The sequence below is a fragment of the Triticum urartu genome, chromosome 2A (assembly GCF_056163025.1).
Source record: "Triticum urartu cultivar PI428250 chromosome 2A, HENAU_Tu73, whole genome shotgun sequence".
Classification (NCBI taxonomy): Eukaryota; Viridiplantae; Streptophyta; class Magnoliopsida; order Poales; family Poaceae; genus Triticum; species Triticum urartu.
This window is the reverse complement of record NC_141874.1, coordinates 254651299-254723387: the sequence shown is the minus strand read 5'-3', so window position 1 is coordinate 254723387 and position 72089 is coordinate 254651299.

Below are 72089 nucleotides of genomic sequence, written 5' to 3'. Positions count from 1 at the left end.
TCTCACTGCCTCACCCTCCATTCTGCGCAGGAGGCGAGGATCAGGAGATGCCTCCACCACCTCCTCCCCAAGAAGGCGCCCTGGCTCCAAGGCAAGCAGCCCCAAGGCGAGACCCTCCGCGTCCGGCACCTGCGCAACAAGAAAGGAGCTGCCAAGAGATCCCTCGTCCCCAAGAAGGTGCTCGCGCGCTCCCAGCGCCGGCACGCCAAGATCGCGTCCCTGCACCTCCACGCCAAGACCCCGCGCTGCTCCAAGCGGCGGCACGCGGTAATCCCCAGGAACAAGCCCAGTACCAGCAAAAGGCACTAGTGGCCACAGCAGGCTGCCGTGCTCTCACCCCCGAGCTACACTGCGTCGCATGGCCAGGCAAGTTCAAGCCTGACCTGCCCCCTTGCTACGATGGCACGGCGGACCCCGTGGAGTTCCTACAGCTCTACGAGCTATGTATCGAAGCCACCAACGGAGACGAAAGGGTCATGGCGAACTGGTTCCCCATGGCGCTCAAGGACGGGGCCCGCACCTGGCTCCTGAACTTGGCTCCTGGCACGATCTCCTCCTGGGACAAGATGCGCACTCGCTTCATCACCAACTTCCAGGGCACTCGCGACCGGCCCCCGGCCGTGAGCGATCTGCGCCGCATCAAGCAGCAGTAAGGGGAAACCGTGCAAAAATACATCCAGCGCTTCAACAACGCTCGCCTCAAGATCCCCAAGGTGACTGAAGAAGCCATCATCTCGGCCTTCTCCGATGGCGTACGTGACATCAAAATGAAAGAGGAGCTAGCAATCCATGAAGACCTATGCACATCCCTGGAGCTGTTCAACTTGGCGACCAAGTGCGCCAGGGCTGAGCAAGGGCGCCTTTCCCTCCTCGAACTCCCGGCTGCCGACCCAAAAGGGAAGAAGCCCAAGGCCAAGGACGTGAACCGCAAGGGGGCTGCCGTGCTTGCAGCGGAACTAGACACCAAGCAAGGCAGGGATCAGCCTGAGTCATCCAAGGGCAGCCGGTACTGCGTGTACCACGACCTCCACACCCACAACACCGACGAATGTCAAGAGCTCAGGGCCATGAGAGATGGGCGTGTCGGCCGACGCCCCGAGCGCAACGACAGGGGCTATGGCCGAGGAGGAGGAAGAGGTGGCGGACGATGGGAAGACTGTGGCCCTCGCCAAGGGTGGCGTGACTGACCTCGCGAGGATCGCTGGCAGGACCAGCCTCGCGAGGGAGACTGGAGAGATCAGCCTCGTGAGGATCGCCCGCACGGCAACGCAGGCCTTCCTCCTCTGCCGCCACCGCCAAGGAGGAACGAAGACCAACATCAAGACGAGGGAGCTGGGGGCTTCCAGGAGCCGCACATGATTGCTTGCATCTTGGGTGGCGCGCAGGCCCCAGCCTCATAGCGCATCTTCAAGTAGTTTGCTCGCGAGGTGAATGCAGTCCTCCCCAAGATTGAGGCCACGCGCCCTCTCAGGTGGTCCGCGTGCGCTATCACGTTCAGCTCGACGGATCAGCTCAAGTGCGCGGCAATGGCCGGGCTCCTCCCGATGCTTTGCTCCGCAGTCATCAACAATGTGCAGGTCACCAGGACCCTCATTGATGGCGGAGCAGGACTCAACATCCTGTCCGTCGAGATGTTGGACAATCTCCAAGTGCCATACAATCAGCTTCAGCCAACCAAGCCCTTCTCAGGAGTCACTGATGGTTCCACTGTTCCAATAGGGCAGGTTCGCCTTCCAGTCACCTTTGGGCAGCGCAACAACTACCGCACCGAGCTCATCGACTTCGACGTCGCCCACATCCGTCTGCCATACAACGCCATCCTCGGGTACCCAGCCCTGGCCAAGCTCATGGCAGTGACTCATCATGGATACAATGTCCTCAAGATGCCGGGAAGCGGTGGAGTCATCACCGTACCCTATGAAGAAAGGGACGCAGTGTGTTCACTTGAGCGCGCGTTCCAAGCCACAACAATCGAAGACCCAGAGTGCAGGAACGGAACACTTCCCGAGGTGACCCTTAAGAAGAAGAAGGTTTGGCTTGGCCCAAGCCACAAGGAGGCAGGCGCCTCCAGAGGTGTTGCGTCAGGATCTGTGCCCAATCAGGGAGCACCACCCTCCCTCGCATAGGAAGGCGCGCCCGGCGCCCTCCTCAGGAAGGGCTCGGGGGCTCTTTCTTGGAGAGCCACCGACTTTGCCAAGGTCGCGAGGGTGGCGCTCGGGCACCACTTGGAGGGGTGCTTCCAGGCACGTTTCCCTCAGGAAGGTACAAGGCAAGGAAGACCAAACCCACAGGAGTTCATCGCAAGGAGCACCCAGGAGCTACAGGAGTCGAGGATCATGCGCGGCAGCCGCCGCTTACCCACCGTGGCCCCACATCTAGGCGAGGATGGTGGGCTGCGCGTCTGCGTCGACGTGCCAGGGCTCAACCGAGCCGCGTCTTAGGAGCGCCTCTGGCCTTCGCGCGTGGGGCGTTGCGAGGGTCCACCTCACAACTACGTTCGCATGCCTTTCGGCCTGCCGGACGCGGTCGCCGCTCATCAGCGCATGCTGAGGAGCATTCTGGAGGCTCAGGAGGTCAGGCATTGTGCGGTCCTGGCGGAGATGGAGATGGCCCTCGGAGACCCGCCTGTGCTCCCGGAGCCTCCCGAGGCTCCGGGGCCTGGGGGCTCGTGAGGGTCGACGCCTTCATCGCGCATCACCCGCTTCTTCAGCACCACTCCATCTTCAACGGCACTAGGTGACATCTTTCTAAGTTCCATTTTTAGCTGGGAGCGCCCACAGGGCCGCATCATTCCCAGGTCGCGTGGGTCCGTCCCTGCGGCATGTATCTGTTTTGCTTATGCTCTTTACTTACCTTGTTGGGTGCGCCCCTCGGGCTGCATCATCCCCGAGCTGCTCGGGCCTGGCCCAGCGGCGTTTGCTTTTCCTGCGTCTACTTAAAATAACTTTCCTCCTGCGTGCTTAACGTACCCGGCCTAATCGCCTGCTCGATTGATGCCTACCTATGGAGCCGCTCGCTCTGGCATGACATTTGTGCACGGGTCTGTCCCTGCAACGCCGATAAATCTGAGTGGTCGAGCTCTGGCCGCAGTAGCCCCGCAAGGTGCCACCTCACCAGGCCCTCAGTGCCCCAATCACTTCCCCGGAGCAACAAAGGTTGGCCGGCAACCATAACAACAGGTCTTGTTTCTCTTCATGATTGGTGTGCAGGACCTACTCTAGGAGCAACGCTAGGGCGTCGCGAGCTGTCTCTCCCTCTCTCCGGCACGGACCGCTTGCACGTTAAAAGGGGGGCGCCTGAGCATCGCGACTCATGGGCTCCAACTGGCTCTCCAGCCCTCACCCCCTGGCCTTGACCCACGGCATCGCGACCTGTCATACCAGCGGCAGCTGAGCTCGCTCAAGGGACGGGACCTGAGGACGTAGAGCATTAAGGAAAGTGCGGGGGAGTGGGAAGAAGCTCACGAGGACCTAACCCAGCAGCGCCTCAGCTGCCACCACTCGGGCCGGGCACTTCATCAAGGAACTACACCAAACTCAAGAGATAAGTCACGCCCTTACAAGAGTTGGACCAACGAAGCACAAAACCCTCGCCCAGTGCGGCTCTGTCACGACGACGTTACCTTCCTTTCTCGCCCAGCGAGGGCTGCTTGAGCGCTGAAGGGGACCTCCCGAGCATCGCGACTCGGGGGCTCTTACCGGACCTCGGACCGCTCACCTCCTGGCCTTGACCACGGCATCGTGACCTGGCATACCAGCGACGACTGAAGCCCGCCTGGGGACTGGGACCTGTCACCGTAGAGTGCTAAGTCCTCGCGAGGATAGAAAGGGGGTGCCAAGCCGAGACAGGACAAGCACCTCGCATTGATTCATATTGAGATATAATGTTCCCAAAAGACATGGCAGGTGCCTTACATACCCCCACGGGGTGTTGCTTCGATTCCTTGCAGGGAACAAAAGTAATAATCCTAAGGAGCGCTAATCACCCGCACCTCTGCAAGGGACGCTATCATCAACAGTGGGCTGCCCAACCGCCGAGCACCACGATCGCAGGTAATCATGACCGGTTTCTCTACATGCGGGGACTTGTCAAGTCGTGCGGTCGCCGAGGCATTGCGGGGAAGCGCATACGCCCACGTCCAATCAATTGCTAGGCCGCAGGCTGTTAGGGCCCGCGGTGCTTCGCGCTTGCCCCTTCGCTTCCCTGCTAGGCCAAGCCCGGACGCGCCTTGGGCCCGGGGGCTATTATCGGCGTTCTGGGAACGGGGGTCCCCAGACTTGCCTGCCTGCGGTGTGGCTCAAGTGGGGGCCCAACGCGGCCCATCTTCATCAGCTCAAGCTCAAGACCCTCGCGAGGGGCCAAGCCTCGCGGGGCGGACGACATGAAGCTTCCTTAGAGGCAGCCTCGTCAGGCAGGCCTGCGAGGAGGCAGAGAGATCAAGGCAGGGGTACCTCGCGAGGAGCCCATGATGCAAGCCATGACGTTCGAGACCAGGCGGGCGCCGTTCTACGCAGTGTCCTTGTTTCCCCTTTGGTGCAAAGGGGGCAAGCACAGGCCAAGGCATCGGGCAAAGGTTACCATTCTAGTGCAACGAGACCAAGACCAGCAGAGTGGCAGGACGGAGGTCACCGTGGAGCCCAAGACAGCGTCATCACCAGTACTTTTGGCAGTCGAAGACCACCTTTGGTCAGGATAACTTGTACTAGATGTTCCCCTTCAAAATGGCCAATTGTTGGCGCCCTTCTCTCTCATTATTTGGGAAGAGGCCCAGGGCCTCTATAAATAGAGCTGGCCACCATAGAGTAGGGGATGGAGAGGACAATATAGAGGGATCCAGAGAGCGATCTAGTAGGGGGACGGCTAGAGATCTGGTAGAACCCCAGCAGAGAGAGAGAGAGAGGCGACTGAACTCACCCTAGCAGTTCATCGCACCAGCTCAAGAACACCTCTCGCGAGGCTGTTCTTCCCTTGTACTGTTCATCATCATCCCCTGAGGCAATCCACCACACCACACACTTGAGTAGGGTATTACACCACAACGGTGGCCCGAACCAGTATAAACCTCGTGTCCCTTGTGTTGTTCGTTGTTTCCAGCTTAGATCACGCGAGGAGATTGGACGTAGATCGGTAGGGGAGAGATCTCCGTGCGCACCCCAGTGTTCGAACCTCAAGGGTATGCCGGAACCCGAAATCTGACAAGTGTTATGTAGTCGATGTTCACATAACACCACTAGAGGAGAGACAACATACATCTCATCAAAATATTGAATGAATACCAAATTCGCATGACTACTAATAGCAAGACTTCTCCCATGTCCTTAGGATCAAACAAAACTACTCACAAAGCATATTCATGTTCATAATCAGAGGGGGTATTAATATGCATAAAGGATTTGAACATATGATCTTCCACCAAATAAACCAACTAGCATCAACTACAAGGAGTAATCAACACTACTAGCAACCTACAGGTACCAATCCCGGACTTGGAGACAAGAATTGGATACAAGAGATGAACTAGGGTTTTGAGAGGAGATGGTGCTGGTGAAGATGTTGATGGAAATTGCCCTCTTCCGATGAGAGGATCATTGGTGATGACGATGGCGATGATTCCCCCTCCCGAAGGGAAGTTTCCCCGGCAGAACAGCTCTGCCGGAGCCCTAGATTGGTTCCGCCAAGGTTCCGCCTCGTGGCGGCGGAGTCTCGTCCGGAAAGATGGCTTATGATTTTTTCCTCATCGAAAGACTCCATATAGCAGAAGATGGGCATCGGAGGGCCACCAGGGGGCCCACAAGGTAGGGCGCGCGCCCAGGGGGTAGGGCGCGCCCCCACCCTCATGGGAAGTGTGTGGCCCCCCTGGTGAACTTGCGCTCAATATTTTTCATATATTCTAAAAATGACTTCTGTGAAGTTTCAGGACTTTTGGAGCTGTGCAGAATAGGTCTCTAATATTTGCTCCTTTTCCAGCCCAGAATCCCAGCTGCCGGCATTCTCCCTCCTTATGTAAACCTTGTAAAATAAGAGAGAATAGGCATAAGTATTGTGACATAAGTGTAATAACAGCCCATATTGCAATAAATATCGATATAAAAGCATGATGCAAAATGGACGTATCAACTCCCCCAAGCTTAGACCTCGCTTGTCCTCAAGCGAAAGCCGAAATCAAAAAATATGTCCACATGTTTAGAGATAGAGGTGTCGATAAAAATAAAATGCGGACATGAGGGCATCATGATCATTCTTAGAACAACAACTTATAATTCTTGTCATATGATCTCTTATGCTAGAGTAACAATTAAATCACAATTTCAAGTATGAATCATAAACTTCATTGAAAACTAACAAACTATAATCTCAGTCATTGGAGCAATTGCAATTTATCATAACATAGGAAAGAGTCAATATATAAGAGCTTTTCAGCAAGTCCACATACTCAACTATCATATAGTCTTTCACAATTGCTAACACTCACGCAATACTTATGGGTATGGAGTTTTAGTCGGACACAGAGAAAGATAGGGGCTTATTGTTTTGCATCCCAATGTTTTACCTCAAGGGTAATGTCAACAATAATAGTTCATGAAAACTCACATCCAATTAGCCATATATACCAGGATCTTTCCAACATGTTGTGCTTGCCAAAAGATAAAATTTAAAAAGGAAGGGTGAAGATCACCATGACTCTTATGTAAGGCAGGAGATAAAGGTAAAAGATAGGCCCTTCGTAGAGGGAAGCAGAGGTTGTCATGCGCTTTTATGGTTGATGCACAAAATCTTAATGCGAAAGAACGTCACTTTATGTTTCCACTTGTGATATGGACCTTTATTATGCAGTCCGTCGCTTTTATTTCTTCCATATCACACGATCGTATAAAGCTTATTTTCTCCCACACTAATAAGTCATACATATTTAGAGAGCAATTTTTATTGCTTGCACCGATGACAACTTACTTGGAGGATCTTACTCAATCGATAGGCAGGTATGGTGGACTCTCATGGCAAAACTGGTTTAAGGGTGTTTGGAAGCACAAGTAGTATCTCTACTTAGTGCAAAGAATTTGGCTAGGATGAGGGGGAAAGGCAAGCTCAATCATGTTGGATGATCCATGACAATATAATTTATCTCAGATGTAAGAAAACACAACCCATTACGTTGTCTTCCTTGTCCAACATCAACTCTTTAGCATGTCATAGTTTAATGAGTGCTCACAATCATAAAAGATGTCCAAGATAGTGTATTTATATGTGAAGACCTCTCTTTCTTTATTTCTTCATAAAAGATGTCCAAGATAGGATCATAAAGCAAAACTCACAACTAGATCATACTAAAAACTTTATGCTACTAGATCAAGATATTATCAAAAGGATCGAACTAAGAAAAATTGGAAAGATAAAAGTGATGGTGATACGATACCGGGGCACTCCCCCAAGCTTGACAGTTGCCAAGGGGAGTGCCCATATCAGATACTCAATTCTTCTTTGTTGGTGGAGAGGATGATGGTTTTGTTGATGGCATAGGCTTCTTCCTTAATTTGCGCTTGAGGACAGAATTTTGGTCCCTTAGGTCATCGATCTCCTGCTCCAGGCTCAGTATCTTTTTGCATAGTTCTTGTTTGTTTTCCCGCAAGAGGCGAAAAGGGATAAACTCGATCTTAGGTTTCTTTACTCTATCTGGTAGGCTTGACTTTTTGAACTCCACATGCATGTCCCCAGGTTGAGGTAATGGGACTTCATCTTCTTCTGAGCTCGTCTCCTCCCTTCCCTTGGGTTCATAGTCCTCTTCTTCTTCCGTAGTCCAACCACAACGCTCCACATCCCCATAGACCTTAGGATCTGCAAGGTAATCAGCCACATAGCTTTCTCCTTCTGAATCCTGGGACGACATGTTGCTCTAATCTGCAGCAAGACAGCTCGAAACAAAGACAGGAGATTTTTGCGTGATACGGTGGTCAAAACCTTCGGGAGGTTATATAATGAATTTTTAATAACCAAAATACGTGTCGTGTAAGAAAACGGAGTCCGGAGAGCACACGAGGTGCCCACGAGGTAGGGGGGCGCGCCCAGTAGGGTAGGGCGCGCGCTCCACCCTCATGGAGGCCTCGTGTCCTTCCCGGACTGCTTCTTGTTTTTCTATTTTTCTAAATATTCCAAAACGGAGAAATATTGCCATAAAAATGTTTTGGAGTCGGTTCACTTACCATACCACATACCTATTCCTTTTCGGAGTCTGAAACATTCCGGAATGTGTCCCTTATGTATTCCTCCGGGGTTATGGTTTCAATAACATTGGTTTCAACATTTATGGGATTACCTGAGATATAATGTTTGATTCTTTGACCGTTCACCACCTTCGGGTTTGTGCCTTCGAAGTAGTTGATTTTTATGGCACCGGAACGATAGACCTCCTCGATAACGTAAGGACCTTCCCATTTAGAGAGAAGTTTTCCTGCAAAAAATCTTAAACGAGAGTTGTATAGCAATACACAATCACCTACGTTAAACTCACGCTTTTGTATTCTTTTGTCATGCCATCTTTTAACTTTTTGTTTAAATAATTTGGCATTCTCATAGGCTTGGGTTCTCCATTCATCAAGTGAGCTAATATCAAATAACCTCTTCTCACTGGCAAGTTTGAAATCATAATTGAGATCTTTAATAGCCCAATATGCCTTATGTTCTAGTTCTAGAGGTAAGTGACATGCTTTTCCATAAACCATTTTATACGTAGACATACCCATAGGATTTTTATATGCAGTTCTATAGGCCCATAATGCATCATCAAGTTTCTTGGACCAATTCTTTCTGGATCTATTGACAGTCTTTTGCAAAATTAATTTGAGTTCTCTATTACTCAATTCTACTTGACCACTAGACTGGGGGTGATAAGGAGATGCAATTCTATGATTAACATCATATTTAGCAAGCATTTTACGGAAAGCACCATGAATAAAATGTGAACCACCATCAGTCATTAAATATCTAGGGACTCCAAACCTCGGAAAAATAACTTCTTTAAGCATCTTAATAGAGGTGTTATGATCAGCACTACTAGTTGGAATAGCTTCTACCCACTTAGTAACGTAATCAACAACAACTAAAATATGTGAATATCCATTGGAGGCAGGAAAAGGTCCCATATAATCAAAGCCCCAAACATCAAATGGTTCAATAACAAGTGAATAATTCATAGGCATTTCTTGACGTCTACTAATATTACCAATTCTTTGACATTCATCACAAGACAAGACAAACTTACGGGCATCCTTGAAGAGAGTAGGCCAATAAAAACCGGATTGCAATACCTTGTGTGCAGTTCTATCTCCAGCATGGTGTCCTCCATAAGCCTCGGAGTGACACTTGCGTAGGATATGTTCCTGTTCATGCTCAGGTACACAACGTCTAATAACACCATCTACCCCTTCTTTATAAAGATGTGGGTCATCCCAAAAGTAATGTCTCAAATCATAGAAGAACTTTTTCTTTTGCTGGTATGTGAAACTAGGTGGTATAAATTTAGCAACAATATAATTAGCTTAATCATCATACCATGGAGCAGTATGAGAAGCATTTATGAAATTTAATTGTTCATCAGGAAAGCTATCATCAATAGGTAGTGGGTCATGAAGAACATTCTCTAACCTAGACAAGTTGTCTGCAACGGGGTTCTCAGCTCCCTTTCTATCAATAATGTGCAAATCAAATTCTTGTAGCAAGAGAACCCATCTAATAAGTCTAGGTTTAGCATCTTTCTTTTCCATAATATATTTAATAGCAACATGATCAGTGTGAATAGTTACTTTAGAATCAACAATATAAGGTCTGAACTTATCACAAGCAAATACAACTGCTAAGAATTCTATTTCAGTAGTAGCATAATTTCTCTGAGCATTGTCTAGAGTTTTACTAGCATATTGAAGAACATTTAATTTCTTATCAACTCTTTGCCCTAGAACAACACCTACATCATAATCACTAGCATCACACATAATTTCAAAGGGTAAATTCCAATCAGCTGGCTGAACAATAGGTGCAGAGATCAATGCTTTCTCAAGCATTTCAAATGCTTCTACAGAATCATCATCAAAAACAAATGGTATATCTTTTTGTAATAAATTAGTCAGAGGCCGAGAAATTTCTGAGAATTCCTTAATGAACCTCCTATAAAAACCGGCATGACCAAGGAAACTTCTTATACCTTTGATGTCCTTGGGAGATGGCATCTTTTCAATAGCATCAACCTTGGCTTTATCCACTTCAATACCTCTTTCAGAAACTTTATGCCCCAAGACAATACCTTCATTAACCATAAAATGGCACATTTCCCAATTGAAGACAAGATTAGTTTCTTCACATCTCTGTAAAACTCGATCAAGGTTGCTCAAGCAATCATCAAAAGAGGATCCATAGACGGAGAAATCGTCCATGAAAACCTCACAAATCTTTTCACATAAGTTAGAGAATATGGCCATCATGCATCTTTGAAAGGTAGCAGGTGCATTACATAAACCAAAAGGCGGCATACGTCTATAAGCAAAAGTACCAAAAGGGCAAGTAAAATTAGTCTTTGATTGATCATTGGCTGATGCAGGTATTTGAGAGAAACCAGAATAACCATCTAGAAAGCAAAAATGTGTATGTTTGGATAATCTTTCTAGCATTTGATCGATAAAAGGCAAGGGGTAATGATCTTTTTTAGTAGCTTTATTTAATTTGCGGAAATCAATTACCATCCTATAACCTGTAATAATTCTTTGCGGGATCAACTCATCTTTATCATTAGGAACGACAAAAATACCTCCCTTTTTAGGGACAGAATGGACAGGACTTACCCACTGACTATCAACAACGGGATAAATTATACCTGCCTCAAGGAGCTTTAGTATTTCCTTTCTTACCACTTCCTTCATCTTAGGATTCAGCCGTCGTTGATGATCATGAACTGGTTTGGCATCTTCCTCCAAATTTATTTTGTGTTGACACAGAGTGGGACTAATGCCCTTAAGATCAAGAGTATATCCAATAGCAGCACGGTGCTTCTTTAGAGTTTTCAATAATCTATCTTCTTCATGCTCTGAAAGGTTAGCACTAATAATAACAGTATATATCTTTTTCTCATCAAGATAAGCATATTTAAGAGTATCAGGTAGCGGTTTAAGCTCAAACACGGGATCACCCTTGGGTGGAGGAGGATCCCCTAGGATTTCAATAGGGAAATTGTGTTTCGGGATGGGTTCCTGTTTTAAGAATACTTCATCTATTTCCCTTCTTTCATTCATAAACGTATCATTTTCGTGGTCTAGCAAATATTGTCCTAAAGGATCACTAGGAGGTATGGCAATAGAAGCAAGACCAATAATTTCATCTTTACTAGGCAATTCCTCTTCACGGTGTTGTCTCCGAAATTTAGAGAAATTAAATTCATGAGACATATCACCTAAACCAATAGTAACAACATCCTTTTTGCAATCTATCTTAGCATTAACTGTGTTCAAGAAGGGTCTACCAAAAATAATGGGACAAAAGCTATCTTGTGGGGAGCCAAGAACAAGAAAATCAGCAGGATATTTAGTTTTCCCACAAAATACTTCAACATCTCTAACAATTCCCATTGGTGAAATAGTATCTCTATTGGCAAGTTTAATTGTGACATCAATATCTTCTTATTCAGTGAGTGCAATGTCATGCATAATTTCTTTGTATAAGTCAAAAGGTATTGCACTAGCACTAGCACCCATATCACATAAGCCATGATAACAATGATCTCCTATTTTAACAAAAATAACAGGCATGCCTACCATATGTCTATGTTTATCTTTAGCACAAGGTTTAGCAATTCTAGCAGTCTCATCACAGAAATGAATAACATGCCCATCAATATTATCAGACAAGAGATCTTTAACAATATCATTATTAGGTTCAACTTTAATTTGCTCAGGAGGTGTATAAGTTCTAATATTGCTTTTACGAACCACAGTTGAAGCTTTAGCATGATCTTTTATCCTAACAGGAAAAGGTGGTTTCTCAACATAACTAGTAGGAACAATAGGATCACTATAAGTGACAGTCTTTTCTTCAACTTTAATAGGTGCAGCTACTTTTACTTCTATGGGAGGATGATATTTAAACCACTTCTCCCTAGGGAGATCAACATGTGTAGCAAAAGTTTCATAGAAAGAAGCTACTATTTCAGAGTCAAGTCCATATTTAGTGCTAAATTTACGGAAAACATCGGTATCCATGAATGATTTAACACAATCAAACTTAGGTGTCATACCTGACTCCTTACCTTCGTCGAGGGCCCAATCTTCAGAGTTGCGTTTAATTCTTTCCAATAAATCCCATTTGAATTCAATAGTCTTCATCATAAAAGAGCCAACACAAGAAGTATCGAGCATGGTGCGATTGTTATCAGAAAGCCGAGCATAACAATTTTGAACAATCATTTCTCTTGAGAGCTCATGATTGGGGCATGAATATAACATTGATTTAAGCCTCCCCCAAGCTTGAGCGATGCTTTCTCCTTCGCGAGGCCAGAAATTATATATATAATTGTGATCACGATGAATAAGATGCATAGGATAAAACTTCTGATGAAATTCCAATTTCAATCGTTTGTAGTTCCATGACCCCGTATCATCACATAGCCTATACCATGTCAATGCATCTCCCCTCAAAGATAAAGGGAAGACCTTCTTCTTAATAAAATCACAGGGCACACCTGCAAGCTTAAATAATCCACAAACTTCATCCACATATATTAGGTGTTCATCAGGATGCTTTGTTCCGTCTCCTGCAAAAGGATTAGCCCGCAGTTTTTCTAACATACCCGAAGGAATTTCAAAGTGAACATTTTCATCTTCAGTAGGTTCAGTAGGTTGAGGAGCAACTCTTTGCTCTACTGGTCGGGGTGAAAATACCCCGAACAAGCCCCTCAGAGGATTACTTTCCATAGTAACAAGTGATAGTAAATTTCAGCAGACTACATAAATTTTTCCTTACCAAATTCCACCTACCAAAGGCACTTCACTCCCCGGCAATGGCGCCATAAAAGAGTCTTGATGACCCACAATTATAGGGGATCTATCGTAGTCCTTTCGATAAGTAAGAGTGTCGAACCCAACGAGGAGCAGAAGGAAATGATGAGCGGTTTTCAGCAAGGTATTCTCTGCAAGCACTAAAATTATTGGTAACAAATAGTTTTGTGATAAGCTAATTTGTAACGTGCAACAAGTAACAAAAGTAAATAAAGTGCAGCAAGGTAGCCCAATCCTTTTTGTAGCAAAGGAGAAGCCTGGACAAACTCTTATATGATGTAAAGCGCTCCTAAGGACACGTGGGAATATCGTGAAGCTAGTTTTCATCACGTTCATATGATTCGCGTTCGGTACTTTGATAATTTGGTATGTGGGTGGACCGGTGCTTGGGTACTGTCCTTACTTGGACAAGCATCCCACTTATGATTAACCTCTATTGCAAGCATCCGCAACTACAACAAAATTATTAAGGTAAACCTAACCATAGCATGAAACATATGGATCCAAATCAGCCCCTTACAAAGCAATGCATTAACTAGGGTTTAAGCTTCTGTCACTCTAGCAGCCCATCATCTACTTATTACTTGCCAATGCCTTCCTCTAGGCCCAAATAATGGTGAAGTGTCATGTAGTCGACATTCACATAACACCACTAGAGGAGAGACAACATACATCTCATCAAAATATCGAACGAATACCAAATTCACATGACTACTAATAGCAAGACTTCTCACATGTCCTTAGGAACAAACGTAACTACTCACAAAGCATATTCATGTTCATAATCAGAGGGGTATTAATATGCATAAAGGATCTGAACATATGATCTTCCACCAAATAAACCAACTAGCATCAACTACAAGGAGTAATCAACACTACTAGCAACCTACAGGTACCAATCCCAGACTTGGAGACAAGAATTGGATACAAGAGATGAACTAGGGTTTCGAGAGGAGATGGTGCTGGTGAAGATGTTGATGGAGATTGCCCTCTTCCGATGAGAGGATCATTGGTGATGACGATGTCGATGATTCCCCCTCCCGGAGGGAAGTTTCCCTGGCAGAACAACTCCACCGGAGTCCTAGATTGGTTCCGCCAAGGTTCCGCCTCGTGGCGGCGGAGTCTCGTCCGGAAAGATGGATTATGATTTTTTCCTCATCGAAAGACTCCATATAGCAGAAGATGGGCATCGGAGGGCCACCAGGGGGCCCACGAGGTAGGGGGGCGCGCCCAGGGGGGTAGGGCGCGCCCCACCCTTGTTGGAAGGGTGTGGCCCCCCTTGTGAACTTCTTGCGCTCAGTATTTTTTATATATTCTGAAGATTACTTCCGTGAAGTTTCAGGACTTTTGGAGCTGTGCAGAATAGGTCTCCAATATTTGCTCCTTTTCCAGCCCAGAATCCCAGCTGCCGGCATTCTCCCTCTTTATGTAAACCTTGTAAAATAAGAGAGAATATGCATAAGTATTGTGACATAATGTGTAATAACTACCCATAATGCAGTAAACATCGATATAAAACTATGATGCAAAATGGACGTATCATCCACCATGGAGCGTGTGTGGTTAATTCTTCGGCCGCAAGGGCCTGGGATAGTGCTTCGAGGGCCAGGGATGCGGTTTTGTTTTTGGCGCGGAGCGCTATGTCCGGATCACTGGCAAGAGTGATAATACCATTTGGCTCGGGCATCTTGAGCTTCATATACCCGTAGTGAGGTATGTCTTGAAAGTGCGTGAATGCGTCTCGCCCCAACAGGGCGTCATATCCACTGTTGAAAGGGGCCACTTGGAAGGTTATCTCTTCAGACCAATAGTTCTCCGGCGTGCTGAATACCACGTCGAGTTTATTTTTTCCTGCGCATCTTGCTTCCCGACTGGGAATGATTCCTCGAAAGGTCGTAATACTTTGCTCGATGCCGCTCCTATCCATTTGCATTTTATTGAGCATGTCCTCGTAGATGAGGTTCAACCTGCCGCCGCCATCCATGAGCACTTTAGTGAGTCGAAAGCCATCCACAATTGGATTGAGAACCAAGGCGGCTGGTGCCCGGAATGACCGGACTTTTGGTTCGTCCTCAGCATTAAAAGTTATGGCCGTGTCATTCCAGGGATTTATTGTTGCGACTTGGCAGACTTCAGCGAGGTCACGGTGTGCCCTCTTGCGCCGATTGTTTGAAGCGAAAGTCTCGAAGACCGTCAATACTCTGAGTTCATTGTCTTTCGAAGGGTACTGCTCTAAGGTGTTTTTGATGAGGATATCCTCGCCGCTCTTGGCCACTTGCCGGAGTATCCAACATGCTCTGAGGCTGTGGGTTGGTTCATTATCCGGTGTCGTGTGTATTTTGCATGGCTTATCAAGCCATCCCTCAAGGACGGTTCCACGCCCCGTAATGGGTTTAATTTTCTTGCCTACGGGGTTGGGTGCCCCGCGAGAGTGCATCCTTTTTGCCCACCAGGGAGGTGGCATGCATGCCAGTGGTTCCTAGTGAGCTATCTGAGTTTTCCAGACGCTTTCCATTGCGCAATACTTCTGTACCATGGTTGCCAAGTCAGTGAAGTGTAGTACGCGATGACGGTTGAGGGCGTTGAGGATTCCTTCATTCGTGCAATTATTGCAGAATACTGAAGTCGCGTCCTCATCGTGACAATCTTTAATCTTGTCCTTGACAAGAAGGAACCTGAGCCAAAAGTGATGGACTGTTTCCTGAGGTTGCTGCCGGTCGTACATGAGGTCGCATATATCCGGGGGACCAGAATTGCTTGGCGAATATTGCTTGTGGTGGGTGGGTGGCGTTAAATTTGAACCCTGACCCAATGTGGAGTCCGGAGTTTGAAAAACTTCCGAGTTTATTAGTTCAGGCTCTGGGGTGTCCAATGATTCTTTAGGCCCAACGCCCGATTCTAAGTTCGGAGGACTGGGAGTGTCACCCCGCAGACGGGTATCCGGCTCTCCGAGCTCAGAAATCCGAACGTAGCTTGTTTTCAGCATAGGGGAAGAGTTGTTGTTTTGCTCCTCTACGACCGCTATCTGATGGGTGACCGACCGAGATTTGATTTCTCTCTGATCGGGTTTAAGCCCAATCCGATCATAGTCTGTAGCGACCCCCAGGGCGGCGATGCGATCCAGGAGTTCGTTTAAAGACGACAAATCTGCCAGATCCATCCGTTTGGAGTATTCGGGGTCAACACGGAGACGATATTTGATGACTTGGGAAGTCAGCATCGACTTAAAGGCCAAACGGGCGACCATAGTAAAGCTGCCTAGCCGGAGGGTTTGGCTTGAGGCCAGGGCTTCTCCGGAAGTGATACTGCCCTTGATAACAAGGCGAGCCATCAATCCTGTTGTCGACGCCACAGAGGAACTCTCAATGAAAGCACCAATGTCAGTGTCAAAACCGGCAGATCTTGGGTAGGGGGTCCCGAACTGTGCGTCTGAGGATTGAAGGTAACAAGAGACAGGGACATGATGTTTACCCAGGTTCGAGCCCTCTTGATGGAGGTAATACCCTACTTCCTACTTGATTATCTTGGATGAATATGGGTTTTACAAGAGTTGATCTACCTCAAGATCGTAATGGCTAAACCTTAGACGTCTAGCCTGTATGATTTTGGTTGCCTCTACGGACTAAACCCTCTGGTTTATATAGACACCGGAGGGACCTAGGGTTGTACATAGTTGGTTTGCAAAGGAAGGAATCTTCATATCCGAACGCCAAGCTTGCCTTCCCCGTAAAGGAGAGTCCCATCCAGTCATGGGAGGAAGTCTTCTGTCTTGTATCTTCACAACCCATTAGTCCGGCCCACATCATATAGCCTGGATGCCCGATGACCACTTAATCCAGGACTCCCTCAGTAGGCGAGGAAAGGCTCGGTCCATGGAGCAATTACAACCATTATTTCGTGGGCCGATGGTGTTATTTCGGTGCCTGAGCCCCCGATGATATCGAGACTGTGTTTGGAATCGGGGGGGTATGATCGGCTCCGGGTCAGTGCTCCCGTTCTCGTCCTGCCACACCACGAATGGCTTGAAGAGCCTTTCCACAAAGGTGTTAGGCGGGATGGGGTCGCGTTTAGCGCCCATGCGAGCAATGATGTCCGCGGTTTGATTACTCTCTCGAGCCATGTGATGAAACTTGAGGCACTCGAACCGAGCTGATATTTGGAGTATGACGTTGTGGTAAGCCGCCATCTTCGGATCTTTTGCGTCGAAGTCTCCATTTATTTGTGATATTGTGAGGTTGGAATCCCCGCGCACCTCAAGGCGTTGTATGCCCATGGAGACAGCCATCCAGAGACCATGCAATAGGGCCTCGTAATCGGCTGCATTGTTAGATTCTGCCTTGTTGACCCTACCCAATGTTGGGCGTGTGTGAGCTTCGTTGCAGCGCCTGAGACGGCGGCCTCTGGGATTGACTTCAAGCTCCCTCCGCCCGTGGCTGGGTTCCGCGAGCGGTGGCTGTATGTAGATGCTGGGGTGCCCAGCCCCCTGCTGTCGGAGCCAACTTCACCTGCTGTCCCCAATTCGGGCTGGGGCCAGGAGACGCTTGAGAGCCCCCGGCTCGTCTTCGTCTGGCACCGCTTCGCGTTCTTGAGGTCGCTTGGTGCGACAGCGCCCAAGGTGGTGAAGGAGTTCCTGCTACGCCGTGTTGCTCCTCTCCAGCGTCACTCCTACCAGATGTGGGCCTTCAGCGGGTGCGATGATCGTATGAGGCTCCAGGAAGAGGACCTGACGCCTGAAGTGCTGAGGACGGCGCTCTTGACCCTGACGGGGGACCCCAACCCTGGCAGTATCCAGCAGGGAGGGGCCTTGCTGTACCTCTGCCAGAGCGGGGGCGATTTCGTGAGGCAGATTCGTATCTTCGATGAGTGGGGGCCGTGCCCCGCCGGCCTTCAGGGGCCTCGCAAGAACCCAGTGGTGGTGACTGCCCTTCCAGTCGGCCAAGGCGACTCTTCCTCAAGTGGCGGAGCAGGGAGGCACGAGGCGCCAGAGGCCGAGGGGGCTCCCGGCGGGGTGACATCGCTAGGCGAGGCTCATGAGGAAGCAGTTATCGGGGCCCGTGCCGCCGAGGCTGAGGGTGACAAGCAGCTGCCCTCCGCGCCTACGATCGAGGCCACTGAGGCTCCGGCGGCTTCTCTTGGCGAGGCGATTGGCGGCGCACGTCAGGTAGGCGCCCCTGACGCAGATTGCCTTGATGCTCCATCTTCGTCGCTGGTTGATCCCTCCACCCGACTCTTAGGCCGCTTCCGCGTGGACTTTGAGGCCCTCCGGGAGAGAAGGGAGGCCCTGGGCGACGATTACCCTTGTCGCCTGCTGAAGCATAGGAAGTACTTCGCCACTGACGAGTAAGCCTTCTCCTTTCCCAGCTCCTGATCCTTTTGTTGCTCTTACTAACCATTGCTCCGCAGGCCCCTTCCAGCCGAGCTTGCCGAGACGGCTGAGGAGCCGCCCCCCTTGGCCTCGCCCCCTCCACCATCCTCAAGCGCTCCAAACAGTGGAGCCCTTGTGGTGAGGGCGATCGATGAGGCGAGCCGTCCCGAGGCGTATTGTGGCCCCGCGCGCCTCGCGATCTTTCGCGGGCCTTCTCGTGGCATAACCAGCCTGCCGTGGGCTTCTCGCTTGGTCGTGGACTGCGATTGGCTGAGGCGCTTCCTGTGCTCTTCACCTGGGGACGGGCTGGCCCCAGGCCAAGCTTCTGACGCGGCATGCCCGGCCGTCGCGAGGGTGCCAGCCCCCAGCCCCCAGCCCAGAGGGGGAGTGCTGACTCGCGGCCCCCGGCGCTTGCTTGGGCAGATGGTGGTGTGGAAGACGTGCTTGAGCGCGCTCGGGAGCGTCGCGCCCTTCGCCAAGGATTCCTTCGGAGGGCGGCTGACGCGGTAAGCCTGCTTGGAGAGGATCTTGCCGATGAAGACGCGCGCCTTGAGGCCGAGGGCCTGCGCCTGGCTGCAGAGAGGCGCGAGCTGGAGGGCGCCATCGCCCTCGCGCGCCGTCAGCGCGATCTTGATGACGCAGAGGCCAAGGCGTCGCTGGTGGCCTCTCAGGAGGCCCGATCTTGGGCCGCTGAGGAGGCTCGGGAGGCTGACCGGCGGAGAACGGTGGCGGAGGAGCGGGCTCGGGAGCTCATCGCCTGGTGCCACTCGCTGGAGGAGCAGGTGGAGCTGCGCGAGGTAGCCCTCGCGTCGATGAAGGTGGCCTCCGGCGACTCAACAGAGCTCTAGAAGCGTGAGGAGGCGCTGACGCTGGAAGCCGCCAAACGTACCCGTGAGTACGAGCGCCTGGAGACGAGGGAGCGCTTGGTGATGCAGGCGGAGGATGATGTTGCTGCACAGGAAGCCCGCGTTCTGGAGGAGGTCGGACATCGAGTGGCGATGGCGCATTTGAACCTCGAGCACGAGTTCGAGGAGAAGCTGGGGTTGATCCGGGCCGAAGCTGAAGGCAGGACTGCTGCCTTGAGGGCCAAGCTGGAGGAGGCGACACAGCGGGCCGACGCTTTCCGGGCCGCTCTTGAGGTGTCGCAAGGTGAGTTAACCGCCTCCCAGGCCGAGGTGCTCCTTCTCCGCCAGCGGGTGGAGGAGGCTGAGGTCGTCGCGGGCCAGAATGCGGACGAGATCCGTCAGCGGCGGACCCTGTAGCATGAGCACGGCCCCATCTGTGAGGCGGCTGTTGGCGAGCCGCACGCAGTCAACTAAGCTGGCAATCTTCAGTTCTTCACTGACGTGGTGACACAGCTGGAGGCGCGGTCGGTCAGGGCTGACAGGTTGGTGGAGGAGAGGAGCCGCGCCCTGCTTGGGCGCGCCTTTTCTCGCGTCTTCAGCCACCTCCGGAACATGGATCCCCACTTTGATTTTGACGCCGCCATCGCCCCAGTCCCCCAGGCCGTCCGAGGCGACTTGGCGCACTGGGTGGAAGACAATGTGGAGGCTCTTATCAGGGCCTTCGCTTCAGACAACGACGACGCGATCGTGGCGACCGTCGAGGGCGGCGTGGTGAACGGCCCTGACGCCACTGACGGTGACGCGGACAGTGATGGCGGGTTCAGTGACGCTAGCAACGACTCGGGTGGAGCTCCTGAGAACGCATTGGGGGATTCATCTGACTGATTGTGCATCGCTCCTACTTCCTTACCCTGCATGAATAGAACTCAGGTTTCGGCCTGATTGCAGTGAGAGCATTTTGAAGGGGGAGCCCCTTATGTAAAACTTGTGTTCATCGTATTAGTAGACGCGACATTGCCCAAGCGCCCGCGCCAAGTGGTTGGCCCAAGCGACGCGCTGGTCGGCTAGTTTACCTTCGTCCCGTGCTGGCCCTGAGGCAGCCTGTGGGAGGTTGTGGTGTCTTGAGTGTTCCCTGACTGGGTTCGTAGGATCTGTAGTAAAACACCCTCCAGAGAGGTCACGTCTACGGCAGTCTAGGATGCGCGCAAGCTAGGCCCGTCCCTGCTCGCGAGGGGCTCGCGAGGGGAGGCAGCTGAGGCGAAGCGGTAACAAAAATGCGAGAAATTCCTCGAACGAGACTAAGAACCCCTTCCCCGGACACACGCAAATCTCAAATTCAAATCCAACTTGAATCCAGTGGGGGAAAGCGACAACCAAAGTGAGGGAGTCCTGGATTAGGGGGTGTTCGGGTAGCCGGACTATACCTTCAGCCGGACTCCAGGACTATGAAGATACAAGATTGAAGACTTCGTCCCGTGTCCGGATGGGACTTTCCTTCGCGTGGAAGGCAAGCTTGGCGATGCGGATATTCAAGATTTCCTACCATTGTAACCAACTCTGTGTAACCCTAACCCTATCCGGTGTGTATATAAACCGGAGGGTTCTAGTCCGTAGGACAACTTCATCATACAACAATCATACCATAGGCTAGCTTCTAGGGTTTAGCCTCCTTGATCTCGTGGTAGATCTACTCTTGTACTACCCATATGATCAATATTAATCAAGCAGGAGTAGGGTTTTACCTCCATCGAGAGGGCCCGAACCTGGGTAAAAACATCGTGTCCCTTGTCTCCTCTTACCATCCGGCTAGACGCACAGTTCGGGACCCCCTACCCGAGATCCGCCGATTTTGACACCGACATTGGTGCTTTCATTGAGAGTTCCTCTGTGTCGTCACTTTTGGGCTCGATGGCTCCTTTGATCATCAACGACGATGCGGTCCAGGTTGAGACTTTTCTCCCCGGACAGATCTTCGTCTTCGGCGGCTTCGCACTGCGGGCCAATTCGCTTGGCCACCTGGAGCAGATCGAAAGCTATGTCCCTGGCCATCAGGTCAGGTTTGGAAGCTTAAACTACACGGCACACACCCGCGGGGATTCGATCTTCGACGGGTTCAAGCTACAGCTGAGCGCGCCGCACTGTGTCGAGAGGCATGATCTAGCTCTGCCGCCGAACAGTGCCCTGGAGGCCGCACAAGCACCGGTTTCGACCCTTTATTCGGAGCCTATTGCGCCAATCGAGGATGAGCGGTTGGACATCACCTCGGGGGCTACGATCTCAAAGGCGATCGAGCCGAATGTCAGCCCTGCGTTCCGCACGACCCGTGACTCCAAGGAGCCGGATTCCTCTCCGAACTCCGAACCCCCTGCGCCCCTGCCGATCGAATCCAATTGGGCACCGATAATGGAGTTCACCGCCGCGGACATCTTTCAGCACTCGCCTTTTGGCGACATCCTGAATTCTCTAAAGTCTCTCTTTATCAGGAGAGCCCTGGTCGGACTACGGTCAGCGAGGATGGGATACGGACGATGAAGAAATTGAAAGCCCACCCACCACCCACTTGGTAGCCATTGTCGACAATTCAAACGACCTGCTCAACTTCGACTCCGCAGACATCGACAGCATGGACGACGATGCAGGAGATACAGATGAGCCAACGCCCATAGGGCATTGGACAGCCACCCCATCTCACGATGTGTACATGGTGGATACCCCTAAAGGAAACGACAACGAGGAAAAAGGGGATGGAACGGGGGACCGATCCCTCGAAAAGCAATCAAAGCGTCGGCGTAAACGCCGACCCAAGCCCCGCCTCAACAAAGACCCAGCCATAGAGCAGGATGAGCCGGTAGACGACGAGCAGGCCTTAGAGCAACCGTCCGAACAGGGCAACACGGATAGAGAAACCAAACATCCCTCCCCCGGCGAAAACGGCACTCCGGACGGCCTTACGCCGGATAAACCCACGAAGCAGAAGAATCTCCACAAGAGGCTCGTTGCAACAGCACGCAGTCTGAAAAAGCAGAAGCGGAAGCTAAAAACGGCGGAAGATGCACTCAAGATCCGATGGAGCAAAGTAATCAATACCATAGATAAATACGGCGATAGTCGCCGCATTAAAAGCTATCCGAAGAGAAGGCTACTGCCCGAATTCGACGAAGAGGCCCTAGAGCCCTTGCATTCAAAAAATAAGAAAGCCACACGGTCGGATAGACGACCCCATGGCCAGCACAAAGCGGCAAGCGGCGCCGCACTTAAATCGGCATGCGACCCACTTAAGGATTCGCATCAGGGCCCAGTCAGGTCCATTTACGGGCCAAGAAAGCAAGCTCTCGTAAGCAATGCAATAAAGCCATCATCAGAATCCGGCACACCCAAATACAGGGGCGCCGCACACCCCCTATGTTTCACCGATGAGGTCCTGGACCATGAATTTCCAGAGGGATTCAAACCCTTAAACATAGCGGCATATGATGGAACAACAGACCCTGGAGTCTGGATCGAAGATTATATCCTCCACATACATATGGCTAGAGGAGATGACCACCACGCCATAAAATACTTACCCCTTAAGCTTAAAGGGCCAGCCCGGCATTGGCTTAAAAGCCTTCCTGAAAACACAATCGGAAGTTGGGAAGAACTCGAGGACGCTTTCCGAGCAAACTTTCAAGGGACCTATGTCCGCCCTCCGGATGCATACGATCTTAGTCACATAACTCAACAGCCCGGAGAATTAGCTCGGCAATTCTGGAATAGATTCCTCACTAAAAAGAATCAGATAGTCAACTGTCCGGATGCCGAAGCCTTAGCAGCTTTCAGGCATAACGTCCGAGATGAATGGCTCGCCAGACACCTCGGCCAAGAAAAGCGAAGAACAATGGCCGCACTAACAAGCCTCATGGCCCGCTTTTGTGCAGGAGAGGACAGCTGGTTGGCAAGATGTAGCCCCAGCGACCCAAGTACATCCGAAACTAGGGATGGAAATGGAAAACCGCGACGCAACAAGGACCGTTGCCGGACTAAGGGAAAAAGTTCGAAGAACACGACAGTCAACGCCGGATTCAAGAGCTCACGATAGAATCAGACAAAGCCACCCCTCCAGGATAACAGGGATGATCCATCCAACTTTAACAAAATCCTGGACAGGATATGTCAAATACACAATACTCCTGGTAAGCCTGCTAACCATACCCACAGAGATTGTTGGGTTTTCAAACAATCCGGCAGACTCAACACCGAACACAAGGGGCTCGACACACCAAGCGAAGACAAGGACGAACCCCAAAAGCAGAGCACGAGGAAACAAAAGAACTTCCCACAAGAAGTAAAAACAGTAAACTTACTTCACATAACAAAACGTGCGGCGCCCATAAAGGTACGCACCACACGACCTATCCCAAAGGGGTCCCGCCATTGGTTGTCAAAACCAATCATCTTCGATCAGCTGGATTATTCTAGAAGTATTAGGAACACAGGCTGGACTGCCTTGGTACTCGATCCAATAATTGGTGGACTCCAGTTTTCAAATGTCCTTATGGACGGCGGCAGTGGACTAAACCTGATATATCAGGACACAATCCGCCACATGGGGATAGACCCAGCAAGAATCCACCGCAGCAAAACCGCCTTTCAAGGGGTCACGCCTGGTCCGGACACCCATTGCATGGGTTTTCTCCGGCTCGACGTTATATTCAGCTCTACCGATAACTTCCGCCACGAAAAGCTGACCTTCCACATCGTCCCATTCTCCAGTCGCTATCAAGCACTACTAGGACGCGAAGCTTTCACCCGCTTTAACGCAATACCGCATTATGCATCTCTAACACTTAAGATGCCCGGTCCACGAGGCATCATCTCTTTAAAGGGGAAGCATTGATGTGCCCCTCCCCCAAGCGGAGGACTGTGCGGCCGCTTTGACAGCCCCATAGTAAAATGGCTTCACCGGCCAAAAATTTCGGAATAGGTCATTAAAGACCACGAACGCGGATAGACGAGTTCGGTACAAAATCATCATTGATGCAGGCTTAGTGGCCATATACCCCCACACTAGGGGCTCCGTACATATAGAATAAGAGACAATAAAGCTCAGTTCTATATATTTTACTTTATACTTTGCTTATTTCAAACTTTTGTTCAGCACGACCCATTTTCAGCTCAGTTCCTCTCTTTCGCAGATGAACGTCATGCGGCGCCCGTCCAGGATACGGCACAACGGAGACACAGGCGCAGACGTGCAGTAGGGACCCGTCCTAAGGATTCTTTTTAGATTAAGACCCTGCGTAAACCTTTTTTACTGTCTCTTGTTGCTACATATCCCCTGGTTTTCTCTGATATAACCAAGGAGGAGGCTGGCGTCTTGGCATGTGGCCACGTCAGAATTTTTGCGCGTACCTGGACACTAGGGGCTTTTTAATAAAGAGTGTTGTTTTGCCCGCACTCATAAAGACCGAACACCTTAGGGAGTGTTCGGCATCGCGGGTTTTGGCATTATATGCATCAGCTCTGAATCATGTCTTTGGTCAAATGTTGGGTTGCCCGGCTCCTGAGTTCGGCTACCTTACGTTCCGCTCTATCGGCTAAGGTAGCACCAGGAGAACTACTGCGATTGTGCCCCGGTTAGGCCGGGCGAGCGCCTCAGTAGAGAAAGCCGAAAACTGACTGTCATTATGTGGCGTGAGACTGGTCAGCCACCCAATGACCTATCGGAATCTATAGGATTCCTCTGTTTTAACGAAGGGCCGTTTCCCGGCCAGGCACATACGCGCCCCGAACTCGGGCGAGCACAGTCGCCTCCAAGGGGCTACCTAAATAGTCCCACTATCAAGCTCCTATGGCTAAGTGAAAGTGTTAAAGCATTATAGTCCGGTTGCCCGGCCCGCTGCGCTATCACCTCCTTTGTAGGACCAAGACGTTGGGTTAATTGTGAAAATGCATCTTCTGCGAGCACCCCCGCACTATGTGCGTGGGGGCTGAAGCCAACGACCGCCATCTTTCAGATTATATATATATATATATATATCTTAAAACGGCCGCACAGGAGGTGTTCCCAATACTTGAAGGCACAAGTATAAAAGGCCACTACAATTTATCAAAGTATTGCTCTATAATTACATATGCTATCATAACATAGCATCCTTCGAGCACTACGTCTCTATTACACGAGCGCCTTCAAGGACTTCCTGAAAATAGTGCTCGGAGGGTACTCGGCTTTTGTCCGAATCTCGGGACGCAACAACGGTGGTCTCCATCTCTGCCTAGTATGTCTTGACACGGGCAAGAGCCATCCGTGCGCCCTCTATCCATGCTGACCTCTTCATCACATTGATACGCGGCACCGCGTCAAGGAATTGCTGCACCAAGCTGAAATAACTCTTCGGCTCCGATCTCCCAGGCCACAGATGACCCATGACGTACTTCATGGCGAGTCCGGACAATCTATTCAGTTCGGCCCATTGAGCCAGGCGATCGTCCACTGCCACTGGACGCTCTGGATTGTGGAACTGTGACCAGAAAAGCTTTTCCACTTCGCGATCTTTTAGATCTCGAAAGTGTTCGGTCGCATCAGCAGCACTTGCTGCCAAATCCAGATAGGTGTCCTCCACACTCCACATCCGGTCCAATGGAGCAAACTTCGGATCGCAAAACTTCCTCCACAGCATAAAGGGCTTTCCAGCCGCAATCTGTTCGGCCTGACGCAGCTCCTCCTTTGTAGCTCTCATCGCAGAGCGAGCGTCCTTGGCATCGGCAACGGCCTTCTCTAAGTCCGTCTGTCTCGCCCGGTCTTCTTTCTCAAGAAGTTTGCAACGGTCTGCAGTGCTCTTTAACTTCTCGGCCATCTCGGCCATCTCTTCTGTGCTTCGGCAGTGAGCAGCCTATTCGGCTCTCAGCTCTTCAAGGGCCTTCTCGGCAGCCGCATCGCTTTTTCTGGCTTGCTCCTTAGCTCGGGCAAGTTCTGCCCTAAGATTCTCCACGGCGGCTGTACCATCTGCGTCAAGCAGACACATTGTAAGACACTGGCATGAAGCTCCTCTTACCTGATGCCGCCCGAGGAATTACATACCTTGAGCCTCATCAAGCCGCTTGTTGACAAGCGCGATGTCGGCATCTGCCACGTCCAGTCGCCGCTTTAGTTCGGCCAAATCATCAGTTCGGCTTGATTCCAGACACCTCGCCACCTACATTCAAAGGCGACATCTTAGACCTGGGATTATGATCCTCTGCGTGCCGTCATTTCTTGACAACGCGCAGAGTCTCAGGGGCTACTATCTACACAGGGCGCATCCTGTTTTATGCGCAACTGACGAAGAAGTACATTATCAAACGTACCTCAAAACCCGTCAGCAAACTTCTGATGGCCACATGCAATCCGCTTTCCGCGGACAAAATCCTTCCAATCACCGTACCCATCAATGCATGGTGCTCCTCTGAGATAGAAGCTCGCCCCAGCAGAATCATGAGCTCCTCCGACCGCGCACCAGACGGTGCCGGGCTCGTCCTATGACCTCCATCGAAGGCCGGACAGAGAGAACATTGGGGGGACATATGCCTACCTTCCACCCCTGCCGGATTCGGAGAAACCCTCCGCGACGACACCTCAGGGTCGTCTGCCTCGCCAGGCGGTACGGCAGGGGGAGGTGTTCCACTCTCCATCATCTCCGGAAGAAGATCCCCCGAAGACGAGCTCTGCTGAGAAGGGCTAAGGTCCGAGCTACAAAGTAAAATTTCGGTTAATCTTCTCAGATAAAAAGCAAGGATTTCTCTCATCCCTCTAAAGGAAAATCTTTCTCTACTTACGGCTCGCTGGAGGGCTGATCCCTTTGAGGGCGTAGTTCGGCCGAGGATCTCCCCGGCATCGAACCCTCTGACGAGGACTTTTTCCCCCGCTTTGAGGCCATGGTCTCCGGGTCGTCAGAGGCGGCCCTCTTCTTCCCCTTAGGAGAGGAATTGTCGGTTCCTCCCTTCAGAGCAGCCTCCTTCGAGGAGGCCATAGTTTCCTTGTCCTCCCCCTCACTTCCCTCCAAAGGAACGATCTTCAACATCCTGACTAGCACGGGATCCGGCCTGGTCTCAGGAAGGGGAGCCGGACACCTGATCAGCTTTGCCTTCGCTATCCACTCCTGTTTAAAAGGACAGCTCTTTTACGGGCAAATTTATAACAATTTTACGGATAGCGAGTCCGGGCACAAGGTTACTTACTTGAGTATCCGGGCGATTGCAGCTTAAACCTGCGTCCTCGGTCAAATCCGGACACATTGCTTGTGATCCGAAGAACATTTTATACATCTCCACGGGCGTTGCGCCCATAAAATGCTGGAGAGCTCATGGTCCCTCCGGATTAAACTCCCACAGATGAAGGGAGCGACGTTTGCCAGGCAGTGTTCAGCGAATCAGCATGACCTGCATCACCTTGACCAGGTTGAGGTCTCTTTCTAAGAGATCCCTGATGCGGCCCTGCAACAAGGGCACGTCTTTGGATAACCCCCAATCTAATCCTTTGTTGACCCATGACGCTAGCCGTGATGGGGGACCCGAGCGAAAGGCAGGAGGCGCCACCCACTTGGCGCTCCTGGGAGCGGTGATGTAGAACCACTCTCGTTGCCACAAGCCGAGCTCCTCTTGAAAGGAGCCCTCGGGCCATGGAGCATCAACATTCTTACTAATGACAGCGCCTCGGCACTCTGCGTGCCGTCCCTCGATCATCTTCGGCTCCACTCCAAAAGTCTTGAGCCATAATCCAAAGTGAGGAGTAACACGGAGGAATGCTTCGCACACAACGATGAATGAGGAAATGTGGAGGATGGACTCCGGAGCTAAGTCATGAAATTCCAGCCCGTAATAAAACAGCAGCCCCCTCATGAAGGGATCCAGCGGGAAGCCTAACCCCCGAAGGAAGTGAGACATGAACACTACGCTCTCACCGGGCTGGGGACTGGGAATAGCCTGCCTTTGATCAGGCAACCTATGCGAAATTTCGGTGGTCAAGAACTTAGCCTCTCTCAACTTTAGCACGTCCTCCTCCATGATGGAGGAGGGCATCCATCGGCCTTGAAGGTCGGAACCGGACATTGTCGAAGGTCCGAAGCGCCTGGAATCTAGAGCCTAGGGTGTTGGAACTCGAGGCGACGGGCGAACTTGTTTTGAGATTGGGGAAAAGGAGTAAGGCCCTGGTCTCTTTATAAGAGGTTGAATACCAGGAGCCCTCCCTGTAACCGTTTGGGAGTCGCCTTTAATCGAAAAGATATGCTAATGGGCACGATTGGGTTACCCACGCCCGTATTGATGAGAATCCCGTAAAAGGGGGGACATGATCTCTGCTTTGACAAGACGTGCCAAGGAAACCGCCTTGCTAAACGTGCTGAGGTGGAAAAGTAAAAACAATTCGAGTAAAGGACTTGGCCGTAGTGTGATGTCACGCTGTAGAATACGTCAGCAGATTAGATTTGTGTTGATATTATTCTCTCTATGGCAATATGTGGAAACTTATTTTGCAGAGCCGGACACTATCCTTGGTGTCTAAAATCTTCTTGAAGGACTTGGAGGAGGAACCCGCCTTGCAATGCCGAAAACAATCTGCGCGCCGGACTCGTCATCATTGAAGCCTGGTTCAGGGGTACTGAGGGAGTCCTGGATTAGGGGGTGTTCGGGTAGCCGGACTATACCTTCAGCCGGACTCCAGGACTATGAAGATACAAGATTGAAGACTTCGTCCCGTGTCCGGATGGGACTTTCCTTGGCGTGGAAGGCAAGCTTGGCGATGTGGATATTCAAGATCTCCTACCATTGTAACCGACTCTGTGTAACCCTAACCCTATCCGATGTCTATATAAACCGGAGGGTTCTAGTCCGTAGGACAACTTCATCATACAACAATCATACCATAGGCTAGCTTCTAGGGTTTAGCCTGCTTGATCTCGTGGTAGATCTACTCTTGTACTACCCATATCATCAATATTAATCAAGCAGGAGTAGGGTTTTACCTCCATCGAGAGGGCCCGGACCTGGGTAAAAACATCGTGTCCCTTGTCTCCTGTTACCATCCGCCTAGACGCACAGTTCGGGACCCCCTACCCGAGATCCGCCGGTTTTGACACCGACACAAAGGGAAGAGCAATGAAAGCAAACAAAAGGCCGCGTCCGGCACCTAGTCTAGTCTTGGATGTCTTCTCACCAGCGCGGAGCTAAGTGCTGCCACTGGGCGTGGGAGGGAGCCCCAGGGCCTGAGGCCGGCACCCCTGAGACTCCGGGGCGTGTACAGCCCCACTCATTATTATGTGAGAGTGTCACGGGGCAGTGAGCTTTACAGGCACTGGGCCTTCTTCACAGGTACTAGCCTTGCTTCATATCGCCAGATGAGGGCCCCGCCTTGCACCACACTCTAGTGCCATCAACGACGACCGGAAACCAGGACGCCGCCGATGGGGTAGAGCGGTCGCCAGCGGTTCCCCCGACGACCATGGGTCCTCCGCCGGGGGCAGGCTCTGAGGCACCTCCCCAGCGGAGGGCCTACCTCCTGAGAACACCTTGCTCCGAACGCCGCGGTGGTGATGTCGGATCCCGGCCCCTCTCCTGCAGCCCCCTGCGCCCACCTCCCGAGGGGCAGGAGACTGTGGGAGCGGGGCAGCTGCTCGCTGTGGCGACCTGCACCTCCTGTGATCCATGGTTAGCGTATACCTGCTCCTGAAGAATTAGTGGTACCCGATAATCGTTGCCCCCAGCGCGGCCAGTAGGACCGTCCCGGGGCTCCCGGAAAGGCTCAGCTTCTGGCGCCTCGTCCCCCCAGCCTGGGCTGAGGAGCGAGCCTTGTTCGCTCTCGTGTGGGTGTCCTTGGTCCATCATGAGGGGCACGTATTCCTCCGGCGCCGTCATCCCGAATGCCACGCCGTAATGCCCCGCATGCCACGCGGTCCTGCCTGATGCGCCCACCGTGGGGTGGCAGCGCGGCCGCCCACTAGGGCCGCGGGTCACGTCGAGTCCTTCTTCTTCGCGGACCGGGAGCGGGGGCAACGCCGCCGCCGGTCCGGTGCTGATAGCTTCGCTGGTGTCGGAGTAGCCTTGGAGCCCGCGGGCGCGCGTGGAGCCCCCGCGCGGGCCGCCCTGGGCTTGAGATGGGAGCTGGGTGGAGAAGGGGTGAGCCCCCGAGGCGGCGAAGCCCAGGAGCTCTGCCACTCGCTCCAGCAGCACGTCGTGGCCGCCCTCCAGCAGCCTGCACTGCAGCAGCTCTCGGGCCACTGTGAGCGCGGCCCACGAGTTCGCCTGCTCCCTGCGAGTGTACGGCATCGTGGTCGCGGCGTGATTGGAGGCCCTTGCTGCTGACCGCGCCTGCCGCGGCGTGAGAGCTGTCGAAGCCTGTCCGCGTTGCCCGCGGCCTGCGGACCGCGAGCTGCCTGGGGCACGGGGTCGCCCGAGGCAAGCAGCTCTGCGCAGGTGGGCCACGCCGCCCACGGATCTGGGTTGCCCGCCTGGTCGCCGGACATGGTGATGACGACGCGACGGGGCGCGAAGCGGTAGAAGGTGGACTCCGGCGCACCCCTACCTGGCGCGCCAAATGTCGGATTTCGGGTTCCGGCAGACCCTTGAGGTTCGAACACTAGGGTGCGCGCGGAGCTTTCGTCTCCTACCTACCTGCACCCCTCCGCCTTGCTAGGATCTAAACTAAGGAAAGAACAACACAAGAGACACAGGGTTTATACTGGTTCGGGCCACCGTTGTGGTGTAATACCCTACTCCAGTGTGTGGTGTGGTGGATTGCCTCTTGGGCTGATGATGATGAACAATACAAGGAAGAACAGCCTCGCGAGGGTCTATTGTTGGCTGGGGCGATGAACTGTTGGGAGGAGCTCAGTCGCCCTTCTCTCTCTCTCTCTCTCTCTCTTTCTTTTTGCCCTTGGTCCGTCCTCTCCTCACTGTCTAGCGGGTGGCCGGTCCTATTTATAGGGGCCCTGGTCCTCTTCCCAAATATCAAGCGGGAAGGGAGCCAACAATGGCGGGCTAATTTGAAGGGGGACATCTAGTACTAGCTATCCTGACAAAAGTAGTCTTCGCCTGCGCAAAGCTCTGGTGATGACGCCGTCTTGGGCTCCACGGTGACCTCCGTCTCATAGTCCTCCTGGTCTTGGTCTCGTTGCACCGAATGGCAACCTTTGCCTGATGCCTCGGTACTCCGCGGCTGCGCTTGCCCCCTTTGCACCAAAGAGGAAAGGAGGACACTACGCGGGCTGGCACCCGCCGGGCACCCTTGGTCGTCATGGCTTGCGTCATGGGCACCTCGTGAGGTACCCCGCCTTGGTCTCTCCGCCTCCTCGTGAGCCAGCATCCAGAGAAACGTGTGGTTTCTGAACCCATTGAGATGACCCAAGAATTGCCTGACGAGGCCGTGCCTGAGGAGGCTCCGTGTCGTCCGCCCCGCGAGGCTTGGCCCCTCGCGAGGGTCTTGGGTTTGTGTTGGTGAAGATGGGCCGCGCTGGGCCCCCTTTTGAGCCACGCCGCAGGCCGCAGGCAGGCAAGTCTGGGGACCCCCGTTCCCAGAACGCCGACAATGGTAAAGCTGCCTAGCCGGAGGGTTTGGCTTGAGGCCAGGGCTTCTCCGGAAGTGATACTGCCCTTGATAACAAGGCGAGCCATCAATCCTGTTGTCGACGCCACAGAGGAACTCTCAATGAAAGCACCAATGTCAGTGTCAAAACCGGCAGATCTTGGGTAGGGGGTCCCGAACTGTGCGTCCGAGGATTGAAGGTAACAAGAGACAGGGACATGATGTTTACCCAGGTTCGAGCCCTCTTGATGGAGGTAATACCCTACTTCCTACTTGATTATCTTGGATGAATATGGGTTTTACAAGAGTTGATCTACCTCAAGATCGTAATGGCTAAACCTTAGACGTCTAGCCTGTATGATTTTGATTGCCTCTACGGACTAAACCCTCTGGTTTATATAGACACCGGAGGGACCTAGGGTTGTACATAGTTGGTTTGCAAAGGAAGGAATCTTCATATCCGGACGCCAAGCTTGCCTTCCCCGTAAAGGAGAGTCCCATCCAGTCACGGGAGGAAGTCTTCTGTCTTGTATCTTCACAACCCATTAGTCCGGCCCACATCATATAGCCTGGATGCCCGATGACCACTTAATCCAGGACTCCCTCAGTAGGCGAGGAAAGGCTCGGTCCATGGAGCAATTACAACCATTATTTCGTGGGCCGATGGTGTTATTTCGGTGCCTGAGCCCCCGATGATATCGAGACTGTGTTCGGAATCGGGGGGGTATGATCGGCTCCGGGTCAGTGCTCCCGTTCTCGTCCTGCCACACCACGAATGGCTTGAAGATCCTTTCCACAAAGGTGTTAGGCGGGATGGGGTCGCGTTTAACGCCCATGTGAGCAATGATGTCCGCGGTTTGATTACTCTCTCGAGCCACGTGATGAAACTTGAGGCACTCGAACCGAGCTGATATTTGGAGTACGACGTTGTGGTAAGCCACCATCTTCGGATCTTTTGCGTCGAAGTCTCCATTTATTTGTGATATTGTGAGGTTGGAATCCCCGCGCACCTCAAGGCGTTGTATGCCCATGGAGACAGCCATCCAGAGACCATGCAATAGGGCCTCGTAATCGGCTGCATTGTTAGATTATGCATACAGTATTTGGAGCACGTAACGAACTGTGTCTCTTGTGGGGGATGTCAAGACGACACCAGCCCCTAGTTCGGCTAACATTTTAGAGCCGTCAAAGTGCATCACCCAGTTGGAATACGTGCCGTACTCTTTAGGGAGTTCGGCCTCTGTCCATTCGGCGACGAAGTCAGCCAACACCTGAGATTTAATGGCTTGGCATGGTTTGTACGTTATTTCAAATGCTAGGAGCTCAATGGCCCATTTGGGAATCTTGCCGGTGGCGTCCCGGTTGTTTATAATATCATTGAGTGGTACTTCAGAAGCCACCATGATTGAGCACTCTTGGAATTAGTGTCGTAGCTTCCGGGATGCCATAAAGACCGCATATGCTATCTTCTGATAATGCGGGTATCGGGATTTGCATGGTGTAAGGACCGTCGATACATAACATACCGGTTTTTGGAGTGGGAATTGATGTCCTTCCTCTTCTCGTTTGACGACGAGCACCACACTTACCACTTGGTGAGTTGCCGATATGTAAAGCAGCATTGGTTCACCGACGTTTGGTGTGGCCAGGATGGGATTACTTGCTAGCAAAGTTTTTATTTCCTCCAGCTCGGCTGTTGCAGCATCCATCCACACAAAGTGGTCGGTGCGTCGGAGCAGGCGATACAGTGGCAACGCCTTTTCTCCTAATCTGGAGATAAAGCGGCTCAAGGCTGCCACGCACCCGGCTAGTTTTGGACCTGCTTGAGGTCGGTTGGTGTTGCCAATTGTGACAAGGCTTGAATTTTGGCTGAGTTTGCTTCGATTCCCCTATTCGAGACAATAAACCCGAGTAATTTGCCGGCGAGAATGCCGAAAACACACTTTTTCAGATTAAGCCTTATGTCATATGTTCGGAGGTTGTCGAATGTGAGGCGTAAGTCGTCCACCAATGATTGAACATGCTTTGTATTGATGACTACGTCATCTACATATGCCTCCATAGTCTTGCCGATTTGTTTTTCCAGGCACGTTTGAATCATGCGTTTGTAAGTGGCACCGGCATTTTTGAACCTGAAAGGCATAGTATTGAAGCAGAAAGGCCCATACGGGGTAATGAATTCCGTTGTGGCTTGGTCGGATTCCTTCATCTTAATTTGATGGTATCCGGAGTATGTGTTGAGAAAATACAGTGAATCGTGTCCCGCGGTTGCATCGATAATGTGGTCGATGGGAGGTAGTGGAAAGGGGTCCTTAGGGCAGACCTTGTTAAGGTCTTTGAAATCGACACACAGGTGCCAGGATTTATCCTTGTTTGGTAGCATGACCAGGTTTGCTAGCCAGTCCGGATGTTTGGTCTCTCTGATAAACCCTGCTTCGAGTAGTTTGGCTAGCTCCTCCCCCATAGCCTGTCGTTTGGGTTCGGAAAATCACCGGAGGGTTTGCTTGACCGGCTTGTATCCCTTTAGTATATTGAGACTATGTTCGGCCAAGGCACGTGGGATTCTTGGCATATCCGAGGGGTGCCCGGTGAAGATGTGCCAGTTCTCACGCAAGAACGCGCATAATGCGGTGTTGACCATTGGGTCCAGCTGTGCCCTAATGGAAGCTGTTTTATTTGGATCCGTCGGGTGGACTTGAAATTTGACTATTTTGTCAGCTGGCTTGAAGGACGTGGATTTGTGCCTTTTGTCAAGAATTACGTCGCCCCTATCCACTATGGAACACAGAGCAGTGAGTTCGTCGGCCGCTAGGGCTTCGAACAATGCCTCAAGGGCCAGGGACGCGGTTTTATTTTCGACGCGGAGTGCTATGTCCAAATCACTGGAGATAGTGATAACGACATTGGCCGGGCATTTTGAGTTTCATATACCAGAAATGAGGTACATCATGAAAGCGTGTGAATGCATCTCGCCCTAACAGGGCATGATATCCACTGTTAAAAGGAGCCACCTGGAAGATTATCTCTTCGGACCTATAGTTTTCTGGTGTGCCGAATACCACATCCAGCTTAATTTTCCCCGAGCTTCTTGCTTCCCTGCTGGGAATGATTCACGTGAAGTATGTATTGCTCTGCTCAATGCGACTCCTATCCATTTGCATTTTATTGAGCGTGTCCTCGTAGATGAGGTCCAGTCCGCGGCCATCGTCCATTAGCACTTTAGTGAGCCGAAAACCATCCACAATTAGGTTGAGGACCAGAGCGGCTGGTGCCCGGACTGAGCGGGATCTTGGTTCGTCATCGGCATTGAAAATAATTGCCGTATTGTTCCAAGGGTTTATTGCTGCTACATGGCAGACTTCGGCAAGGCCGCGAAGCGCCCGTTTGCATCGGTTATTTGATGAGAAGGCCTCAAAGACTGTGAGTACTTCGGGATCGTGTTCCGAAGAGTACCTTTCTGGTGTAGTGTTAGTGAGGATACCCTCGCCGCTCTTGGCCACCTGCCGGAGTATCCAACATGCCCGTAGGCTGTGCATTGGTTCAGTGTTTGGTGTCATGTGTATTTGATAGGGCCTGTCAAGCCAGTCTTCAAAGAAAGTTCTGTAGCCCATAAAGGGCTTGAATTTCTTGTCCACGAGATGATGATTAGGTGCCCCGCGAGGGTGCACCCTTTTTGCCCGTGCGAGAGATGGCTTAATGGCATGCGGTTCCTAGCGGGTTGTCTGAGTTTTCCAGGTGTTTTCCACTGTGTAGTACTTCTGTACTATGCGTGCCAAATCTGCGAAGTGCAAGACACGACGGCGATTGAGGGCATTAAGGATTCCCTCGTCCGTATAGTTGTTGCGAAATACTGAAATTGCGTCGTTGTCGCAGTAGTCTTTTATCTTGTTTTTGATAAGGGGGAATCTGGCCCAGAAGTGATGGACTGTTTCCTAAGGCTGCTGCCGCACATACATTAGGTCGCATATGTCCGGAGGGCCGGAGTTGCTTGGAGAATATTGCTTGTGGTGGGTGGGCTAGCTCAAATTCGCACCTTGACCCACAGTGGAATCTAGAGCTTGAAGAATTTCTGAGGTTACCAACCCAGGATCCGGAGTGTCCGGGAAATTCTCAGGCTTAACGCCCAATTTTGTGTTCGGAGGATAGGGAGTGTCCTCTCGAGGGTGGGTATCAAGTTCTCCGGGTTTGGAAATCTGAACATAGTTGTTTCTCAATGTAGGAGAGGAGTTATTGTCAGCCTGTTCCTCCACAACCACTACCTGATGGGTGACCGGCGGAGACTTAATTTCTCTTTGATTGGGTTTAAGCCCGATTCGATCATAGTCAGTTGAGACTCCTAGGGCGGCGATGCGATCTAGCAGCTCATTTAAAGATGATAGATGTACCTGATCCATCTTGTTGGAATATTCTAGGGTTGATACAGAGGGGATTTTCGGCGACTTGGGGGGTTGCCTTTGGCTTAATGGCCGGACGGGCACCCACAATGAAGTCACCGAGCTAGAGGGTTTGCCCTGGAATTAGGGCTCCTTCGGAAGTGATATTGTCATTCCTGACAAGGCGAGCCATCGGTCCCTCATTTGACGCCACAGAGGAACTCTCAATGAAAGCACCAATGTCGGTGTCAAAACCGGCAGATGTCGAGAAGGGGGTCCGGAACTGTGCGTCTAAGAATTGATGGTAACAGGAGACAGGGGACACGATGTTTACCTAGGTTCGGGTCCTCTTGATGGAGGTAAAACCCTACTTCCTGCTTGATTGACTTTGATGAGTATAGGGGTTACAAGAGTTTATCCACCACGAGATCGTAATGGCTAAACCCTAGATGTCTAGCCTATATGATTATTATTGTGATTGCCTCTATGGACTAAACCCTCTGGTTTATATAAACAACGGAGGGGGCTAGGGTTGTACAGAGTCGGTTTACAGAAAAAGGAATCTTCGTATCCGCATGCTAAGCTTGCCTTCCACGCCAAGGAGAGTCCCATCTGGACATGGGAAAGAGCCTTCCATCTTGTATCTTCACGGCCCGTCAGTCCGGCCCATGTCACATAGCCTGGACGCCCGAGGACCCAGTAATCCAGGACTCCCTCAGAGGTTAAAGGAAAATAAGCTGTAGAGTGATGGTACATGAACAACTACATGTCAATATAAGTACACTGATAAAGGATGGCAGGTACTTACAAGAACAATGTAGAGCTAAAAAATTTCATTGGCATTGGATATATTCTACACTAATGTAACCATTCATACAAATCAGATAATTTGGGCGAAAAATTGATAAGCAAGCTATCATGCATACTGCTGTCACATAATGAACTAGGTATGAATGCAAGTACAGTGATACAGGACAACAGGTACTAACAAGAGCAAAGCAGCGGGCATCATATTTGTGATATCTTGCCATTCTTTTCAAACCAGAATTCTTCTTCGAGCCGATTTCCTGCAAAAAAGATCCGTAAGGCACATGCGGAAAAGTAGAAGTTCAAATTGTCATGTGATATCATAGACAATACCTCATCCTGGGAACGAGACCAGTGCATAACAAGGTTTTTCCATTCAGTGACTTCTAAATTTAGCATAGGAGACTTCACCGGAAATTCGTTTATAGACTTGCCATCAAAATGTGATTTCCTCAGGTAACACCGATACTGCTGCAATGCTTCCTTGAAAAGCGCAAGCAAGCTTTGCTCGTGAGGACTATCCAGATTGGCCCTCGCCTACTTACAACAATGTAATGTAAATCATTGATGTGTTCAATCAGCAGAAAACATGAAAACAATCACCATGAATAACAGCACTTACATGTAAGTGGGACAGGAAGATGTGAAAATGGTGTTTGTCTTCACTATAATCTTCCCATGATGGGAATATATGCACGTAGTCCCTAACAACATTAAAAGCATTGTGTTTTAAACTTGGAATAACTGGAATGGGTTTCCAATCTGCAAGATTGGCCGTCTCTGTAGTTGGGATAGGTCTTCGGCCGGTGGACTTGCTGTACTTTTTGCTGGAGTGAGATTTTTCTGTGGTACGGCTGGTGCTATGGCAACTGAAATCGGCATACCTTTTGCTGGAGTGCAGGTCCTGTGTGGTGGGGCTAGTGGTTTGGCCAGTGAAGTATGGGTACAGTCTGCTGGAGTCAGTCCTACGTTTTGTGTCACTGGTTGTACAACCAATATAAGTGGGGTGCTGTCTGATTTCTCTGGCACCACCACATTTTTCAAGGACTTTGCTGGTGCTCCTTCAGGTTCGGCAATCACCCTCTTCCTTTTTGATGTCTGATGCACAAGGACAACATTTGAGTGAAAAACATGGTATGATGACAAATGGAATATGTATTGATAATGGATGGGCATGGCATCTTGACATATATGATGAGTAAACTAAGCAGATGGCGGTGCAACAAAGTAGAAGAAATGCAAGACAACATATGCAATATACGCGCAATCAATAAAACCTTGCCAAATTAGAACAGGCACCTTGATGGGTGAACAGGACAGGCCATCTACCTTTGATTCCTCGAGGTTAGAATAGTTATTAGGATCATATTTTGAACAAGAATCTATAGTTGGGGAGCGTATGAGTTTCATTGCATCTAGAATGACACTTAATGCCTTGGTGCCAATTTTGTAAGTCGTTGCAGTGTTCCACAATATTCTTCTGATGCGTGGATTCTGATATTCACTGTAACTACGTACAATATTAGAGAACCATGAAAACATAAATAGTAGTGAGATTATCTTTGTAATGCAGAGGATATTTTAATATAGTGGCGCCTCTATAAACCCTTGTGTGCTATCACCAGATTCTGATGAGAGAGCTCATGTGTGTTGTAATAGGGTGCATGCATTAATATAGTCTGGCACAAGTACAGAAAAATAGGCTCCAGAAGTAAGGATAGTTGGCAGATGATAGGTTCATAATATACTCTATAGAGTTTATTGCCAAACCATGATAACAAGAGCACACAACAACTAGGCATATTATAGTGTACATAAAAGGGGTACACCATAACCACGATATATAAATCGGAAAAGTGGAACTAGCTGGAAAATACGGTGTTGTATTGCCGCTACTAATTGAAAGTCTATCGATCACGTACATGCCAGCTCTATCAGCTATTGACTACAGATCTCCCTGCTCCCCTTCCCGATAAGGAACATACTATACGTACTAAATACAGAATAACAAAAGAGGAACATGTTAAAGAACAGAAGAGGGAGCATATTCTTGAGGTTCCGCTTCATTGCATACAATGTTGGTTGCCCACACATGATGAATCATAGCTCCCAAAGAAATGAAATTCCATGTTGTCGCTCTATATGTGGCGAGATGCATTTGGAAAATCAAGTGGGAGCATTACTTGGCCAATTAAATGTGTGTCTGTTAACTGATATCAGTATCATATCACAATTCGTATTTGAAGAAGTAAGCTTTGGACTTATGATTGGTGTGTTGTTTAGCTTCAAGAGTGGACTGCTGCTAGTGCGACACAAAGCAGCTACACAGATCATAGTGTAGATGTAATGAGAAAACCATAAGCATCAGGAGTAAAATCAGCAAAGTGGATCTTGCTAGAATATATGTGCTAGTATTGCCAGTACGGCTAGAAAGGCTTCGGATACCAGCTCTCTTCAACTGAAGGTGTGGTACTGTTAATATTAGTGTAACTCTCAAAGGCGACATAGCTCCCCACATTTCCTTGCTAATCTTATAGGATTCAAGTGGGCAGGCCACTACAATTCCTATTCCTATGTTTACAAAATCCTACGAATCAAAGAGGCCCTACGAGTTCAAAGTGTCCATCACAATCGACCGTATAGACCTCTACACTGCATATGTCCCTGCTCATCTTCACTACAAGGAACATACTGTACTACTATCATACTCCCTTCGTTCCAAAATATAAGTCTTTGTAGAGATTTCCACTATGGATCACATACAGATGTATACATATACATTTTAGAGTGTAGATTCACTCATTTTGCTCCATATGTAGTCCATGGTGGAATATATACAAAGACTTGTATTTAGGAGCAGAGAGAGTACTTATTAAAGAAGAACGGAAGAGGAACATGCTAAAGAAGAGCAATCAGATTTTGGATAATAAAATGTTCGTTGCGCAATGCCCACACATGATGAACCAGAGCACATTAAGAATGCAACCCCCTGCTGTCTCTCTATATGTGGTGCACGTGCTTTTTGAAAGTAAAGTAGGAATATTAGCTGACCAATTAAATGTTATCTATTTTAGTAATATCAGCATCATATCAGATTCATATTGGAGCAACAAGTTTGGAATTATGAGTGGCACGTTGTTTAGCTTGATGGATTTAGGAGCAGTGCTAAGCAGGTACGATGATGGTACTGAATATAAAGGCATGTCTGCATGCAACTCGCGTGACTTTTTTCATTTGGGTTAGTTGACCATTACAGGTGGTTGGATGAAGATCCTACGTCTCCTAACCCTTCTTCTTCCTCATCTCTGATTCTTCCCATATAGAACACCACACGGGCCGCCGACCGAACCACCGGCCCCGACCCCGCTCCCTCCCCTGAACCGCCCCCACCGCCTGTGTTCCTCCACCACCCCCACCTCCCAACCCCGCCCCACCCGCGTTGAGTTTTCTTTGTTTGGCGAGGCCCCACCAATGCCCCCCACAACCACCATCCCCACCCAAGCCCCTTCCTTCGCACCGACGAACTCCGGCGAGCTCTCAAAAATCGAGTGACCCAATTTTGAAATTTAGTCTACTGTCATTTAGCTAGGGTGGAATATAAAAGGGGAAAACCATAAGCATTGTGAGTATAGTGTTGACCGTGCCATGGCGGATCTGAAGGTGCAAACCGGACAAAGGCAACTTTGCAACCAATGTTTGCTTTCAACTAACAAGTAAGTGATTGACAAGAAATTAGAGTAAAGTAGTGGCGATCTATTTTCTTGATGTGATAAATAAGTTGAGCAGATACGAAAGAGTACCGCCCCTGGTGCGGGCCCATGTATGCATCTGCTGAGAATTTGATGGTGCTGCAGTAGCGATGGCTATCGGCAGCGTGGAAGCAGATCTAGGAGGGTAGACGGTGGCGGCGGGGCGCGATGGACGAGACTGTCGTAGGAGCAGTGCCGACAAGGTGGACGACAGCGGCATGAAGTGAGAGGACGGGATGCAAGGATCCTGGTCCGAAGCTGTGGAAGAGAGAGGTCAATCTCTTGTAATGGACGACGGCGTCGGGGTATCAGCTCTGGCATGGTGGAGGAGGACGGCGGTGGATGGGGTGGCGGACGGAGGAGGCTGGGATAGAGAGGGTGTTTTGGCGCCCGCGGAGTACGAATGGGGGAAATGGAGGGAGAGAGGAAGGGGAAACCATGTCATCATGTCATGCTTATCTCAAATGCGAGGAAATTTACAAACTTAGCCCCCGTTCAAAATTTCCTACGTCACAACAATATTAGTCGGTTGGGGATAGGACGATAATATCGCATACACCGAATATTTGCAGATGAGAGTTTGTTTTTGGTGCCCACCATGTATGAATCGGGGAGGAGTCTATTTTGGCCGAGGAGACATTGTGTTTTGGCGCCCACTATGTATGAATCCGGGTGAGAGGCGGTTATGTCACGTTTGAGTGAAATTACAAACCTACCCCTATCAAAACCTATAGAAATCGAGCCGATAGGCTTTGCGTGTCAGGGATAGGCATTAATTTCCATCTCGCAGATTTTGATTTTGGGCGATTACTGCGACTTTCCCCGCTTCATTTAAATTTTTGCAAAGCAAGAGTGCACGTTTACCGTGCCAACTCAATTCGAATCCAGTTTGTATTCTATTTTTGTTCGGGCAGGATCCATTTTCGATTGGAATAAAATTTTATATGCATCATTTTTTATATATACTTTCAAAAGCACACCAAAGAATTCTGCTCCTTTATATGTATAATATGATTTACAAATACAATGATCTCAAAATCATAAGGTTGAATTCAATTTTTTTAACCAAATTATGTTCTACAAAAATGTATGGATCAGTAATATCTACATATTAAATAACATAAATGCGCATGGATTCATATGAGTATGCATGTTTGATAGATCAATTTTTGTTTGAGTATGAATTACATGTATCATCATCTCGAATTCAAATATTTGAATCCCTTTTATGTTGACTCCTTTCACGCCCATCTCTTTTGCATGCTCCTTCATGTAGCTATCATTCTCTTTTCTCCAGCTCACCCGCACGCTCACTTCATGTTTCTCCTATCTTCGCAAACATGGTCTCTCGACATCACACTCTCCCTATCATTATACATTACACAGTTTTCATTATCTCTCACGTCTCTACCGTTCTCTGGTATCACTAGGTACCTAAGCTTTCTTTTTCACCGCCACACACACAGTCTCATTCATCTTTCACTTTGCCTTTCTCTCTATGGGGTTCTCTCACACACCCTATATGTCTCTAGATATGACTCATACCACTAAAATTACTCTCTCCTGCAGACACAACATTTGTCGCGGTCTCCTTTCCATCTCCATCCCAGTTAGAAAACTGACATTATTCATTTGTTTACTGATCATACAAACTACCCCCCGCTCACACACACGCACACACACAACTCTTGCTTCCACTCCCCTTCCCGACTACCGTCTCTCTCTCACACACATGAAACTATTGCTTTCACACCCTGACTCATATTTCTCTCACAAACATTGATCGACTAGCCTCTAGATAGGTTTATACACCCGCACACTCGTGCTTCCACCATCACGTACATCTCTCTCTCGCGCTCCTTGTATCTATGTAGTTTCTTCGTCCCTTCTTGAGACATGCCCTCTCGATTGTGCACACACACACTATCACCTCATTTTAAGCTGATACCTATTGCACACACACTCTTTGTGTCTTTGTCACACATGCACTCCGTCATCCTCCTCTCTCCCTCTCTCTCACACACACAACACACACATGGGCTTTTTGCAACAACTAGCAAGATGCCCATGCGTTGCACGGAACATCAAGATGCATTTGTATGAGTATCTTGTTTGAGAAAAGGATGAACGAGGTAAGGACTTATTTGCAAATGTGGAGAGGGGTGTGGGTATCTTTTTGCAAAATTGCCATAGTTCCCTTCCTATCTGTCAGATATAAATCAGATGCCCTATATTGAAGGATGGTATGCACATCATCATCACCAACTCTGTTTTTTTATCTCTATACTCTTATAAAAAGCATAGTCGGTGATGATGTGTAACACCCTCAATGCGACTATATCTCCCACGTGTCGAGGCACGACTTAGGGGCATAATCGCATTGAAGGCATATGTCGCAAGTTAGGCAATCTTCATGACATCCCATGTAATATAGATAATAAAAGGGGAGATAACATAGTTGGCTTACACTCGCCACGTCAATCAACTACATAAATAACATTACATCATCCAAACACTCATGGCCCGACCACGGCGCCAAAATAAAAGATAACCCAACATGCGACACGGTCCCGATCACCCCCAACTGGGCACCACTACTGATCATCAGGGAAAGACACGTAGTATCGTTGAGAGTCCTCATCGAACTCCCACTTGAGCTCAAGCGCGTCACCTGGAGCGGAATCATCAGGCCCTTCATCTGGTGTAATAGTAATCGGTGAGCCACAGGGACTCAGCAATCTCGCACCCTCGCGATCAAGACTATTTAAGCTTATAGGTAAGGCAAGGTAAACATGTGGAGCTGCAGCAAGCGACTAGCAAAATATGGTGGCTATCCTGTTCGCAAAAGAGAGCAAGAAGAGGAGGCAAGGCGCGAGCGAGAAACTAGAGAGCAACTTGCGCAAGCATTACTCCAACACCGTGTCCACTTCCCGGACTCCGCCGAGAAGAGGCCATCACGGTAACACACTCAGTTGATTCATTTTAATTTAGTTAAGGTTCAAGTTATCTACAACCGGACATTAACAAATTCCCATCTGCCCATAACCGCGGGCACAGCTTTCGAAAGATCAAATCCCTGCAGGGGAGTCCCAACTTAGCCCATGACAAGCTCTCACGGTCAACGAAGGAATAGACCTCCTCCCGAGACATTCCGATCAGACTCGGCATCCCGGTTCTTCAAGACAACTCCGACAATGGTAAAACAAGTCCAGCAACACCACCCGCTGTGCCGACAAATCCCGATAGGAGCTGCACATATCTCGTTCTCAGGGCACACCGGATAAGCTAAGCGTACGGGAGCCAACGTAACCCAAGTTTCCAAGGGACGGCCCCGCACGGTGCTCTAGGTTGGACCAACACTCAGAGGAGCACTGGCCCGGGGGGTTTAAAATAAGATGACCCTTGAGTCCACGAAACCCAAGGGAAAAGGCTAGGTGGAAAATGGTAAAACCAAGGTTGGGCATTGCTGGAGGAGTTTTATTCAAGGCGGACTGTCAAGGGGTTCCCATTATAACCCAACCGCGTAAGGAACGCAAAATCCGGGAACATAACACCGATATGACGGAAACTAGGGCCGCAAGAGTGGAACAAAACACTAGGCGAGAGGCCGAGCCTTCCACCCTTTACCAAGTATATAGAAGCATTAAGATAACAAGATAATATAATGATATCCCAACAAGTAAATAATGTTCCAACAAGGAACGGTCTCCAATCTTCACTTGCAACTAGCAACGCTATAAGAGGGGCTGAGCAAAGCGGTAACATAGCCAATCAACGGTATGCTAGGACAAGGTGGGTTAGAGGTTTGACATGGCAATTTGGGAGGCTTGAAAGCAAGTGGTAGGCATCGTAGCATTGGCATAGCAAAAGAGCGAGCAATCTAGCATAGCAAAGATAGTAGTGATTTCGAGGGTATGATCATCTTGCCTGCAAAGTTGCCAGAGTTGACTGGATCCTCGAAAGCAAACTCAACGGGCTCCTCGTAAGCGAACTCGTCTCCCGGCTCTACCCAAACAAGACAAACAAGCAAACGGAACACAATCAACCACGTGCAAAGCTCAAACAATATGATGCAATGATGGTATGCTATGCGGGATGCGATGCGGGATGCATATGCAAGATTTGACAAGGGATGCATGAACCTGGCCCCAATTGGAAATCCAAGTGTGTCACTGGAAAGATGAGATGAAATCGCTTGAAAACGATATAAAGAACGCCAGAATCGGAGTTACGGTTTGGAAATGGCAAGCAATTCAAATATGGCCACGTTCTGCGATTTACAGCAAGTAGCCATCTAAATGCAACAAGATGAACATGCTACAGCACCCAAACAAGACAACAAAATACATGGCAGGGATGCATTCATGATGCTTAACAAACGTCTAGCACTGAGCTACGGCCAATTCATCCATTAACAGGTTCAAACAAGCATGGCAAAAATGCATATGGCAAACAGATCTCAGACTTAGTGAAATTAACACTTGTCTGGAATTTCAGATCAGATAGCACTCTTTGGAGAACCAAAACTATATGCTACAGGACCTGAACATGGAAAAGTAAAGCATGGCATGGAGCTACTCAAAGAGCTTAACAAAAGTCCCTTAGTGATTTTGAGCCAAAAGGGATCAAAAAATACAATTGCAAGCATGTGAACATGGCAAAAACATAATCAGTTCTCAGACTTGGTGAAAACTGGAGCATGCTGAAAACAGATATCAAGTAGGCATGTTTACGAGCTCGATGCACTCACTACGGAGAAAGTCGTGACAAGCTAAGCATACATCCATCAAGAATACACAAAATGCAAGCTATACATGGTAAGAACAATAGCATAGCATGCACGGATCAACTACAACATCATCGGCAAAATCGCTAACAAGTAGACAATCTGCCGAGATTCACGAAGTAGCAAAAGTAGAGCTCGATTGACTCAAGCTAGGGTGCTCCATAATTGCAAACAAAGACGTGTATGGATAGAGCACTACAATATTAACAAAACATCCTTACTGACCATCCTCAAGAGAGGCACGGATCACTAGGAAACAACAAGAACATATGGCATCATGAGAAAAACAGATCAAGGACTTAGTGGAATTGCGAAGTCCCTGAAATCAGAATTACCAAGTGCCTCACTTTGCAAGCTTGTGCTAGTCACCACACACATCACAAAAATACATGGCTTGCACCTCTGGATAGATGGCAAAACCCTTAACAAAACATATGTAGAGCTCATGGGCATATCATGCACACAAAAATCATGGCAAAAATGACAAATAGCTAAATGGAGCAGCAGATCTGACAATTATCTCAAGTAGCACTCTTCTAACAGCATTTCGGGCATAAAGATGAACTCAAATAAAAAAGATGCAATGAGATGAAATGATGTACTCTCTGAGACGAACATTTTGATATGCTATATGCCCAAAACGGAGCTACGGATGCAAAGTTATAGCATGAAGAACATGAGCACATAATATGCAGACTTAGGAAAAAAATCGAGGTCAACCCTAGGTTACTGTAGCTCGGATCTGGATCTGGGCGCACGCCGACCGAGGAACGCCGGAGTTCGTCGGGGAGGTAGGCCGGCGGCTTGCCGGAGAGCTCGGGGAGGCGGCGTTGACGAGGGAGTAGGAAGGCCGGGGCGGCGGCGAAGTGGGGCTCTCCCCCAGGTGACGTGGCGCATCCCGGTTGGCCGGAGGCGGCGGCGGACGCTGTCCGGCCGGGGATGGACATGTCTGGCCGGGGACGGACGTGTCCGGCCGGCGCGAGGTGTTTTTTTAGGGTTTTGGACGGGGAGATCCGAAATTTGGAGAGGGGGAGGTATATATAGGCATAGAGGGAGCTAGGAGTGTCCAAATAAGGTGCGGTTTTCGGCCACGCGATCGTGATCGAACGCTCTAGATGAAGGAGAAGGTTTTGGTGGGTTTTGGGCCAACTTGGAGGGGTGTTGGGCTGCAACACACACGAGGCCTTTTCGGTCCCTCGGTTAACTGTTAGAGTATCAAACGAAGTCCAAATGGTACGAAACTTGACAGGCGGTCTACCGGTAGTAAACCAAGGCCGCTTGGAAAGTCTCGGTCCAATCCGGAAAAGTTTAATCCCCACACACGAAAGAAAGGTAGAAATGACCACCGGAGGAGAACGAAGCGCCGGAATGCAAAACGGACAACGGGGAAAATGCTCGAATGCATGAGATGAACACGTATGCAAATGCAATGCACATGACGACATGATATGAGATGCATGACAACGACAACAACACACGGAGACAAAGACCCGAACCCGAGAAAATAAAATAACTTAAAGCCGGAAAGGGCAAGAGTTGGAGTACATATTGGGAAAGTCATATCCGGGGTGTTACAACACTCCACCACTACGAAAGGATCTCGTCCCGAGATCTAGGACTGAAAGAACGCCGGGTACTCAGAACGGAGGTGATCCTCGCGTTCCCAGGTAGCTTCACTGTCGGAATGGTGTGACCACTTGACTTTGAGGAATTTGATTGACTTGTTGCGAGTCTTGCGTTCAGTCTCTTCAAGAATAGCAACTGGGTGCTCACGATAAGAGAGATCTTCTTGGAGCTCAATGTCCTCGAAGTTGACGGTGCGATCAAGAGTCTTGAAGCACTTTCGGAGCTGAGAGACATGGAACACGTCATGAACATTTGCAAAGTTTGAAGGAAGATCGAGTTGATAGGCGAGATCGCCTCTCTTGCTGACAATCTTGAAAGGTCCCACATATCTGGGGGCAAGCTTCCCTTTGATACCGAAGGGACGAGTACCTTTCATAGGAGAGACGCGGAGGTAAACATGACCTCCGATCTCGAAAGCCAAATCACGGTGCTTACTATCATAGTAGCTCTTCTGACGGGATTGGGCTGCTTTGAGGTTATCTCGAATGACTTTGCACATCTCCTCTGCCTCTGTGATTAAGTCATTACCCAATAGCTGACGTTCACCGGTTTCAGACCAGTTGAGAGGGGCACGGCACTTCCTGCCATACAGGATTTCAAATGGGGCCTTGCCCGAGCTTGCTTGAAAACTGTTGTTGTAGGAGAATTCAGCATATGGAAGACAATCCTCCCACTTCATGCCGAAGGAGATCACACAAGCCCTGAGCATATCTTCAAGAATCTGATTGACACGCTCGATTTGACCGCTAGTTTGAGGATGGAAAGCTGTGCTGAAACGGATGTTGGTGCCCATGGCCTTCTGAAAAGAATCCCAAAACTTGGAGGTAAAGATGCTGCCACGGTCTGAAGAGATCACTTGTGGGATACCGTGCAGAGAGACAATTCGAGAGGTATAGAGTTCCGCCAATTGAGCTGCAGTGATTGACTCTTTGTTACGCAGAAAGTGAGCCACTTTAGTGAGTTTGTCGATGACAACGAATATAGCATCATTGCCACGCTTGGACTTTGGAAACCCAGTCACGAAGTCCATTTCAATGTGGTCAAATTTCCATTCTGGAATGGCAACAGGTTGAAGGAGACCAGCTGGCCTTTGGTGTTCTGCCTTCACTCTTCTGCAGACATCACACTCATTCACGAATTGAGCAATCTCGCGCTTCATTCGAGTCCACCAATAAGCCTGCTTGAGGTCCTGATACATCTTCGTGCTCCCAAGGTGGATGGAGAGGAGAGAATTGTGAGCCTCGTTCATGATCACTTTACGGAGGTCACCTTTGGGTACAACAATACGATCCTCAAAGAAGAGAGTGTCCTTGTCATCAAGGCGGTAGCACTTGCACTTAGGTTGACTCTTGGCAATCCCAATCTTCACCTTTTTCACCATAGCATCAAGAAGCTGGGCTTGGCGAATCTGGTCTTCCAAGGTAGGAGAGACTTGAAGGTTGGCGAGGAAACCTTGAGGAACAACTTGCAGATTAAGTTTGCGGAAAGCTTCACAAAGCTCGGGTTGATAAGGCTTGAGAATCAGACTGTTGCAATAAGCTTTCCTGCTCAATGCGTCAGCAATCACATTGGCCTTTCCTGGAGTATACTCGATACTCGGATTATACTCTTGAATCATTTCGACCCATCGAGTTTGATTGAGGTTGAGATTAGGCTGAGTGAAGATGTACTTGAGACTCTTGTGATCAGTGAAAATGTCCACTTTTCTTCCCAATAAGAGATGTCTCCAAGTCAAAAGAGCATGCACAACTGTCGCCAACTCGAGATCATGAGTGGGGTAGTTCTTCTCATTGGGCTTCAACTGGCGAGAGGTATAAGCAACAACTTTCTTTTCTTACATCAACACTGCGCGAAGACCTTGGAGAGAGGCATCACAAAAGACCTCGTACGGCTTGGATTTATCAGGCGGAGTCAGAACTGGAGCAGTGATCAATTTCTCTTTCAAAGTGTTGAAAGCAATGTCACACTCCGGAGACCAAACGTACTTGACGTGCTTCTGGAGAAGATTTGAGAGAGGCTTCGCGATCTTGGAGAAGTTTTCAACAAATCTTCGACAATAGCTTGCGAGACCGAGGAAGCTATGGAGTTGCTTCACGTTCTGAGGAGGTTCCCAATTCACAATTGCAGACACCTTCTCAGGATTCACCGCAATGCCCTTGGCAGAGATGATATGACCAAGATAAAGAACCTCATCGAGCCAAAATTCGCACTTGGAGAACTTGGCGTAGAACTTGTGTTCCCTCAACTTATCGAGTACCAAACGCAAGTGCTTGGCATGATCTTCCTTGTTCTTCGAGAAAACCAGAATGTCGTTGAGATAGACCAAAACGAAGTCATTGGTGTAGGCGTTGAAGATGAAGTTCATCATGCGAGAGAACGTCAGAGGAGCGTTGACGAGGCCAAAAGACATGACAGTGTATTCATATGAACCATAGCTTGTCCTGAAAGCCGTCTTGGGAATATCTTGCTCACGGATACGAATCTGATGATAACCCATACGGAGATCAATCTTGGAGAATACTTGGGCCCCTTTGAGTTGTTCGAACAGCTCATTGATGTTGGGAAGTGGGTATTTATTCTTGATGGTCTTCTGGTTCAATGGACGGTAATCAACACAAAGTCGGTCCGTTCCATCCTTCTTCTTCACAAAAAGAACACCACAACCCCACGGAGAAGAACTAGGCCGGATGAGACCCATTCTCTCTTGAATATCGAGTTGCTTCTTCAGCTCCTTCAACTCTTCAGGTCCAAGCTTGTAAGGACGCTTGCACACTGGTTCCGTGCCAGGCTCAAGATCAATAACGAATTCAACTGGCCGGTGCGGAGGCATTCCTGGAAGCTCTTCTGGAAAGACGTCTTGATATTCGCAAACGACTGGAATTTGCGAGATGGCATCGAGTTCACCCTTCTCATTGAGAGAAAACAGACGGATGGTATCATCACGAGCGGCAAACACAATTACATCCTCAGACGAATGAGTCAATTGAATCTGCCTGGCTACACAATCAAGCTGAGCCTTGTGCTTAGAAAGCCAATCCATTCCGAGAATAAGATCAATATCCGAGTTACCAAGAATCATTGGAGAAGCCAGAAACTTGAAATCACCCATCATGATAGAAATATCCAGGACTATTGAAGTAGCCCTCATAGACTTAGCCGGAGAAACCACTCCCATAGGTTTACCCAACATTTGCGAAACGATGTCATGCTTGGAAACAAATGATCTCGACATGAAACAATGCGATGCACCAGTGTCAAAAAGAACTTTTGCGGGAAAAGAGTTAACTGGAAAGTTACCCATGATGACATCTGATGAGTCCTCTGCCTGAGCTGCATTCAGCAAGTTGACCTTAGCGTGCTTGGGGTTATTCTTGACCACAGCTGTACTTTCCGATCTCACAGGAGGAGGAGGAGGGAGACGCCTCTGGTTGAGACACTTGTTGTCATAGTGACCCTTCTGTTGGCACTTGTTGCACGTGACCTCTGAAAGCGGACGGTGGTACGGAGCACTCGATCTTGGAGCTTGAGACGAAGTCTTGTTCTGAAAACCAGGGTTGGGTGGGTGGGAAGATCCACTGCCACCTTTGCTCTTCTACTGATACGGCTGCCGAAACGGAGGAGGAGGAATCCAATACTTATGCTGCTTAGCCACTTGAGCAGAGGAAGAAGGAGTAGCATCTCTGACTCGCTTCTTGGAAGCATCACACTGTTGGGGAACGTAGCATAAATTCAAAATTTTTCTACGTGTCACCAAGATCTATCTATGGAGAAACCAGCAACGAGGGGAAGGAGAGTGCATCTACATACCCTTGTAGATCGCTAAGCGGAAGCGTTCAAGTGAACGGGGTTGATGGAGTCGTACTCGTCGTGATTCAGATCACCGATGATCCTAGTGCCGAACGGACGGCACCTCCGCGCTCAACACACGTACGGAACGGAGACGTCTCCCATGCCTTGATCCAGCAAGGAGGAGGGAGAGGTTGATGAAGATCCAGCAGCACGACGGCGTGGTGGTGGATGCAGGGCGTCACAGTAGCAGGGCTTTGCCTATACTACGAGAGAGAGACGTAACGGGGAGAGAGGGAGGCGCCAGGGGCTGGTCTGTCAAGTCCCTCCTCTCCCCCACTATATATAGGAGGGCCAAGGGGGGTTGGTGCGCAGCCTAGGAGATCCAATCTCCTAGGTGCGGCTGCCAAAGGGAGGTTTCCCTCCCCCCCAAGGCACCTAGAGGTGCCTTCCACCATAGGGACTCTTCCCTTAAGTGAAACCCTAGGCGCATGGGCTTTTGGGGCTGGTGCCCTTGGCCCATCTAGGCCAAGGCGCACCCCCTACAGCCCATGTTGCCCCCCGGGACAGGTGGCCCCACCCAGTGGACCCCCGGGACCCCTTCGGTGGTCCCGGTACAATACTGATAACCCCGAAACTTGTCCCGATGGCCGAAACAACACTTCCTATATATAATTCTTTACCTCCGGACCATTCCGGAACTCCTCGTGATGTCCGGGATCTCATCCGGGACTCCGAACAATATTCGGGTTACTGCATACACATATCTTCATAACCCTAGCGTCACCGAACCTTAAGTGTGTAGACCCTACGGGTTCGGGAGACATGCAGACATGACCGAGACGTTCTCCGGTCAATAACCAACAGCGGGATCTGGATACCCATGATGGATCCCACATGTTCCACAATGATCTCATCGGATGAACCACGATGTCAAGGACTTAATCAATCCCGTATACAATTCCCTTTGTCTAGCGGTATGTTACTTGCCCAAGATTCGATCGTCGGTATCCAATACCTAGTTCAATCTCGTTACCGGCAAGTCTCTTTACTCGTTCCGTAACACATCATCCCTGTGATCAACTCCTTGGTCACATTGCGCATATGATGATGTCCTACCGAGTGGGCCCAGAGATACCTCTCCGTTTACACGGAGTGACAAATCCCAGTCTCGATTCGTGCCAACCCAACAGACACTTTTGGAGATACCTGTAATGCACCTTTATAGCCACCCAGTTACTTTGTGACGTTTGATACATACAAAGCATTCCTACGGTATCCGTGAGTTGCACAATCTCATGGTCTAAGGAAATGATACTTGACATTAGAAAAGCTTTAGCATACGAACTACACGATCTTTGTGCTAGGCTTAGGATTGGGTCTTGTCCATCACATCATTCTCCTAATGATGTGATCCCGTTATCAACGACATCCAATGTCCATGGTTAGGAAACCGTAACCATCTATTGATCAACGAGCTAGTCAACTAGAGGCTCACTAGGGACATGGTGTTGTCTATGTATCCACACATGTATCTGAGTTTCCTATCAATACAATTATAGCATGGATAATAAACGATTATCATGAACAAGGAAATATAATAATAACTAATTTATTATTGCCTCTAGGGCATATTTCCAACACACACCTCAATTGAGAGGCCTCTTGCTTCAATGCCATGTTGTAGAACTCATCGTACCTCAAGGGCTCAAAGAGGACAAGAGCGAGCTGGATTTCTTCTCTGAGACCACCCCTGAACTGGTATATCATGCTCTTCTCATCAGGGACGTCCTGCTTGGCAAAACGGGCGAGCTTCTGAAACAACTTGTTGTAGTCGTAGACAGACAAAGAGCCTTGCTTCAGGTTGCGGAATTCCTCACGCTTGCTTTCAACCACGCTCTGAGGGATATGGTGAGCTCTGCAATCTTGACGGAATTCATCCCAGGTAATAACACGTCCACCTCTGGAATCCTTGTATTGCTGGAACCATTCTGCAGCTTGATCTTTGAGTTGGAAGGAAGCGAACTTGACAAAGTCCTCAGGCCTGACATTACTGCACTCGAAATGCTTGCACAGATCCACGAGCCAATCGTCAGCATCAGTTGCCTCAACACAATTGCTGAAAGTCTTTGGCCCGTTAGCAAGGAACTGGTTGAGTGTAGCAAAGTGATTCTGATTGTTGCCTTGGTTCCCTTGGTTGCCTTGATTACGCTCTTGAAGAATTTGCATGATCAACTGTGTGTTTGCATTGGTTGCGGCCATCACAACTTGCCATGCCTCCGGAGGAGGTGGAGGTGGTGGCGGATCAGGATTCGGAGTCGTGCGCGTTGGAGGAGCCATCCTGAAGAGGTTGACATCCATTAGCACATTGATAGACAAATATTGAAGCTGAATCCAATAGAATGAAAATTGCAACATAAAGTCTTCACATCCGAACAAAATGAATGAATGCATTCCTCTTGAAATGGTCACATATCCATAAATTGAGAAGCCACTTAGAATTAAGGTAGAGAAATAAATCAACAAGGTACGGATCAAGAACGAATACTCGGTAAGAAATCCCAATCTCAAACCAAATATCCGTGGAAGAAGAACTAGAGCTACGAGAATTCCCACCTATGAAACTCCCGAACCTTTCCGGTTATGCAATCAGGTGTTGGGGATACAGGGGAAGCATAATATCTCACCCAAATCTAGCTGTATCCATGCGACACGGTCCCGATCTAGCTAACATGCCTCCGGATAACCCAACATGCGACACGGTCCCGATCACCCCCAACTGGGCACCACTACTGATCATCAGGGAAAGACACGTAGTATCGTTGAGAGTCCTCCTCGAACTCCCACTTGAGCTCAAGCGCGTCACCTGGAGCGGAATCATTAGGCCCTGCATCTGGTGTAATAGTAATCGGTGAGCCACAGGGACTCAACAATCTCGCACCCTCGCGATCAAGACTATTTAAGCTTATAGGTAAGGCAAGGTAAACATGTGGAGCTGCATCAAGCGACTAGCAAAATATGGTGGCTATCCTGTTCGCAAAAGAGAGCAAGAAGAGGAGGCAAGGCGCGAGCGAGAAACTAGAGAGCAACTTGCGCAAGCATTACTCCAACACCGTGTCCACTTCCCGGACTCCGCCGAGAAGAGGCCATCACGGTAACACACTCAGTTGATTCATTTTAATTTAGTTAAGGTTCAAGTTATCTACAACCGGACATTAACAAATTCCCATCTGCCCATAACCGCGGGCACAGCTTTCGAAAGATCAAATCCCTGCAGGGGAGTCCCAACTTAGCCCATGACAAGCTCTCACGGTCAACGAAGGAATAGACCTCCTCCCGAGACATTCTGATCAGACTCGGCATCCCGGTTCTTCAAGACAACTCCGACAATGGTAAAACAAGTCCAGCAACACCACCCGCTGTGCCGACAAATCCCGATAGGAGCTGCACATATCTCGTTCTCAGGGCACACCGGATAAGCTAAGCGTACGGGAGCCAACGTAACCCAAGTTTCCAAGGGACGGCCCCGCACGGTGCTCTAGGTTGGACCAACACTCAGAGGAGCACTGGCCCGGGGGGTTTAAAATAAGATGACCCTTGAGTCCGCGAAACCCAAGGGAAAAGGCTAGGTGGAAAATGGTAAAACCAAGGTTGGGCATTGCTGGAGGAGTTTTATTCAAGGCGGACTGTCAAGGGGTTCCCATTATAACCCAACCGCGTAAGGAACGCAAAATCCGGGAACATAACACCGATATGACGGAAACTAGGGCCGCAAGAGTGGAACAAAACACTAGGCGAGAGGCCGAGCCTTCCACCCTTTACCAAGTATATAGAAGCATTAAGATAACAAGATAATATAATGATATCCCAACAAGTAAATAATGTTCCAACAAGGAACGGTCTCCAATCTTCACTTGCAACTAGCAACGCTATAAGAGGGGCTGAGCAAAGCGGTAACATAGCCAATCAACGGTATGCTAGGACAAGGTGGGTTAGAGGTTTGACATGGCAATTTGGGAGGCTTGAAAGCAAGTGGTAGGCATCGTAGCATTGGCATAGCAAAAGAGCGAGCAATCTAGCATAGCAAAGATAGTAGTGATTTCGAGGGTATGATCATCTTGCCTGCAAAGTTGCCAGAGTTGACTGGATCCTCGAAAGCAAACTCAACGGGCTCCTCGTAAGCGAACTCGTCTCCCGGCTCTACCCAAACAAGACAAACAAGCAAACGGAACACAATCAACCACGTGCAAAGCTCAAACAATATGATGCAATGATGGTATGCTATGCGGGATGCGATGCGGGATGCATATGCAAGATTTGACAAGGGATGCATGAACCTGGCCCCAATTGGAAATCCAAGTGTGCCACTGGAAAGATGAGATGAAATCGCTTGAAAACGATATAAAGAACGCCGGAATCGGAGTTACGGTTTGGAAATGGCAAGCAATTCAAATATGGCCACGTTCTGCGATTTACAGCAAGTAGCCATCTAAATGCAACAAGATGAACATGCTACAGCACCCAAACAAGACAACAAAATACATGGCAGGGATGCATTCATGATGCTTAACAAACGTCTAGCACTGAGCTACGGCCAATTCATCCATTAACAGGTTCAAACAAGCATGGCAAAAATGCATATGGCAAACAGATCTCAGACTTAGTGAAATTAACACTTGTCTGGAATTTCAGATCAGATAGCACTCTTTGGAGAACCAAAACTATATGCTACAGGACCTGAACATGGAAAAGTAAAGCATGGCATGGAGCTACTCAAAGAGCTTAACAAAAGTCCCTTAGTGATTTTGAGCCAAAAGGGATCAGAAAATACAATTGCAAGCATGTGAACATGGCAAAAACATAATCAGTTCTCAGACTTGGTGAAAACTGGAGCATGCTAAAAACAGATATCAAGTAGGCATGTTTACGAGCTCGATGCACTCACTACGGAGCAAGTCGTGACAAGATAAGCATACATTTTGCAAGGACTTAGTGGAATTGCTAAGTCCCTGAAATCAAAATTACCAAGTGCCTCATTTTGCAAGCTTGTGCTAGTCACCACACACATCACAAAAATACATGTCTTGCATCTCTGGATAGATGGAAAAACCCTTAACGAAACATATGTAGAGCTCATGGGCATATCATGCACACAAAAATCATGGCAAAAATGACAAATACCTAAATGGAGCAGCAGATCTCACAATTATCTCAAGTAGCACTCTTCTAACAGCATTTCGGGCATCAAGATGAACTCGAATGAAAAAGATGCAATGAGATGAAATGATGTACTCTCTGAGGTGAACATTTTGATATGCTATATGCCCAAAACGGAGCTACGGGTGCAAAGTTATAGCATGAAGAACATGAGCACATAATATGCAGACTTAGGAAAAAAATCGAGGTCAACCCTAGGTTACTGTAGCTCGGATCTGGATCTGGGCGCACGCCGACCGAGGAACGCCGGAGTTCGTCGGGGAGGTAGGCCGGCGGCTTGCCGGAGAGCTCGGGGAGGCGGCGTTGAGGAGGGAGGAGGAAGGCCGGGGCGGCGGCGTCGATGGTGACGGCCGACGATGGCGGCGGGGAGGCTCCTGCCGCCGAGGGACGAGGCAGCCGACGGTGAGTTCGTGCTGCGACGCGGTGGCGCGGCTCCGCTGGAGAGAGAGGCGAGGCGGCGTGGGCTCGTCGCGGAGCTTGAAGACGAGGGCGCGGGCGGCGGTGGGCAGATGGGCCACGGGGGCCCGGTGCCGGCCTGGCGGGCCCGCGCTGCGGCGGCGAAGTGGGGCTCTCCCCCAGGTGACGTGGCGCGCCCCGGTTTGCCGGAGGCGGCGGCGGACGCTGTCCGGCCGGGGACGGACGTGTCCGGCCGGCGCGAGGTGTTTTTTTAGGGTTTTGGACGGGGAGATCCGAAATTTGGAGAGGGGGATGTATATATAGGCATAGAGGGAGCTAGGAGTGTCCAAATAAGGTGCAGTTTTCAGCCACGCGATCGTGATCGAACGCTCTAGATGATGGAGAAGGTTTTGGTGGGTTTTGGGCCAACTTGGAGGGGTGTTGGGCTGCAACACACACGAGGCCTTTTCGGTCCCTCGGTTAACCGTTAGAGTATCAAACGAAGTCCAAATGGTACGAAACTTGACAAGCGGTCTACCGGTAGTAAACCAAGGCCGCTTGGCAAGTCTCGGTCCAATCCGGAAAAGTTTAATCCCCACACACGAAAGAAAGGTAGAAATGACCACCGGAGCAGAACGAAGCGCCGGAATGCAAAACGGACAACGGGGAAAATGCTCGAATGCATGAGATGAACATGTATGAAAATGCAATGCACATGACGACATGATATGAGATGCATGACAACGACTACAACACACGGAGAAAAAGACCCAAACCCGAGAAAATAAAATAACTTAAAGAAGGAAACGGCAAGAGTTGGAGTACATATTGGGAAAGTCATATCCGGGGTGTTACATGATGGTGTGCATGCCATCCTGCAATATAGGTCATCTGATCTATATCTAATGGATAGGAAGGAAACTATGGCAATTTGCCCGCACTCCTCTCCACATTTGCAGATAAGGCCTTCCCTCGTTCACCCTTTTCTCTCACAAGATCTTGATGTTTCGTGCAACAAATGTCCATCTTGCTAGTAAGAATAGAAATTAGAGATATACCACTTCTCGAATCTTGAAACTAACAACATTCCTCCCTTATCTCATCAAAACCGCCAAAGGAATATATTTTGAGTGAAACATAACATATTTTTAGTGATACACGTATTTCAAAACTAGACTCTTTTTTCTATCAAATCGGTGAATATGTATTAATATACTTTGATCATGTGGCAACGCATTGCCACATTGCTAGTAGTTAATACTACTGTATAATTTTTTGGACACCAAACAAACGGTGGAGTACATATACGAAGAGAAGAGGCGCACGCACGCAGTTGGTCTCTTGCTGTCTCGCACACATGAGAGTTACGTAAAGGTACCGTTAACAAATAAAGCCTAAAATGATTGCTGCATGCGGGGGTACCGGGTATGTGGTGGAGCACACCTTTGTAGGAATAGTCAGCTGGTGTGATAATTTGATCCACATGAGTTGATGGTCGGGACCATAGGTGAACGACCTGGAGGTGGTGGCTCGCCAGTTGCCACAAATCGAGTAGCTACATTTAAAATATCATTTTTTTAGCGGGGTAAGAGTTCCAATTTTCAATGGCGCGTTATAAGTACTTAGTTTTTAGAATGATTGGTATGGAGTGAAAATGGAATTTATAAGTACTACCTCCTTGGCGTATGGTTGTATGGGGTTATGTTGCGAGATGTTGAACCTGGTAGTTCTAGGGAAAATACTATGGTTTAGATGTTGGTTTTCAGTAATGAAAATCAGAAGGGGGAAAACCTTCTTTGATAAAAAAACTACTACCTCCGTCCTGGTGTACTAGTCCCCATCGTATTTTGGGTCAAAGTTTCTCCATGAATTTTACTTGTAAAATGTGAAAGGAAAACAAGATTTTGTTATACCCAAACAAAAATGGACTGGAGGGAGTGATTGCTCTGACACGGACGCAACCTCTCATAGTGCATGCATTGAACCGGCGCACCGGCCAAGAGGGCCCCACTCGCTGCAGGCCCGGCTGAACACGCCTCCTCGCCGCATGCAACCGGCTTCAGACTGCCCTGCCTTCCTCCATTGAATCCGCGCGTGTGCCGACAACACGTCCTTCCGCGAGCCGGGCGGCATTTTAGAACACAAAAAATGATCAAAATATAATTAATTACGCATGGTCTTGACTTGTTGTGCTCGCACTGGTAGCAGGAACTGGAGGTTTTTTCTTTATTTATAACTCTCCTCACATTTTTTGGCTTTGAAGTGAATCATGGTTTTGGACATTATCTATGAATGTGCAGATATCTGTGAACATGAGTTTGATGTGGAAGTTGAACTTGGAATGTTGGGCTTGCGCGTGAACTATACCATGTCCAATGCTTCGTCTATTATTGTTTGGAAAGTAATTGTTGTTTTTACATGACCCTAAAAAAATTATTTTGTGCCACATTAGTAGATGCACGGATATCACAACAAGCATGTTGACTGGATAACCATTTGAACCTAGCTATTATGAAGGAAAATTTGTATTGACAATAGTTTTAGATAGCAGGAGACGCCTAGCCTGCTCTGCCTCTTCTAGCTTCTTTTTGGCTTCTTCCATCTCTTCTTTGGCTTGGGTGAAGAGAGCATCTGATTGCTCTTTTCGCTTCTTCAGAAACTCAACTACATTCTCAAGGGTTGCTCCACGCTTTCTTTCAGCCTTTACTAGAGCCACGAGGACACAAACAGTTGATGACTCCACCTGGCTTGTGTGTAATCCAGCATCATCTGGGAATTTGCACCTTGTGTCTAATGTAGCATCATTAGGGAACTGACACCTTGTGTGTAATCCAGCCTCATTTTGGAAACATGATCTCGAGGTTGACCATACTTCCCTCCTCACAAGAACTGCATCCTGACATGAAGTTACTTCTTTTTTAGATCAATACTCAGAGCAATCCAGATCCATTTAGTAGAAGCCAGATAAACAGGACTCGAAGAAGTGAAATCAAAAGGAAAAAAATTATAAAAATAGACTACAAGGTGAGAACACCCACTTCCTACATCAAGCTAAAAGCGAAAGCACTAGGACAATTAAGACTCTTCTTATTACACATCGAAGAACACGAGGCTAAGAGAAACATAAACTACAACATATACACATTGAAGAACACGAGGCTAAACGAAAGTAATTGAAAGGGTGTTACTTACCAAAGCTCATTTTACAGGTTCGGTGCAGATCCTCTTTAACTTGCCATACTCCTTGAAGATGGCCCCAATATCCTGTGTTTGGTATTCATTGCTCCTCTGCATGTTCAGACTCGTAGTTTTAAAATCTCAACATGGCAAGAAAAATATACTAGTAGTAATACTCACACATATTGTAGGCAACATTAAAGCACTCGTCTGCCATGTTAGAGCATCTCCAACAGAAGCACAATGTGCGGCGCTTTAAAAAAGCGTTTACAGTGCTGAGATCGAGAAGTAGAGATAGAGAGTAGAGACTAGAGAGTATAGACATAGATAGTTCTCAACATAGATATAGCATAGATAGATAAAAAAATAGATAGTTCAACTACTCCTCATCGTCTGACTCCTCCTCAGTGATTTCCTCGTCCAACGTCTCAATGTAGGCGTGAATATACCGATTGTCATTGGATTCCCAGGGTGACGCTGCTCCTAGCCTCATGTTGAATTGAGCGTCCGCTTTTCGTGTACGCTTGTCCTTGCGATAGGTGGATCACTCCGTCCTCCTCTTCTTCCTCTCCGCCCTCCTTTGCATGTAGAACTCGCTGTCGGTGTCAAAACTGGCAGATCTCAGGTAGGGGGTCCCGAACTGTGCGTCTAAGGATCAAGGGTAACAGGAGACATAGGACACGATGTTTACCCAGGTTCGGGCCCTCTTGATGAAGGTAATACCGTACGTCCTGCTTGATTGACTTTGATGAGTATAGGGGTTACAAGAGTTAATCTACCACGAGATCGTGATGGCTAAACCCTGGATGTCCAGCCTATATGATTATGATTGCCTCTACGGACTAAACCCTCCGGTTTATATAGACACCAGAGGGGGCTAGGGTTGTACAAAGTCAGTTTACAGAGAAAGGGATATTCGTATCCGCATGCCAAGCTTGCCTTCCACGCAAAGGAGAGTCCCATCCAGACACGGGGGAAAGTCTTCTATCTTGTATCTTCACGACCCATTAGTCCGACCCATGTTGCATAGCCCGGATGCCCGAGGACCCCGTAATCCAGGACTCCCTCAGTAGCCCCCGAACCAGTCTTCAATGATGACGTGTCTGACGCGCAAATTGTCTCCGGCATTGCAAGGCGGGTTCCTCGTCCGCAGATCTCCAAGCATCTAAACCAAAGGACTATATTCGGATCTACATCTTCGGTCTTCGATCTTTGGCTTTACATTAAATGTTATATCCTTCGGCTTTTTGCCATCGCCGCTCCAGCTCTCACGTGTCAGATGAATACGAAGGGTCCAAGCATTTTTACACATAACACCCGGGCCGTGTAAGGAAGTCGTCTATTTAAGGAGATTGAATCTTAGATGCCATTCCACACTAGGTGGAAAATCCTTATAGCTTGTCACAAGAAACCACGCAAACATGGCCAGCGCTCCCAGTTCTTCTTCCCGCCCCCACGGTCTGCAAAAAGGCGATTGGGAGAGTTGTTCTATATCCCGCTCCTAGCTGACCAAGCTCCAGATGCAGGGATATCTCCCCCCTGTGGATCTAGTCCCCATTCGGGCGGGATTAACCTCCTTTACTGGCGAAGCCCTGGCGGAACATTTCCCAAACCCTTCAGAAGGGGAGCGAGTATGTTTCGTTTCCTTTCTCCTAAGAGGCGTTGGATTTCCAATCCATCCTTTACTCCGAGGTCTCCTGGAGTACTATGGCCTTCAACTGCACAATCTCACGTCGGGCTCCATTCTGCACATCGCGGGTTTTATCGCTCTTTGCGAGCTATTCCTAGGCTGCGAGGCCCATTTCGTGCTATGGAGGAAGCTTTTCTGCCTCGTACCCCGCTCCCAAAATGGATCCATATTCGAGGTGGGCGGGGAGGGAGTCCTGGATTAAGGGGTCCTCGGGCGTTTGACCTGTTGGACATGGGCCAGACTGATGGGCCGTGAAGATACAAGACATAAGACTCTCTCCCGTGTCAGACTGGGACTCTCCTTGGTGTGGATGGCAAGCCCGGCGTTCGAATATGAAGATTCCTTTCTCTATAACCGACTTTGTACAACCCTAGCCCCCTCCGGTGTCTATATAATCTGGAGGGTTTAGTCCGTAGAGGCAATCACAATCATATAGGCTAGACTTCTAGGGTTTTAGCCATTACGATCTCGTGGTAGATCAACTCTTGTAATCCACATACTCATCAATATTAATCAAGCATAATGTAGGGTATTACCTCCATCAAGAGGGCCCAAACCTGGGTAAACATCGTGTCCCCTACCTCCTGTTACCATTGACCTTAGATGCACAGTTCGGGCCCGCCTACCCGAGATCCGCCGGTTTTGACACCGACATTGGTGCTTTCATTGAGAGTTCCACTGTGTCGCCATTGGAAGGTTCGATGGCTCCATCCACCATATGCAATGATGCTTCCCTAGGGGATGTTTTTCTCCCCGGCCAGATCTTCGTATTTGGCGGCTTCGCACTGCGGGCCAACTCGCTTGGCCATCTAGAGCAGATCGACAGCTACGCCCCAGGTCACCAGATTAGTTTTGGAAACCTGGATTATGTCACTGATATCCGAGGAGACTTGATCTTCCAAGGATTCACGACCCCAACCTCCGTTCTAGCCTTAGAGCTGAAGCGCCTCGCCAGGACCGAAGACGGGATTTCTAAACCCGCCAGACTATCTGTGGCCACTAGGCCCAGTACTGGAGAGACGGAGGAAGCAGTGTCGCCGGCAACCATCACAAAGCCGGACTCTTCCCCGGACACTGGCTTCGAACTCTCAGAGTCATCATCGTGTGAGCTAGGCCAAGGAATTCCCTTCCCACCATGCTCCACGGATTCTTTTCTCCCTCGACAAACCTCGCCGTTAAGCGAGGCTCTGGACTTGATGCGATCCCTTGTAATTACAGAGGAGCAACGTCTGAACTACGCCTAGCCCGGACTAGGGGCTGAGAGCGGGGAATTTTACGCCCACCCACCACCCACTTTATAGCCATTGTCGAGGACTTAACAGACATGCTCGATTACGACTCCGAAAACATCGACGGTATGGACGACGATGCCGGAGAAGAGGAGGCCCAAAACCCGCCGTTTACCAGACGCTGGACGACCACCTCTTCGTATGACGTGTACATGGTGGATACACCCAAAGAAGCTAACAGCGATGACAAAGAAAACCCAGTCGAGGATAAACCTCGTGAGATACAACCAAAAAAGCACCGACGACACCGCTCTAAATCACGCTGCAGCAAAGACAACAATACCCGCACGAGAGACAACAATACTCCAAATGATGCCGAAGACCAAGAAAACCCCATCGAGCAAAACTCTAAACAAGATGATCGGGAGGATGGGAAAGTTAGCCCTGATGAACAGGCTGCAAACGAAGACACGGAGGATAGTAATTACCTTCCACCCTCCGAGGATAAGGTGAGCCTCGGCGACAAAGACTTTATCGTGCCCGAGGAACCTCTCGAGCACCTAAGCAACGGCTAATAGCCACTGCAAGGATCCTGAAAAAGAAACAGTAGCAGCTTCAAGCTGATCAAGATCTACTCAACGACAGATGGACTAATGTCCTGGCAGCTGAGGAATACGGCCTCGTGCGCCCAAACAAAAGTTACCCAAAGCGTAAACTGCTACCCCAATTCAACGACAAGGCACGTGAGCCCGTACCAGCAGCACATAATGTGGCTGACCGACCACCACGTGACCGGGACAAAATGACAACTCAAGCCGAACACCGACCCATACTATCTTGCTGTAAAGGCAGAGACACAACCATTCATGGATAGACATATGACCTGTGGTAGGACCTGATGAATGAAGCAGGTCCAACCAGATAAATCTATGGATCATGGGGGCGTGCCCCGACGCACGAGACGGCTAGCAAGCCAAACATGACAAGCACAATCACGTCCGGGCCGAAAACCGTAGACTGACTCCATCCGAACTACGTCGCGATCTGGCCCGATATAGACGTGCCGCACACCCCCTCTGCTTCACTGATGAAGTAATGGAACATGAATTCCCAGAAGGGTTCAAACCCTTGAATATCGAATCATATGATGGAACAACAGATCCCGCGGCATGGATTGAAGACTTTATTCTCCATATTCATATGGTCCGCAGTGATGATGTTCATGCCATCGAATACCTCCCCCTAAAACTCAAGGGACCGACCAGGCACTTGCTGAACAGCTTTCCTGAAAACTCTATTGGCAGCTGGCAAGACCTAGAAGACGCCTTCCACGACAACTTCCAAGGCACATACATCAGACCTCTGGATGTCGATGACTTAAGTCATATAGTTCAACAGCCCAGAGAGTCAGCCAGGAAATTCTAGACCAGGTTCTTAACTAAAAAGAACCAGATCGTCGACTGCCCGGATGCCAAAGCCCTAGCAGCCTTTAAGCATAGCATCCGCGACGAATGGCTCGCTTGACGCATCGGCCAAGAAAATCTGAAGTCCATGGCGGCCCTCACGACACTTATGACCCGCTTCTATGTGGGCGAAGACAGTTGGCTAGCCCGTAGCAATAATAATGTAGGTGAACCTGGCACCACCAAAACCAAGAATAGCAATGGCAAGACCCAACGCAACAGACATAACCATCAAAACAATGCTGACAATACTGATGACACGGTGGTCAACGCCGGATTCGGTGGCTCCAAGTCCGGTCACTGGAAGAAGCCATATAAAAGGAATAATCAGGGCTCTTCTAGGTTGGACCGCATACTCGATCGTCCATGTCAGATCCATGGCATCCTTGATAAACCAGCCAATCATACCCACCAGAGCTGTTGGGTCTTTAAACAGGCCGACAAGTTAAATGCCGAGGACAAGGAGAAGGGGTCGCAAAGCGAGAATGACGACGAGGAGCCTCGTCCGTCGAACAGAGGGGGACAAAAGAAGTTTCCCCCCAAGTCAAAACGATGAACATGATATACGTTACCCATATCCCCTAGAGGGAGCGCAAACGTGCGCTCAGGGACGTCTATGCGATAGAGCCAGTCGCCCCAAAATTCAACCCATGGTCATCCTGCCCGATCACCTTTGATCGCAGGGACCATCCGACCAGTATCCATCATGGCAGTTCAGCTGCAATGGTTCTCAACCCAATAATTGATGGATTCCACCTCACCCGAGTCCTCATGGACGGTGGCAGCAGCCTCAACCTGCTCTATCAGGATACAGTGCGCAAAATGGGCATCGATCCATCAAGGATCAAGCCCACCAAAACTACCTTCAAAGGAGTTATACCAGGTGTAGAGGCCCGTTGCACGGGCTCAATCACATTGGAGGTCGTCTTCGGATCTCTGGACAACTTCTGAAGCAAAGAGTTAATCTTCGATATCGTCCCTTTTCGCAGTGGCTATCATGCACTGCTCGGACGAACCGCGTTTGCTCGATTCAATGTGGTGCCGCAGTATGCTTATCTCAAGCTCAAAATGCCCGGACCACGCGGTGTCATCAGAGTCAATGGAAACACGAAACACTCCTTCTCTACTAAGGAGCACACCGCGGCCCTGGCAGCAGAAGTACAGAGCGGCCTTAACAAGCAGAACCTTAATTCGGCGGCCACGCTCCCGGACACTGTCAAACGAGTCCGGACTACTCTGCACCAGGGAAGTCCAGCCCATCAGGAGCTCGACTAGCGATTCGGCCTCCATCTCAGTCCTGACCAAATGGCGGCATATGTACCGCGTGTACATAACTATGCACTCAAAATACCATGGGCACAGACGGAGGCATAACTTGATTGTGGTCCACAATACGGCTCGACCTTCCCTGGACACACATACTCTTACTTTTCTTTTTATCCTTTTCAGGTTTCTTTTTCACAGGCCCCTCTCGACGGCCTGATAATCGATCCTTTCGAAGGACGGACATACCAAGGTGGCAAGTAGCACAGACGTGTGGGGGAATCTCTAGATGTCCTTCTTAACGATCATTCTACCTGTTTTCAGGACCCGTACGTAGCCCCCCCTTGGTCTTGGCATGTTAAATAGCCACTGTTGCTTATCACACTATTTATACAAATACGCTTTGACGTACTAATCAAAATCATAGTGGAAACAGTTTGCGGCCCAACTTATGTGGCACTAGCTTACTACTTCATTTTATTTCGCTATTCTTTTGCATCCGTACACTTTGGTACGCTGTAGTTCGCCAGGGGCTTTATTGCGCTCCATACTACGGCAACATGTCTGAACACTTTTATAGTATAGTTCGGCCCTCGAATTTAGCATTATATGCATTGGCTCCGAATCATGTCTTTGGTCAATAGTTGGGTTAACCGGCTCCTGTACTTACTACCTTACGTTCTGCTCTATCGGCTAGGGTATTAAAGGGAGAACTACTGCGATTGTGTCTTGGTTTATCCGGATGATCACCTCAGTAGAGAAAGCCGAAAACTGACTGTCATGATGCGGCCTGAGCCGGTCAGCTCTTCGGAGGTTAAAATCTCCTGCGATTTTTTCCGCATTATGCGACGGATCGGCTTTCACCCGATCAGGTGTCTACAACACCCTAGTCCGGACTAACGAATACTAGGGGCCACGCCTACATTTTTATTGTCAAACTCCTATGGCTAAGTGAGGGTGATAAAGCCACATAGTCTGATTGCCTGGTTCGTTGCGCTAAACACCTCCTTCAAGGACCAAATTCTTGGATCAAGAGTGTTTAGATTCCATCCCGAACACCCCCATACTACCTACGTGGGGGCTGAAGCCGACGACTGGCCAACTATCAGATTTAATAAAAGAGACCGCACAAGAGGGAATTTTTTAAAATAATAAACAAGCATTATATTACATAATGGCTTTGTTTCATCATACAAGACAAGATAACATGAATGTATTCACTCGAAGATAATGTCTTTTGAACACTGGTCCTCTACAATGCGGGACCCCTTGAGGACATCATCAAAATACCGCTCCGGCGTGTGGCGCTCCTTGCCAGCAGGCAGTCCCTCGGCCGCAAGCTTGACGGCGTCCATCTTCGCCCACTGTATCTTGACACGGGCGAAGGCCATCCGCGCACCGTCGATGCAGACTGACCTCTTGATGACGTCAAGCTGGGGGCAAGCATTGACCAGCCGCTTCACAAGCCCGAAGTAGCTGCTGGGTATGACTTCGGTAGGCCAGAGCCGGATTACTAAATCCTTCATGGCTAGTTAGACCACCCTATGTAGTTTGACCAGCTGTTTTAGCTAATCGCTAAAGGGCACCGGATGTTCTGGCGCAAGGTATTGTGACCAGAACAACTTCTCCGTCGAGCTCCCCTCTTCGGCTCAGAAGAACTCCGCAGCATCGGCAACACTGTGCAGTAATCCGCAAACGCTCATGGAGAACTCCAAATCCGGGTTAGTAAGAGATTTCTCTTCCTCACATATTTGCTCTGCATAATGAAGGCCTTACCCGCCGCGATTTTTCTGGCCTCTTGGATTTCCTGGAGGCTGCCCTGGGCTTCGACCAAGGCATCTTATGTGCTTCGCCAGGCCTTGGTGAGTTCGGACTCTTGATCCGCAATGCAGCACTCCAAGGACTCGTATTTCTTCATAGCGTCCTGGAGCTCCTGCTGGACCTCAGCGACCCTGGCCTCATGCTTTTCGCGGGCGGCTTGTTCCTTTGCCGCTCTCTCCTCGGCCTCGGCCAACGCCTTCTTGAGGGCCTCCACCTCGGTCACCGCTCCTAACAAATATCATGGCACTATGGTCAGGACAAATCATTCATCTTTTCTGGATATACAAAAGGTCATTGCATACCTTGCTTGTCGTCTAGCTGTTTTTTTACACGGCCGAGCTCTTCCTCGGCCCTCTACAGACCCTGCTTTAGTCCGGAGACCCCAGCAACATGAGAGGTCGTAGCCAGCAATGACGCCTGCTTATTCACATAAGACATATTTGGTTAGTCTCCTGCGAAAATTACTTGATCCCCTGTCCGGCTTTTCCTTCCGAACACCGGACAGAGTCTCAGGGGCTACTGTCTATACTATGACATTCTTTTTATACAATTGAGTCACTTGCCTGAAAGCCTGTTAGGAGGCTGGTGCAGGCTTCATTCAGTCCGCTGTTAACGGACTGAACCCTCTCAATCACCGTACCCATAAGGACATGGTGTTCCTCAACAATGGAAGCACTTTGCAGCACTTCCAGTAGAGTATCCGGTGCCTATGGATGGACAGAGGTCATCGGGGGAATTGGTGCACCTCCTTCTTTCGAAGGAGGCTTCTTGCCGGATTCCAGAGCCATATAGGTCTCCGGGGTCGTATTCGGCTGGGGGCCAAATTGGATATGGCCCCCATCGCCAGTCCCCATTGGGATCTGCTCCCCCATGTGTCCAGTGGCCGAGGTATCATCCTCTGGCGCCACCGTGACGGCCTCCTGTGCCTCCCCCTGAGCCGGGAGGGTCCTTCGAGACAGCACTTCAACATCCTCTGTAGTCTTGGGAGAGGAGGCCACCGGAAGGGACCCGCTGTCCATCACCTTTGGATCCAGCGAATTTCCCGAAGATGAGGATCGCTCAAGGTCGGAGCGAGCCGGACTGCAAGTGCATGATTTAACATGTTAAAATTATGAAGTAAAGAAGGTGGATATTTGTGTGCGTCTTTGAGTACTTATGATTTGTCCAGGGGCTTATCCCTGGGGCGCCACTTAGAGCTGCTGTCAATGTCCCAAGCGGAGTTGTCCGTGGCGGAGGCCTTCCCCTTCTTGGACGCCTCTACCTTCAGATGCGTGGATGCCGCACTTTACTTCCCTCCCCCCTCCAGGGAAGAATCGCTTTCCTCCTCCTCATCGTCTCCATCGCTGTGGGAGGAGTGGGTCTCGACGTCTTCGGACGTTACGTCCGAAGTGCCCTTACGGTGGAGACAACTCCTAGTCTCCTTGGCCTTCTTCTTTGCCTTCTTCTCCGGCGCTTGATAGGGCGCCGGAACCAGCATCTTCATCAGAAGCGGGATAGCTAGTTCTTCAGGCAGCGGAGCCGGACACTGAATCCGCTCTGCCTTCTTTGTCCAGCCCTGAAAAAACAAATAGGGAAGCTTAGGCATCTTCCTTGAGTATGCAAGTAAAGGACACACCTTGAAATACGGAAAACTTACCGCACTAGCGGGATGGGCCAGGTCGTGCCCACGGTCCTCGGTCGTCGCCGACCATGTCTCGTTGGCCTTCAAGAGCACCTTCCAGATGTATTCGTGCGTAGTGCCGAAGAATTGTTGCAAGGTCTGGTGCTTGGCCGGATCGAACTGCCACAAATGGCAAGTCCGGCTTTGGCACGGAAGGATCCGCGAGGGAGCATCACCTGGATCATGTTGACAAACTTGACGTTCTTGTCCACCATGTTCCTGATGCGCGTCTGAAGCGCTATCAGCTCGTCCGATGAAGACCAGTCCAGGCCCTTCTCTAGCTAGGAGGTGAGCCACATCGGGGTGCTAGACTGGTATTCAGGAGTCGCGGCCCAAGTGGCGTCACGAGGTTCTGTGACGTAGAACCACTGTTGTTGCCACCCGTTGAAAGTTTCCACGAAGGTACCCTTGGGCCATGTGACGTTGGGCATCTTGCTCACCATGGCACCTCCACACTCTGTATGTTGGCCATCCACCACCTTTGGCTTCACATTGAAGATCTTTAACCATAGTCCGAAGTGGGGTGGGATACTGAGGAAGGCCTCGCACACGACAATAAATGCCGAGATATTGAGGAAGGAGTTGGGGTCCAGATCGTGGAAATCCAGCCCGTAGTAGAACATGAGCCCATGGACGAATGGGTGGAGAGGAAATCCCAACCCGCAGACGAAGTGGGGGATGAACACAACCCTCTCATGGGGCTCTGGGGTGGGGACAATCTGTCCCTTGGCCGGAAGCCGGTGGGCAATTTCCTTGGCTAAGTACCCGACCTCCCGGAGCTTGGTGATGTCCTTCTCCTTAAAGGAGGAAACCATCCACTTGCCCTGCGCTCCAGATCTGGACATGGCTGGAGTGCTTTTTTGAGGTGGGAAGGATGGAATCTTGGGCGCTAGAGCTCGAGAATGGATGGGCAGAGAGAAGGAAGGCGTGGGTGAAAGAGGTGAATCCTTATCCCTTTATAAAGGAAGTGAATATCAAGCACCTCCCCACTCACCTTAAAACTCACCTATTCCCCAAGGGTCGTGCAGGCAGCGCGGTTGGATTACCCATGCCCGTATTGATGAGAATCCCGCAACAAGGGGACATGATCTCTGCTTTGACAAGACGTGCCAATAAAACCCCATCTTGAAACTTGAAGCGGGAAGCTAAAAACGGTTCAAAATAATGACCGGGCTGTGACATGATGTCACGCTACAAAAAATGTCAGCAGATTGGACTTGTAAAATATTATACACTTTGCGGTTGTGTGTGGTACCTTTTTTGCAGAGCCAGACACGTTTTCTGTGTTCGTAGGGTGCTTTGGGGTATTCGGAGAAGGAACCCGCTTTGCAAAGCCTAAGACAATCTGCGCTGGACACCTCGTCATTGAAGCCTGGTTCAGGGGGTACTGAGGGAGTCCTGGATTAAGGGGTCCTCAGGCGTCCGACCTGTTGGACATGGGCTGGACTGATGGGCCGTGAAGATACAAGATAGAAGACTCTCTCCCGTGTCCGGATGGGACTCTCCTTGGCGTCGATGGCAAGCCCGGCGTTCGGATATGAAGATTCCTTTCTCGGTAACCGACTTTGTACAACCCTAGCCCCCTCTGGTGTCTATATAAACTGGAGGGTTTAGTCCATAGAGGCAATCATAATCATACAGGCTAGACTTCTAGGGTTTTAGCCGTTACGATCTCGTGGTAGATAAACTCTTGTAATCCACATACTCATAAATATTAATCAAGCATGACATAGGGTATTACCTCCATCAAGAGGGCCCGAACCTGGGTAAACATCGTGTCCCCTGCCTCCTATTACCATCGACCTTAGACGCACAGTTCGGGTCCCCCTACCCGAGATCCGCCGGTTTTGACACCGACTGGCGGCACCGAAGTATGGCGCATAGCCGGAACAGGATACCTGCCCGGCACTCCGAAGAAGGCATCCGAGGAGTTTCCCTCGGAGTTGTTCTATATTGAAGACATCATTCTTTCGGACCCAATCCGACGTGGCCTACCTGAATTTTCCAATAGCCCGTTAAAGAAACGCCACAGCTGGCGCCCCCGGAGCCTCGAGGAGGAGGACAGTGCGGAAGTTAAGAAGTTATTGGACAAGATAAAGGTACTCGCCCAGTCCGGACTGTCCATAATTGAAGTCATGGTGATTTCCATAACATGTGGTGTCCAACCACTCCAATCCAGAGGACTCCCCATGTGGAACTACAACGGGGAGGATGATACATCCCGCTATGGGCGTAAGGGTCCGGATAACTTCACCGCCCTGGCCGCCATGTTGGCTGATCTTTACAAAGGGGAGAAAGAAGAATTCACTCGCCTCAAGTGCCGAGATGGATTTTCCATGTACAACCCCCTAGCTGGGTAAGCTTTCAATCCAACACCTCACTTAATCTTCTTCTTGAGTCGTAATTAGTCAATCTTAACCCGACCATTTTTACCAGGAATGGAGAAAGGCTACTACAGGGATCTACAACCCCGCTCCGCAGCTGGAGTACCATAATCAGGACCTAGATCCCGGATTCGAGGAGGATCCGAATATATCCGTGGAGCTCAAGGAGGGGGTCTTTTATCACGCGACCTCTGATGGCACATGAGTGGCCATCGAAGCCGATTACCTCGATCTTCTTCCGTCTTCCCACATAAGAGCCCAGGGAGCATCTCCTCCAAAGGAGTCTTCCCATTGTGCCTCACCCGCTGCACTGTCTCGTGCTTCAAAGGGGCGGCGCTCATCTCGCCACACCGCATCGGGATCGTCCCTTGAAAAGGGTATGCCGACACAAGGTGGATCTTCGAAAAGAAAGGCGGACGACTATTCTTCCAAGCTCCGACCTTCCTTAAAAAGGTACGGCTTTTGATACGCCCTGCGGCAAGCATACCAAACTGTGACGTTTTTCTTCTCCCCCATATTTCAGGAAGAGCACTCACCGGACTATATCCGGAGACCTCACTGGACACACGTCCATCAATCTGACCCTGGACCCTGCCTCCAGGGCTAGAGTCGATATGGGTGCCATGCCGGACTGTCCTCTCTCCGACGATTCAGACAATGTATCCGGCACCAACTCCGAGGTGGAGAGTGCCATGAACCATCGACGCCAGAGGGCCGCCATGCGCGATCCTACCTTTACTGAACAGGCATTTAATGCCTTTAGTTCGGCGGACGCATACATCCGGACTGCTCGGGATGGGCTTGCTGGGGCCACTTGCCAGCTTTCAAAGGATATGCGAGTAAGATCATTTTGTGTAGATTTAATAGCCATATACCAGTAGCCCCC